At 51.7% G+C, this 70,187-nt stretch overlaps 2 protein-coding genes across 4 annotated transcripts; one reads left to right on the plus strand and one right to left on the minus strand.

Annotated features, from left to right (window-relative positions):
• Window positions 1-17,647: 17,647 nt before the first annotated feature.
• TSN (translin) lies at window positions 17,648-25,296 on the minus strand. 2 transcript variants are annotated; one of them, XM_004598457.3, is made up of 6 exons: window positions 24,979-25,292; window positions 24,401-24,494; window positions 23,221-23,317; window positions 21,580-21,695; window positions 20,794-20,873; window positions 17,650-18,341 (listed from the first exon to the last, which is right to left on the minus strand). In XM_004598457.3, exons 1-6 carry the CDS (start codon window positions 25,042-25,044, stop codon window positions 18,111-18,113), a joined length of 684 nt encoding a protein of 227 aa, XP_004598514.1. In that variant the 5' UTR covers window positions 25,045-25,292; the 3' UTR covers window positions 17,650-18,110. The 2 variants fall into 2 exon arrangements, with proteins under 2 accessions (XP_012786165.1, XP_004598514.1); XM_012930711.2 differs by lacking the exon at window positions 20,794-20,873 and having other exon boundaries at window positions 17,648-18,341; window positions 24,979-25,296.
• A 7,177-nt stretch (window positions 25,297-32,473) lies between these two features.
• Window positions 32,474-41,093, plus strand: NIFK (nucleolar protein interacting with the FHA domain of MKI67). 2 transcript variants are annotated; one of them, XM_012930712.2, is made up of 7 exons: window positions 32,474-32,689; window positions 33,707-33,844; window positions 36,636-36,744; window positions 37,412-37,623; window positions 40,400-40,459; window positions 40,578-40,676; window positions 40,887-41,093. In XM_012930712.2, exons 1-7 carry the CDS (start codon window positions 32,585-32,587, stop codon window positions 41,067-41,069), a joined length of 906 nt encoding a protein of 301 aa, XP_012786166.2. In that variant the 5' UTR covers window positions 32,474-32,584; the 3' UTR covers window positions 41,070-41,093. The 2 variants fall into 2 exon arrangements, with proteins under 2 accessions (XP_012786166.2, XP_058520317.1); XM_058664334.1 differs by lacking the exon at window positions 40,400-40,459 and having other exon boundaries at window positions 40,887-41,091.
• Window positions 41,094-70,187: the final 29,094 nt, after the last annotated feature.

The raw sequence follows: 70,187 nt of genomic DNA on the forward strand, positions 1-70,187 counted from the left end.
CATCAATGACAATAATAAACAGAATAGTAAAAATAACATCTGTCGGGGCTGGCATTGTGCCATAACTGGTAAATGTCTGCTGGTTCCTGTCCCAAAAGCTTCACTTGCAATCTAGGTCCCTGTTCATGGCCTTGGGAAGCAGCCAAGATGGTCTCAGTGCTCCCCATGTGGGAGCCCTGGGTTACGCTCCTGGCTCCAATCTGGCCCAGCCCTGACCACTACAACCGTCAGAGCAGTAAACCAGCAAACGAAAGATGTGTGTGTGTGTGTGTAATGCTCTTTCAAAATTTTTTTTAAGATTTATTTATTTTTATTACAAAGTCAGAGAGAGAGAGAGAGAGGAGGAGAGACAGGAAGATCTTCCATCCGATGATTCACTCCCCAAGTGGCCACAATGGCCGGAGATGAGCCAATCCGAAGCCAGGAGCCAGGAACTTCTTCCAGGTCTCCAAGGCAGGTGCAGAGTCCCAAGTCTTTGGGCCGTCCCTCGACTGCTTTCCCAGGCCACAAGCAGGGAGCTGGATGAGAAGTGAGGCTGCTGGGATTAGAACCGGCGCCCATATGGGATCCTGGCACATTAAGGTTAAGACTTTAGTCACTAGGCCACCACACAGGGCCAAACCTTATTTTTTTTTTTAATATGGAATATGTCACTCCATTCTTTTCTGGCCTGTAGTGTTTCCTCTGAGAGGTCAGCTGTGAGTCTAACTAGGGTCCTTCCATATGTTAATTGATTTTTTCACATGCATGATTAAGGATCTTTTCATTATGTTTGAAGAGAATTTGATTGTGAAATCTGGTCCCAATTTGGAGTCACTTTGGCTCAGGCCTGCATAAGTTTGCTAAACTGCTCTTGATGATTCTGTGAAAAAAAAAAAATTTTTTTTGCCAGTTTCCAGCTTTTTGGGCCAGAACACTTTGCTAGCATGCCCTGCTAGCAACCCTCGATTCCAGGACTCAATATTGATTGTATGACTTATTCACTCATTATTCCTATGACTGCCTCCTGTGGCTGCTCAAGCCCACCTATTGTCCCCATGGCAACTTCCTGTGACTGCTCAACTCACCTGGTTCCCGTAGCTGTATAACTCGCTCTTTCTATAAAAACCCATCTACCTCTCACCTCGGGGTGACTCTGAAGGGAAGGAGAGCTGACCCGGCTGATTGGTCTGTTTACCTGCTCCTCAATAAACTTTGTTGTTTAGCAGAGTTACCTGCACTGCACTGCTTGGGAAGAGGCTGATTGGATGCAGCAGATTATACTGTGTGATGGTGAAGATCACTTTTAGTCAACCATATTGGGAGTTCTGTACCCCTCCTGTATGTTATTTCCCAATTCTGTCTCCATATTAGGGAAGTTTTCATTTATTATGTCATCAAATACATCTTTCAACCCAGCTTTTCCTTCTGCACCTTTTGGAACTCCCATAACTTTTTATTTTTTAAAACATGCATTTATTTTAATTGCAAAGTCAGATATACAGAGAGGAGGAGAGACAGAGAGGAAGAGGAAGATCTTCTGTCTGATGATTCACTCTCCAAGTGACCACAATGGCCAGAGCTGAGCCAATCCGAAGCCAAATGCCAGGAGCCAGGAGTTCTTCCCGGTTTCCCACACAGGTGCAGGGTCCCAAGGCTTTGGGCCGTCCCTCGACTGCTTTCCCAGGCCACAAGCAGGGAGCTGGATGGGAAGTGGGGCTGCTGGGATTAGAACCAGCGCCCATGAGTTCCTGGCACCTTCAAGACAAGTACTTCAGTCACTAGGCCACCACACAGGGCCCACTCCCCTAACTCTTATAATTGACCTCAAGTGTCCTTGATTCAGTTTTCCAAGTTGTGTTGCCCATAGGTCTACATGTCAATTTTACTGATTGGATTCAGCACCTATTTCTTCATTTGTACTCACTTATGCCACTTCTTCCCGTGAGTTTCAGTCCCTGGCACATGTGCTAGGCTTCCCCCTATGGTCTCTGTAGTCCCGGCTCCTGGTTCATCACTCTCCATTTCCTGTGACCCCATGCTGTGGCCCACACCATTGCCTGCGCAGTCCTTCTCCCACTGTCGTTCTAGCAGTATCCAGGATTAGACAAACACCAGCTGTTCAACATCATCAGATTGTCGTCACTGCTGGTCTTGATAGAAACTGCTGGCTATTAGTCCTGAGGACCACACAGACCTATATTAGGTGGAACTTATAAGATGCCAAGATGCAGGGGTAGGGTCTTGGGCTTGTGGACAGCCAGAGTACCAACTGGCGCTAGGCTCCACACGCTGGCTGCCCAGCAGGGAGCTTTGGGGTCTTGGAATTACTGCCTAGGGACATTCAGAGATAAGGCCACAGCACATCTAGGCAATGAGTGAATCCTGAGGCACACCCAACGGCAGGATCGCTGTACTTGCAGCTAAATGAGGAGACTGAGACCTGGTGGTTTGGAGGGAAGAGAACTGAAGCTATTTTTGCTCAGACTGATGCACCAGCCCACATGGGAGTCCTGGTTTGGGCTTAGCATGGAACACGGCTGACAACCACATGCCAGCGCACACATAAGCTATGGTTTGGGGCCTGTCTGGCAGAGAAAAATCCCAATACCTGACAGTGAGTGTCAGATCAGGGGATGGTTCACATTAGGCTGAGCCATGACACCAACTAGCACACAAGAGAACCAAATCCAGGGGTGGATTCTGTGGGGCATGTTTGGGCCCAACCCTATGGAACTAGAAGTCCCACTGGTTAGCTTGAGAGTTGGGACGGTGATGGGTTGAGCTAGGTGTGACCATGGAACTCACCAATGCTCACTGGTACTGAGGCTGGGAATAAGCGGGACAGGTCTAGGCTGCAGCACCCTCATGAGCATCCTAAAACAGGTGTAGGTTTTACCAGGCCGCACCAGTTCATACAAAGGCTGGGACAGATGGGGCAGGCCATGTCACGTAAAGACCAACCACCCGCTGGCATGCATGAGATTTAGGTCTTGGAGTGGGCCGAGCGGGGAAACCTGGGAAACTCCCCTAGTGGGTCATAGCTCCCGCTGATGAGCACATGGTCCAGGTCTGGGCGTTAGGCAGGCTGGGCAGGGTAGATCCATTCATTGGCAAGTGTGTCAGTTGGTTTGCAGGAGGCAGACCAGGTAGGGCTGAGCAAACCATAGGCCACTGGCAAGTGCAGAAACCAGGATGGAGTGCCCATCATGCCAGGGTAGGATGCCACACTTACTGGTTTGCATGAGTCAGGGATGAAAGCGGACTGTGCAGGACAGGTTGCAGTACCTGCTAGCAAGAGTTTGAACTGGGGGCTGGCTGAGCCAGGCCAGGCTGTAGCATCCAAAGGCAAAGGCCAAGACAGGGGAGGGGATATGCCAAGCTGAGTCAGAGCAACCACTAACACGCACGAGATCAGTGGTTGGGATCAGACCTGGTTGGGAAGCTAAGGGGATGCCCTGGCTGGGTTATGGGTCCCACTGGTGAACACAGGGGCCAGAGTGAGGGCTGTTGCCCAGTCAGGATATGGATACAGTCTCCCTCGGCACAGGTGAGGACTTAGTCTGGGACATGCAAGACTGGGCTAGATTCCAGCCACCACTGGAGCTTGTGAGAACCAGGATGGGAGCAGAATGGGCTGGGCTAGGTCTCTATCCCTGTTGAGCCATGTGTGAGCTGTGTCTGGGTAGTACCAGGCTAGGCTGGGCTGTAGCACCCAACAGCAAGAACCAGAATAGGTAAGGGCTGGTCAGAAATGGCCACTGTTCTGCTAAGACAGAAGGTGAACTGAGTAGGGCTGGACCACAGACCCACCAGTGTGTGAGATCTGGTATTGGGAGAGGTTCTCATAGAGGAGCTTGGCAACTCCTCTGCTGGGACACAGTCCCTGCAGGTGAGCACAAGAACCACGATAGGGAGCAGCCCAGATCAGGCCATGTTATGGTATACCCATGGGTTTACCTTTGGCTCAGGTCTGGGGCAAGCCAGACTGGACCAGTTCATATTACCCACTGGTAAAATCTGAGAGTCAGAATGGTATATAAGTCATGCCAGGTCAGGCTGCAATACCAGCCAGTTCACACTAAGGCCAGGATTTGGTGCTGCCTGGGCTGACTAGGCTGTAGTCCTCACAGGTGTGAGCTGGAACTGGGGGCAGACCGGGCCAGGTCAGGCCAGGCTACAGCACCCACTGGCAAATTCCAAGGTGAGGCGGGTCATACATATCAGGCAGCACTGTAGCACCCAACCAGCACATGAGACCTGGGGAAGAGTGGGTGAATCCGGTAGGGTGGCTTCAGGGAGATCCCCTACTGGGCCACTATTCCCACTGGTAAGTGTAAGAGCTGGGATCGGGGACAGACCAGATCAGACAGGGCTACAACACCTGTTGGCTTCATGTGAGCTTGACAAGGGAAAAGCCAGGCTGGGCAAACTGTACCTACTGCAACATGCATAAGCCAGAGGGGATGAGGGTTGGTTGGGCTTTGCTGCAGCATCAGCTATCAGATGCTGGCACAGGGGGGAAACTATGTGGAGCTCAACTGCAGAATCACCTGGAAAGTGCATTATCCAGGAGTGGGAGTGGGTTCAGTAGAGAAATAGTGGGCACCTCCCTCTTGAGTTGCCACCCTGACTGGCGAGAATGAGAAGCAGGACAGGGACAGGTACGGTTAAACAGAAAGTGGCACCTGCCAGCACATGTGCAGGCTGGATAGTAGGGCTGGTTGGGTTGAACTAGGCTTCAAAGCCCTTTGACACATATGAGAGCTGAACTGGGATGTGGAACAGACTGGACAAGTCTGCTGTACATACTCACGAACACGGGAACCAGGGCAGGAGGCTGGCCTGGTGGTGTTACTGTGGGTTGCTCCGATTAGGCTGCAGCTCCCACTGGTTTACATGCAGGCTGAGTGTGCGGTGGGCAGGATCGGGTTGGACTGCAACACCCATTACTTTGCGTAGAAGACATGGCCGGAGACAAGTGACCCAGCAACTGCAACAAACAGTGTGCACATAGGCTGATTTGGTAAACAAACTTTGCCAGACCCTGTACTGTGTACACTGTCATGCACACACAGAATCAGGTCTAGGATTGTCTCAGATGAGTTTGTTTGGGAACCTCCCCAACTGAACCGCTGGACTCCAAACTCCAACCATGAAGATAAGTGCAGGTTCCATAGTCTGACCATGGAATGCATGTGTCAGAACTGGGCCTCCTCAGTGGTTTAGATGGAGCAGTGGACAGCTTATCCAGATGCAAATGCAGGATTTGGCAGTACACTGGAGCCTGCAGAGGACACCTGGTACCATAAGAGAGGACAGAGGACAGAACAAATCAATGAACTGTCCCAGCCAAGTGTTGGCAGTGAATCTAGGCAAGTGGAGGCGATAAGGAGGACTCTGTCAGCTAGTGGATTCTGGAGAAATTTCATCGTGATTGGAATGGCGAGCCTGGCAGCAATCCAGAACTGTTGAAATATTAAAACCAGGGCCCAGCGGCGTGCCCTAGTAGCTAAAGTCCTCGCCTTGAATGCACCGGGATCCCATATGGGCGCCGGTTCTAATCCCGGCAGCTCCACTTCCCATCCAGCTCCCTGCTTGTGGCCTGGGAAAGCAGGAGAGGACAGCCCAATGCATTGGGACCCTGCAACCCATGTGGGAGACCTGGAAGAGGTTCCTGGTTCCCGGCTTCAGATTGGCATGCACCGGCCCGTTGCGGCTCACTTGGGGAGTCAAACATCGGACGAAAGATCTTCCTCTCTCTGTCTCTCCTCCTCTCTGTACATCTGACTTTGTAATAAAATAAATAAATCTTAAAAAAAAAAAAAGAAATATCAAAACCACTTAAGCAGGACCCTTGGAGCATGCCCCACATCGGGGACCTGGGATGGGTGGGAAACTGGGTAGGGCTTCTCCCTTTGTCTCTTCCATTCCCCAGATACAGAAAGGAAAAAAGAAAATGTGGAAACAACAGTCTTACCCACTGTCCTATAGCTCTTGACCCTTTGAGCCCTAATCAACTATGTAAAGATCATCAAAATAATAAAAAAAATTTTAAGTGTGAATGGTTCTACATGGAGACACAAACTCTAATATGGTAATGAAGACTTCAATGTCCCACTTTTATCAATGGACAGAGCAAAAAGAGAGAAAATCAGCTACGAAGTAACAGATCTAATCTACTACAGGCCAAATGGATCTAAATTATATCTACAAAATACTTCATCCCACAGATGCAGAATGCATATTCTTTCCATCAGTGCATGGAACATACTTTAGGATACACTATGTGTTAGACAGTAAAGCAAGTACCTGCAAATTTAAAACAAATGGAAATCACACGGTGTACCTTTTTAGAATGAAACTGTAAATCAATAACCCAATAAACTCTAGAAAAGACACAATGTAGAGAGAGACAGAACAGCATATTTAGATTGAACAGCGGGTCATAGGAAAAAAGGGGGGAAATGAAAAATTCCAGGAAATGAATGAAGATAACAGCACAACATACCCAAACTTCCAGGATATATCAAAACCAATGTGAAGAGGGAAGTTTATGACAATGAACGCCTACGTCAAGAAATTGGAAAAGCATCAAATAAATGATCTATCATCTCAAGGGTCAAGAAAAACAATAAGTCAAACCCAAGAGTAGCAGGAAGAATTAAAATCAGAGAAGAAATAAACATAATTGAAACAATGTACAAGATAAATGAATTGAAAAACTGTGGGTTTTATTTTGGTATTTTTATGTGTTTGTTTCTTTTTGAAAAAGATTAACAAAATGGACAGACGGTTAACCCAAACCAGAAAGACGGAAGAGATCCTAATCCATAAAATCAACAATGAAAGGGGACGTATCACAGTGGATGCCACATACATACACAAAAATCAAAAATGATTATTACAAATAGCTATGTGTCAGCAAATGGGAAAATCTGGAAGAAAGTGATACATTTCTGGACACATACAATCTACCCAAGTTGAGCAATGAGGACATAGACAGTCTAAATAGACCAGTTTCTAACAGACTGAATCAGCAATAAAGACTATGACTGGGTAGTTTCACTGCTGAATTCTACCAAACTTTTCAAGAGCTAATTCCACTTCTCAAACTATTCAAAATAATTGAAAGGCAGAGGATCCTCCCAAACTCCTTCCTGAGGTCAATATCGCCTTAATTCCAAAACCAGAGAGACAAAAATGAAAGAAAACTATAGACCAAAATCTCTGAAAATAGATACAGGGCCCTGTGTGATGAGCTAGCGGCTTAAGTCTTCGCCTTGAACGTGCCAGGATCCCATATGGACGCTGATTCTTATCCAGGAAGCCCCACTTCCCATCCAGCTCCGTTTGTGCCTGGGAAAGCAGTCGAGGACGACCCAAAGCCTTGGGACCCTGCACCTGCATTGGAGACCTGGAAGAAGTTCCTGGCTCCTGGCTTCAGATCGGCACAGCTCCAGCTGTTGCAGTCACTTGGGGTGTGAATCATCAAATGGAAGATCTTCCTCTCTGTCTCTCCTCCTCTCTGTATATCTGACTTTGAAATAAAAGTAAATAAACAAACAAAAAGAAACTACACACGTGGGAGGCCCATGCATTGCTAAAGTCCTCACCCTTAACCCCCCTGGGCAGAGGAGGCACAACTAGGCCCAGGCACCAATGGCACCAGGCAAAACCCTTGGGACGCTCAGTGGCACACTCCGGGAACTTGAAGCATAGACTTAGAGAGGACCTGACAGACGGTGCAGGGTGGGGTGAGTGAGGACCTGAGGGTTCATGTCCAGGTGAGGAATGACTACTGAGGGACTTCCACCAACAAGGCCACTGTATTTTCTGATACACGAGGGAGCTGAGACCCAGCTGTTTGAAGTGGGAAATGGGAGGAATTTTATGGGTCAGACTGAGGTAGCACCACACATGGGAGACCTGAGCTGGGGTAGTTAAACGTCAACCACTCACTGGCACACACTAAACCTAAGGCTGGGGCCTACCTGGTGGGGTTAGATCACAGCACACACCAGTGAGATTTGGAAAATGGGACACGTAATGTTAGGCTGGCTCATGACACTAACTAGCACATGAGAGAATCAGATCGGGAGGCAGAATCTGGGGAGCGGTACGTGGGCTCACCCCTATGGAACTACAATCTTCAAGGGTACGCACAAGACCTGTGGCTGGGAACTGGCCTGGTTGGGGTTCCCACTGGTGAGCACTGGGGCTGGAATGGCGGTGGTAGTCTGGAAATGACTAACGTCTCCATAGGCATGGGTGTGGACGGAGTCTGGGGAGCACCACACTGGGCCAGATTCCAGCACCCAATGGTACTTGTGAGAGCCAGGATGGATATAGAATGGGCTAAGCTAGGTCTCAGCTCCTGCTGAACCACGTGACAGCTGTGGTTGGGAGTGGAAGAGGTTCTGCTGGGCTGCAGCTCCCAAGAGTAACCACCAGAATGGGTGTGGGCCAGCTGAGTAACAACACTGTAACTGCCAGGACAAGAGGAAGACTAAGTTAGGCTGGGCCAAGGACCCACCAGTGTGCAGAAGATCTGCCACTGGGAGAAGATCTGACAGAGGAGCTTGGGGAACTCCTTTGTCAGGATGCAGTCCCTGCAGCTGAGTGCAAGAACCAAGGCAAGGAGCAGCCCAAACCATGCCAGGTTACTGTGCCTGCCAGCACACGATTCATGTTTGGGACTAGGCCAGGGTGGCCAGTTCATAACTTCCACTAGCAGATCTAAGAACCAGGACATGGTGCAGGATGCACCTAGTTGAACTACAACTCTAGCCATTCCAAATTAGGGCCGGCACTGTGTACAGGCTCAGCTGGGCTATGCTCCATTACCCACCAACAGGAGATGGAAATGGAAAGACGTGGGACTGAACTAGGCTGCAACACTCGCTAGTGGATGCCGAGGTGAGACAAGCCATGCCAATCTGGGCGTGCTGGGTGCCAGGTCCATGAGTCCCCAGCGCAGGGGAACCAGTGGGGCCCAGTCACTGGGCCCAGGCCCTTGGGTCTGCTGCAAGAACTGGTCCTCCTGGCCGAGCTGAAACACCCAACAGTAAGAAACAGAATGGGTTGAAGGCCAGTCAGGGAAGACCACTGTTCCTGCCAGGAAAGGAGGTGGACTAAGTAGGGCTGGCCCATGGACCCACTAGTATGCATGAGATCTGGCATTGATTGTGAGAGGTGCTGATGGAAGAGCTTAGCAACTCCTCTGTCAGGACACAGTTCCTGCAGGTGAGCGCAAGAACCACGATAGGGAGCAGCTCAGACCAGGCCAGGGAAAGGGATCCACTGGCATACATTGGGCATAGGTCAGGGGCAGACCAGGCTGAACCAGTTCATATCACCCACTGGCAAATCCGAGAACCAGAACAGAGTGTAGGTCATGCCATGCTCAGTTGCAACACATACCAGTACACGTTACTGCCTGTTTCAGCCTGGTTGAGATTGGGTGCCTGCTGAGCTGGGCTAGACTGTAACCCTCACCAGCGTCAGAATTGGAGATAGGCCGGGCTGGGCCTGGCTACATCTACTGGCAAATGCTGAGGCAAAGGGGGCCGCAGCACCCAACCAGCACATGTAGAAGCCAGTGGAGGGGGCAAAGCCAGTAGGGGGAATGTAGCGGGCTACCCTGCTGAAACACCACCCCCATTGGAGAGTGGGAGTTGGGATGGAGGCAGACCAGATAGGGCAGGGCTACAACACCTGTGCACCTCATGTGGACTAGATCAGGGAAAAGGTAGGATGAGCTGACTGTTCCTACTGGGTCAAGCGTAAATCAGTGTGGGTGAGAGGTGGCTGGGATCTGATGCAGCATCAGCTGGCAGAGGCTGGCACTGGAGGCTAATTCTGTCAAGTTACACTGCAGAACCACCTGGAGAGTGCATGATCCAGGAGTGGGAGTGGGCCCAATAGGGAAACAGTGGGCACCTCCCTCTGGGGTTATCACTCTCACTAGAGCGCATGAAAACCAGGACTGGGGCTGACCCAGCTTGACAAAATGGCTCCCACCACATGTATGGGCTGGATAATGGAGCTGGTCGAGTTGAACTAGGCTTCAAAGCCCTTTGACATGTACGAGAGCTGATGGGATGTGGGACAGACTGGACAAGTCTGCTGAACATACTTTCCAAGCACAAGAACCAGGGCAGGGGGCAGGTCTGGTGGGAGTTATTACAGGTGACTCCGACTAGGCTGCAGCTCCCACTGGTTATGTGAGGACTGAGTGTGTGCTGGGCAGTACCAGGTTGGAATGCAACACCCACTAGTTCATGTGGAAGACAAGGCTGGAAACAGATGAGCCAGCAATTGCAACCACCAGCATATACATAAGCTGACCGGGGTGACGGACTGTGCTGGACCCTGTACTGGCAAGCACACACAAGAATCGGGTCTGGCACCACTTCAGATGAAGTTTCTCTGAGGATCCCCCCAATCGAACTGCCGGACTAAAAATCCCAACCATGAAGACAAGTGCAGGTTACATGATCTGACCATGGAGTGCATGTGTCAAAGCCGAGCCGCCTCAGAGGCTCAGACGGAGCAGTGGACAGCATACCCAGGTGCACATGGACGATATGGCATCCAATCAGAACCTACAGAGGACACCTGGCACCACAACAGAGGATGGAACAAATCAATCAACTGCCCCAGCCATGTGTAGGCCATGAAAATCTGGGCAAAGGCTCTAAAGTGGACTATGTGAGCCAGTGGATTCTGGAGAGATTCCATCATGCTTGGAATGGCGAGATTGGCAGCAATTTATAACTGTTGAACTATCAAAACAAACTGAGCAGGACCCTCAGAGCATGCCCCACATCGGGGACCTGGAAGGTGGGAGTCTGGGTGGGGCTTCTCCCTTTATCTCCCCCCTCACCCCAGATACAGAAAAATTAATAATAATAATAATAATAATGTGGAAACAATGGACCTACCCACTTTATGTAGCCCTTGACCCTCTGTGCCCTAATCAATTACGTAAAGTTTGTCAAAATAAAAGCAATTTAAAATAAAGTTGAATAAATAAAATAAAAAGTAAATAAATAAAGTCCTCACCTTGCATGCACTAGGATCCTACATGGGCACTGGTCCATAACCCAGCTGCTCTACTTTCCATCCAGCTCCCTGCTTGTGGCCTGGGAAAGCAGTTGAGAACAGCCCAAAGCCTTGGGACCCTGCACCTGCGTGGAAGACCTGGAAGAAGCTCCTGACTCCTGGCTTTGAATCAGCTCAGCTCAGCTCCAGCTGTTACTGCCACTTAGGGAGTGAATCAGCGGATGGAAGATCTGTCTTTCCTTCCCTCTGTAAATCTGACTTTCCAATAGACAGACACACAAATAAATAAAACTACACACGGGATCATGGTCAGACAATGATGTTTAATAGTACACAGTCATGGGATCATCCGAGATTTTGATGTTTAATACTAAACAGCCATGGATCAACCAATACTGTAATGCTTAATATTACACTACCCTGGATCTTCACCAGAGTGTGTGTTTGTTTGTTTGCTGAATGACACAGTTCCATAGGCTCTGGGATATCTTCTTCCCTATTCCACAAATGCCCTCCCCCCACTGATTTCCCCTATATTATTCCCATAGGCTAGCATAAACAGTCTTAAGTCCATCATCTTGCTACTTAAATGTATCCTGACACTGTAGGTATAAACAGTGGCAAAGAGTTCAGCTTCCATCGTCATGATACATTCAACAGTTTCATCAATGAAGAGTCCATCCTGATTTGGAAGTAGAGATGCTTACTACACTGTATCTTCATATCTGTTACGGTGGAGTTGTTTCAGGATTCATTTATTATTTTTATTGGAAAATAATATGCAGGCCTACAGAGCGAAGGAGAGACAGAGCGAAAGATTCGTGCCCTAGTTCACTCTCCAAGTGGCTGCCATGGCTGGAGCTGAGCCAACCCAAAGCCAGAAACCAGTAGCCTCTTCTGGTCTCCCACAAGGGTGCAGGGTCCAAAGGGTTAGGCCATCCTGTACTGCCTTCCCAGACCACAAGCACAGAGCTGGATATGAAGTGGATCCCAGTGTATGCAAGGTGAAGACTAGCCACTAGGCTACTGCACTGGGCCCTGGATATGGTAGTTTCTATTACATAATACTCATTCCCATTAAATGAAAAGCCATAAAGCAAAATCAACAACAGGAAGAAAAATAAAGTTTACAACAACATAATTTAAATAACATGCCACTGAATGATCAATGTTACTGAAGAAATGGGAAAAAAAAATCAAAAACCTGCCTGATATAAATTATGCTACTGTATGACCCATGTGTCACTGAGTAAGAAAAAAGCCTTTTGAAGAAATTAATCAGACCAGAGAGGGTATACCTAAGAAGCTGTTGAACTTGACTGGACAATAAGATGCTGGACTCTATGTTTGGTATACGCTTGCAATGGGGAAATCTCAACTGAACTTGAACTGTGGTTATGCAACAAGGTGGAGGAATCCACCATGGTGGGAGGGTTTGGGGAGGGGTGGGGAGAACCCAAGTATCTACGTAACTGTGTCACATAATACAATGTAATTAATGAAGTTAAATAATAAATAATTTTAAAAATTTAAAAAAAAAAAGAAATTAAAAACAAAATATCAAAATCCATGAGATATAGCAAAAACAGTACTGAAAGGAATATCTATAACATCAGATGCCTACAAAAAAATTGAAATATCTCAAATAAATGATACAATTATGCCTGTCAAGGACTTAAGAAAAAGCAAGAACAAATGGTAATATTCACAGCAAAAATGGAATTGAAACTAAAAACTACAAATTGCAACAAGAGCCATTTTTTAACAAGATATGCAAAACAAACTTTCACCAAGACTAGCAAAGTAAGAGAGAAAAGGCAAGTAAAATTAGAAATGAAAAAGAAAACGTAAGAAACTAGTAAACAGATCTCTTCCTGCTGGATGGGCCCTTTGGTCATCACGTGGTATCCTTTTCGTCTCCTTTAATATTTTTCATGTCATAGTCTAAATTATCTGAAATAGAGCGGCCACACCAGCTCATTTTTCCTTTCCATTAGCCTGGAATATCTTTTTCCACCCTTTCACTTTGTTTCCACTGATCGTTGGTGAGATGTGACTCCTGTAGGCAACAGACAGATGAGATTTTGATCCAGTTTGCTAATCTTTGATGTCTGATTAATGTGGTTAAGCTGTTTCTATTCATGGTCAATATGAACAGGTGGTAATCCCCTCCTGTCATTTCAGCAACACTTGTTCACGTCTAAGTCTCCTCTGTTGTTTTACTGGGATGTTCTCCACATTTGCCTTTGGTTTTGCCAGTTACTATTCCTTTGTTCTGACAAAAGAACATCTTTCAGTATTATTTGTAGGGAAGGTCTGGAAGAAGCAAGTTCTTTGAGCTTTTATATACTGTGGAAGACTTATTTCATTTTCAAAGGAAAGCTTTGCTGGGTAAGATATTCTGGATTGACAATTTTTTCCCTTCATAATCTGGAATGTCACTCCATTCTCTTCCGGCCTGTATGGCTTCCTCTGAGAGGCCAACTTGAGTCTGATTGGAGGTCCTCCTATATGTTAATTTATTCTTGGCTTTTTCACATATGTGATTAAGGATCTTTTCTTTATGTTTGACTGGAGACAGCTTGATTACCATGTGTCGTAAAGATCCCAATTCTCATTTATTTCATTGACTACATCTTTAAACCCAGCTTTTCTTTCTGTACTTTCTACAACTCCCATAACTCTTATATTTGCCCCTTTAATAATGTCTCTTAACTCCTAATTTTCTTAGATTGACTCCTCTTCCATCTTTATTTTCCCCCATTGTAGAAGGAAATGTCTTCCAATTCTGAGACTTTTTTCTTCTGCTTCATTATTTCTACTGTTGAGGCTTTCTGTTGAATTTTTAATTTGCTCCATTGTATGCTTGTTTCAGTGTTACTTCCTGTGTGACATTCCTTAAATTCCTTGAAGTGCTGTACGTGCTTTATAACAAGTTTTTCAATTTCTTTATCCCCAATTTTCTCAGTCTTCTTCAATTAACTAAGTTCATAAAGGCTTTTGCTCCTTTGCAGGGGAAGCATCAGCAGTATTTCCTGTGCCCAGGCTCTGTTTCTCTTGGTCACTGCATTCCTGGTTAGCAAACTCAACTTGGGGCAGGTTTCTAAGCTGTGTTACCCACACTTCTACAGGCTGATTTAACTGACTGCATTTGGTACCCAATTCTTTATTTGCCATCACTTGTGCCATGCCCGCAGTGACTTTCAGTCCCGGGTTCTTGTGCTAAGCTTCCACCATGGTCTCTGTAGCCCCAGTTCCTCACTCACCACCCCCCGCCCCACCCCACCCCACCCCCCCCGCCCCACCCCACCCCACCCCCCCCCGAGATCCTGTGCTGTGGCCGCATCAATGCCTGCACAGCCTTTCTCTCACTCCTGGCTTGAGCAGCGCCCAGCATTAGGAAGACATCAGGTGTCCTAAATCAACTGTGCAGAACTTGCTGGCTATTAGGTCTACGGATCACCTGTACCTATTTTTGGTGGGATCCAAAGGATGCCAAAGTCTATACTATTTTCCCTGGGGGACCAGTGCAATGCACTGAGCTAGAAATGAGTTCTCTCCCAGCTTAGTGCATGCACAGCTCACTATTGTTCCTCCACAGCTTTTGCCACAAAATGGCGCCCAATGTAGCACTGGTGGGGGTCTGGGCGCCACCTGGACCTATACCGGGTGAGACCTATAGGATGCCAAGTCGGGCTGTTTTCGCTGTGGGACCACTACAATGTGTCAAGCAGGAAATGAGCTTGCTCCTGGCTTAGTGCATGCACAGCTACCTGTTGCTCCTCCAGCCCACAGCCTTCTCCTCAGCACACAAAATGGCAGCCAATGAGGCACAGGTAGGGGGTCTGAGCCGTGAAATATACCGTTTCTGCACCCACCTGCTTGGGCTCTGCCACTCTGCTTCTGCTTGTATTTGAATCACGCAATCCAGCAGGATGGACAGTTCTATACCCGAGTTCACCTCCTGAGCTCCTGGTGAACTCCTCTCCCCATCCAGCCTCTGGGGGAGCTCCAATTGCTGATCACCAACCACCGCTGGGGTATCTGGTCACTACAAAATCGCCCCACTGTGTTTGCTGCTTCCCCATGTCCAAAGGTCTCCAGGTGTCCTGCTGCCATCGGCCTGTCCTCCATTTCCCAGGATCGCAGCCTATCTGCTTCGCCCTGCCTAATGATTCTCTTTGTTTAAACATGTACTTACCCTAATGTCAGCCAATGGACCTTAATGGAGTTCCTCAACCTTGGAGCAAGCGATCAACAGCACCTCAGGACTGTCAAACCACTTAAGCAGTGTTCTGGGAACACGCTCCACATTAGGGACATTGGGATGGCCTCAAGTGGCCTACCCCCATTTCTGAGTACTGATGTGACTGGGTTGCTGGGACTGGCCCTCTCGGCTTCTCTCCACTTTCCCACAATATCAGAAGAACGAAAGGTTGGAAACAGTTGTCTCATCCACTTTCTCCCACTCCTCCACCCTCCCATGGGCATGCATCCCTCTCAACTATGTAATCAATCAAATATAAAATGAATTTATCATTTTTTAAAACTGAAAGAAAAAAAGTGTCCTTATCCTATTCTGTCACGTTTCTCTGGTGATGTTTAATACTACACAGCCCTGAACAATCACCAGAGGGCAATGTTATTTTGCTTTTTGGTTTTTTGGGGTTTTTTTTAGCTTTTTAATATATTCTTATTTTGAATTTTGAATTATGTGGTACAATTTTGTATAAGCTGGGATTCCCCCCTCAAACTCCCAAGCTCCCACCCCCCCAACCCCCCCATCCCCATCCAGAGGGCAATGTTTAATACTAACCGGCCTGGAGCATCACCAGAGGGCAATGTTTAACACTATAGTCACCAGAGGATGATGTTTAACACCACACAGCCCTGGAGCATCACCAGAGGGCAATGTTTAACACCACACAGCCCCTGGACAGCTACCACATCTTCTCAGAGCAGGCGTTCCTCTGTCCAAACAGCTCTAGTCCATCAAAGACTTCCAGGGCAAGAGGACAAAGCAGCAGCCACACAGTCCTTCCTGCCCACGCACGTGTGGCCACAGAGCAAGATGCGGCCATCACCATGAGCCCACACTCACTGAACCACTGGCACTTTTACCTGCCCCAAACAGTTTCACTACTGTATCAGGAGAAGGGAGGCTGTTTACTTCTACTTAACAATAATCACAGTGAATACTAAGAATATCCATATTATTTCAGCCTCTATGGTAATGAGGCTCAGACAGACCTTAGTCCAGGTGAACACACCAGGCAGCCCTAACTTCTGAGTCCTCCATAGTCAAACCACGCCAGTGGCAACCTGTGTTTCAACAGAGGCCTGAACACTCTGCCAAAGCTTCCCTTCTGTGCTAAGTTCCCTTAAGCATCGCTGATAACCATGACTAAGTCGAAGGCAGGTCAAATACCTCCAAGAATGTCAGCTGTGAGATGCACACCCTAATTCACCCCTACCTTCTCTAAACTTCCTCTTCTCACAGATGGGAAGGAACTCTGATTACTAAAGCTATAGCCAAGGCTTTCCAACATACAAACAGAGCCTGCACTGTGGACAGTGGCGCCCTGGCCAGTGTCAGCTCTGCACAGCAATGTGCCTGTCAACCCTGGTCGTCTTTAGCCTCAAAAGCCAGTCAGAATGGATTCTCCTCAAAGAAGACTTCTCACAGCAGCACACTAAGGTACAAAAGGACCAAAACAATGTTTATTGCTTTACACACATAAATAATTACAAACGAGACACTTCTAAATTCTCCCATGGAATTACCAAACTAAAATGTGCTTCCCTTGCACTGTTGCCACAGCGCGTGCTCATCACCCATCTGAGCTTTCCTGCTCCACCCACGCAGTGCATCACTGCACCTTTAATTGACTGCCGAGGCACCTTTTAGAACCTAACATTGTTTTCTTCCCACCAACTCTCCTGGGAAAGCGCCGTCAAGAAAACTGTTCTGAAATCCAACCTACAGTGACTCTCCCTCTCGTCCGGATGTGAACTAGTCAGTTTCCACCTTGGCCGACACACACACGGGCATTGCCCACAACTCGACTCTACAGACCCCAGAGCTCAGCGGTGCTGAAGTGACTCTTCCTGGCACCTGCACCTTCCCTGGAGCGTCAAGGCACCATGTTCACCCACTCAGCAGCAAGAGTTACCTAGCAAGCCTTCTAAGTGGGAAGGAAGGAAGAGCCTAGCCAATCTGCAAATATCCAACTCGGCTGTCAGAGGGCCTTCAACACACACAACTCCTTGCCCTAAAAACGAACATTACCCAACCAGGCTTCTATTTGGGACCCAAGGTCTTACCTCTGCCAAAGCACAGCGCTGTTAGAGAACATGCTGGCTGGGGTAATGCTAATGCCTAGGCCAGTCCAGCTGGCCACCAGGACAAAGGTTGCTCATTTAGGACAGCATCACACCGGGTGATAACGGTTCTTCATGGCTGCCACGTTAAGGCAGAATCAGACAGAACTGTTCTCCTATGTGAGGCCCTCCTCCCCACCTGGCAGAGCCAAACGGTAACACAGTGGTAAGCCCCCACGCAAGCACTGTTCAACAGAACCTACTCAGCCGGACTTCGCAGCCTCAGCGTTTATACTTTGCTGACGGCAGAGAAGAATTTGGGGCTGCACCCCCTTAACAAGAACAGGCTTAACAGAAGGTAGGACGTTTTCTTCCTTGGCAACCATTATTTTTAATTATCTGTATACTGGTGTGGATGGCTAATTTGGATAAAGAAAACATCAAGCATTGTATCTGGAAGAATCACAAACAAAATAGACTTCTCACAGTCGGGTATGCAGGAAAACAACTTTACCAAGAGACCGACACTCACACTGTGACAGGACTAAAATACACAGAGCAACAGAGCAAACCCACTGAAACAACAGGCTGTCCGTGTGTGTGCACTCTGACGCCACAGCACAGCTGGGTAAGAAAATAAAGCGCAGTGTTTAGCAACTGGGCATCCTAACTACCCTAAGAGGCACTCTGCTCACCCCTCCCCGGGCAACTGCGAGGTCAGCAAGGCCAGGAGCAGGGGCCTCCTATTTCTCTGCCCCAGCCGCTGTCTCCTTATTAAAGCCCCGGATGGACAGGTCATAGACCACCTCCTCCACCTTCTTCACGTCGTACTTCAGGCCGTCATAGCGCTTCCTCAGAGAGTCGTTCTTCAGGTTGAGAAGGCGGAATCCGGAATCCAGCTCGTTCATGAAGGTGGAGATGTGAAGCGGCCTGGAGTAGTCTCCAGCAGTCACGCTGTTGACCGACAGCCTCGACTGCAGAGAGAGAGAGAACAAGGACGTTACTGGGGGGCTCCTGTGGCACGTGACCTGCGAGTCACAACAGAAAAGGGGTGTTACTCGGGAGCGCTTGCACAGCACATGTCCTGCGAGTGACAATAGAACCAGGAAGTTACTGGGGGGCTCCTGCGAGGCACGCATCCTGTGAGCGACAACCCGACGACCACAGGCCCACACAGGGTGCCCCTGTGGCTCCATGCCCGGGTCTGAACAAGCACGAACAGGAGATCCTGTTTTCATGAGCTAACGTCTCTCCCGACAGAGGCCCGACATGATTAGTGGCTCCCTCAATTTCTCTAGCTTCCTAGACGACCTGCGGCAGCACTGCTGCTCTAAACCTGGGCCTAACGGTCCGACTGCTGGAGCCCAGCGCATGAGCTAGGACACCAGGTGTGTGGGATCACAACGAGAAGCAGCAACGCGCACCTGGCATCAAGTCAGCACAAGAATCTGCTCCCTCCCCATAAAACCCTGCTGCTTGCCAGGCTTCCCCGCATGCCTGTTCTGTGCGCCCTGGGGGCACCTCACTCACAGGTCCAGCACCCCACTTCCGCCTTTCCCACGGAGCAAGCACCGACAGGGCAAGCAGAAGCTGTGTGCACACTGCAGGAGGGACACCCCCTCGCCCTCACCCTGCCTCTCCGGCTGGCTGGAATAAATGTGTGAAGGACGGCACACCTCAGCAAAAGCTGAGAAACCTCAGGGAGCAATTGCAGGGTCCCAGGACCCAGGGTCCAAGACCAGAGTATCATTACCCTGCTGGCAAGACAGCCAATCTTTTGAAAGATTTTTACTTATTTTACTTATATAAAATGTGAGTTACAGAACGAGAGACAGGAGAGAGCCTATCTCCTGGTTCACTTCCAAAATGGCCACAAGAGCCAGGGTCGGGCCAGTCTGAAGACAGGAGCTTCACCCAGGCCTCTTATGTGAGCAACAGGGCCCAAGTAGTTGGGCCATCAGCACAGGCTAGGGCCAGCACGGCGGCCTTACAGGCTAAGGCTCAGCCTGCATTACAGGCATCCCAACAGGGTGCCCCAGGGGCTCCACTTCTGATCCAGCTCTGTGCTTGTGGCCCAAAGGACAGAAAATGGCCCAATCCTTGGGACCCTGCACTCGCACAGGAGACCTGCAAGCTCCTGGCTCCTGGCTTTGGGTCGACTCAGCTCTGGCTGTTGCAGCCATCTGGGGAGCGATCCAGTGGACAGATCTTTGCCTCTCCTTCTCGCTGTAAATCTTCACTTTCCAATGAAAATAAATCTTAAAAAAAAAAGGGGGGGGTGGAACTGGCACGATAACATAGCGGTTAAGGTCCTCGCCTTCAACGCACCGGGATCCCATATGGGCGCTGGTTCTAATCCCGGAAGCTCCACTTCCCATCCAGCTCCCTGCTTGTGACCTGGGAAAGCAGTCGAGGATGGCCCAAAGCCTTGGGACCCTGCACCCACGTGGGAGACCTGGAAGAGGTTCCTGGTTCCTGGCATCGGATTGGCGCGTACCGGCCCGTTGCGGCTCACTTGGGGAGTGAATCATCGGATGGAAGATCTTCCTCTCTGTCTTCTCCTCTCTGTATATCTGACTTTGCAATAAAAATAAATTAATCTAAACAAAAGAAGAAGCAGAAGAAGAAGGGCTGATTTCCCCAGGCCATTGCAGGAAGCTGGATAAGTGTAGCAACCAAGACTCGAACCAGTACCCAGATGGGATTTTGGCTTCACTGGTGCCAGCTCTCCAAATACCAAGTGTTTTCACCTCTGTGAGTTACACAGCCTCTGGTACATTCAGCTCACCTACAGACGGCTTTTTAAAAGTACTTTTACGGACCTTTTTTCTTTTAAAAAGCTGTTTCTTTATTGGAAAATCATATTTAGAGAGAAGGAAAGACAGAAAGATCTTTCATCCGATGGTTCACTCCCCAAGAGGTAGCAACAGCTGGAGCTGAGCTGATCCAGAGCCAGGAGCTTCTTCCAAGTCTCCCATACAGGTGCAGGGAGACAAACCAGTGGCCATATGAGATCCCGGAACATGCAAGGTGAGGACTTTAGCCACTAGGCTACCGCACCAGGTCCCCTTTAAAAGACAATTTCCCAAGAAAGATTATGGGAGCAAAGGATAACTTTCACAGTCATATAAGCAAATTATCCTCCAGATGCAGGACTCCACAGTTGCCAGGAGCATTACACGGCTAGTACTCTAAAAAGCAACGATCACCTTTGAAAACACACATGAGTAAACACAGAGCTAGCTCCTGGTTTGGCTGGCATTTCTCCCAGCCAGCTGAAACGCATTCTGCTCACAGTCAGTGACCACTTGCAGACCAGGACATCTGTGAGAAAACAACAAACACCTCCTGGATTTGGAGCCTTGTGAAACACTGATAGTGAGGCACAAGGACCAAGCAGGAAGGGCTGGTTGCTGAGCTTCTTACCAGTTCACTAGCGAGAATGAGAACTCCTGAGAGATAGTCCTCCACGTCCAGGTGAAAGCCCTTCTCCCGATCTGGCTCAACTGCAAAAGAAACCCGACCAGGTGAGAGCGGGACTCAGCCAGGCCCGGGCACGTGAAGAAACAGTGCAGAGGCTCCTCGAGGGAAGCAAGCTGCGAGCTGCGGAGGCCCTTCCGCTGCGACCTCAGCACACAGACCGCACCTTCCTGTCAGTCTGCTCTCAGGACCGGCATCCGGCCACGCCCCACACATCCTTCCTGTAGGAAGACGCACGTTGAAGCTGTGAGCCTCACATCACGCCATCCACAGCTGACCACACACACACACACGCTGAAGCTGTGAACCTCACGTCACACCATCCACAGCTGACTGCACACACACACACACACACTGAAGCCGTGAGCCTCACGTCACGCCATCCACAGCTGACTGCGCACACACACACACACACACACACACACACACACACACACGCTGAAGCTGTGAGCCTCACGTCACGCCATCCACAGCTGACTGATATGGGCGGCCTGCCTCCCACACCCCTCTCTCTATATATATACACACACACACAGACAGCTTGAGGAGCTCATTTCTCTGTAAGCCTGAGGTCTTTTTAAATATTAAAAACATAAATATCCAACAGAAACAAGCCACTGCCTGGTTCTAGTTTTGTCTCCAAGTCACTGGCTTTCTACGTCAGGCCTCACGTGTACACATGATGGTTTCTCCTAGCAGAGCTTCTGCAGTCCCAGGAAGGAGGCCACTTACTGCCCAGGATCTCTGTCACGGCCTCCCGGGTCACCAGGGTCTCTGTCTCCAGGTACACCACGAACGCCGCCAGGAAGACCAGGCGCTGCAGCACAAACCTCCAGTGCTCGTGGAATCTGCAAGGGCAGGAGCCAAGGTCAGGGGAGAGACTTCAGAAGGCCAGCGCTGCCAGCAGGGTGGCAGCTGAGCTGGGGGGAGGACTTCAGAGAGTTGGGGCTGCCTGCCAGGATGGCAACAGTAGGCCCTTCCACAAATCACATGTTGGGTAAGACCCCAATATATAAACATTCCAATGTATTAGGCTGAGCCCTACAGGTGCAAGGCTATTACATGTACCTCTAAGCTACAGCAGAGTAAAGCACAATCCACTTCTGAAGAATACAAAAATGCCAGTCAAGATTATGGAGGACAAAGACAAAATTAGCTCTGCAAGGTGAACCGCTAAGAAGCATAATGCTGGGCCCGGCAGTGTGGTCTAGCAGCTAAAGTCCTCGCAACGAACGTGCCAGGATCCCATATGGGCGCCAGTTCTAATCCCAGCAGCCCCGCTTCCCATCCAGCTCCCTACTTGTGGCCTAGGAAAGCAGTCGAGGACAGCACAAGGCCTTGGGACCCTGCACTGTGTGGGAGACCCGGAAGAGGTTCCTGGTTCCCGGCTTTGGATCGGCGCAGCACCAGCCGTTGCAGTCACTTGGGGAGTGAATCATCGGATGGAAGATCTTCCTCTCTGTCTCCTCCTCTCTGTATATCTGACTTTGCAATAAAAATAAAATAAATCTTTAAAAAAAAAAAAGCACAATGCTCTGAGAAAAATTCTTTAAAATTTGAAAATGAAGATTAATGACGATGCCAGCTCTTTATCAGCCTCAACATTTAACTTATGCCTACATTTTGACTTGCATACAAGGCATAAGAAAATTCTAAGTGACAAAATGATGCAAAATGTGTCAATCCTAGACAGATGGCCTTAAGAGCTGGGGCTGGCGGCTGGCAGGTGACAGCAGCCTGCAAACCGCTGCACTCTTCGCCTCGCCTCCTCATTTCCACTGCCGCAAGAAAAAATGACAAAACAAGGAAAAGCAGAGCCACGGAGGACAGCTGGCCCGAGCCAGCCGAGGCGGCCTGGACATGTGTCCTGCGACCCCGCGCAGGGGCCCTGCCCGCTGCCACCCCATGTTCCTCATGCCCACTGAGCTGGGCTTTCCTCTCAGTAATAACAAGACAGTGTTTAACTTTAACATGACAATGTAGCTTTAAGGGCACGGCACAGATTTCTGGCTGAACACCCAGCCGGCAGTGCAATTCAAGTTTTAAGGTAGAACTGCCTGTAATGACCATGCCACCTGGACCTCTCCCTTCAACAGAGAACCACAGTTCATCCAATTTCACAAGACAGAAGACAGTTGCCGGCAACCCCATTTTCTGTTGCAAAAGAATCATGCTCCTTAAAATTTCGAAAGCAAAAAGAGAAAAACTAAAATCCTTCTTTTTTTATCAGCATCCTCAGTTCGATTCATTTTTTCCTTTTTGCCAATTACTCTACAGGCAGGGTTACACCCAGGCAGACACACCTGTCACTCCACACATGGACTCTTTGCCTTTCTCAGTCAACATGACAAACAGCACCACTCGCTTACCAACCTGTAATACTGCCCGGCAGGGAACTTGGTCTTCAGCGACGTGAGATGTGTTTTCACTGTACTGAAATGTTCTCGTGCCTTCAAACACCTCTTTGGAACTGATCAAAAAGATAACCAAATATATCATGAACACTTCAGCAAATTTCAATATAGTTCTCATTGACGAAGGCAGGCCACTGGAAGTAACAATTCTAGTTTTACAACCGAATGTTCACAAGTACACATCTCCTGCTCTTCTTCCTGGCCCTCACTGATGCCACTGAAGAGTAAACACCACCCAGCTAATGTATGCTACACACCTCAGACCCCAGGAGACGGCCACCATCTCCCGTCACCGGCTCCAGGAGCCTGCGCTAAGCACCCGGGTCAACTGCCGGCCCTCCGCCAGCAGGACACCTGCTCTGAGAATGCTTCTGCTCTTCCAGGACTGGGCTGCATCTCACAGCGCAGGCCCCACACCCACGCCGGCACACCCGACCTCCACTGCAGGGGCAGCTGGCACGCTCTGCACTGGCCACCTGCACCGACAAATGCACAGGCAAAGTCAGGAGCAGGCACGAAGCCCCATGCTGGGATGCCTCATGGCACACTGCAGAGTCTGGGCTGCAGTCCACGTTCTAGCTTCTGACTTCAGCTGCCTGCTGACACTCACCCTGGCAGGAGATCCAGACTGCTCCAGCCACGGCCACAGCTACAGCCATTGCCATTGCCACTACCACTACCATAGCCATAGCCATTGCCATGGATACAGCCATGGCTACAACTACAGTTACAGCCACAGCCTCAGTCACTGCTCTAGCCACGGCCACAGCACAGCCACACCCACAGCTATGGCCACTACAGGCATAGGGAGACTAAGAAGAACATGGGAATTGCCTTGCACACTCAAATTTTAAAAAGATAAAAAGAGTACTCAGACAATGAAAGTTGCTTCATACCCGTTATTAATCGCTGTCAGAATTTCATCAGTGAGGCACACCTCCTTTATACCACACCACACACAAATAGAAAACTAACCCAGACACAAAAATATCAAACCTATACTATGAACAAATCACACACCTTCCCAGTTCTGACTGACCCTCATAAACCCTAACAGCCAAGATACCTAATAACCCAAAACAGACCTGCTATGCGGTCTGAACAGGAAGAGACCTGACGCTGGGAAGCTAAGAACTTACTGTCCTGGAAACCGGCGCCCTGATGGACGCCCTGCAGCAGAGTGAGGATCTCCCGGGCTGTCTGCTCCAAGTTCTGCACAACTTTCCGGATCTCCTGGACACAGACAGAACACGGTCACCACCACAGACACACCCCAGCCATGCCGGCCACACTGCCCTGGACTCCTCAGGTACTCCAGGGCCACTCCGCCCACCCAGAGACCCCAGGAGGACGGGGTGTATGCTCCGCCCACCCAGAGACCCCCGGGGATGGGGTGTGCGCTCCGTCCACCCAGAGACCCCCGGGGACGGGGTGTCCACTCCGCCCACCCAGAGACCCCCGGGGATGGGGTGTCCGCTCTGCCCACCCAGAGACCCCCGGGTGGACGGGGTGTCCGCTCCGCCCACCCAGAGACCCCCGGGTGGACGGGGTGTCCGCTCCGCCCACCCAGAGACCCCCAGGGGCGGGGTGTGCGCTCCGCCCACCGAGACCCCCGGGGATGGGGCGTCCGCTCCGCCCACCCAGAGACCCCAGGATTCGAACGACCGGGGCCCAGCCAGGAGAGCACAGCGGACAGGGACGGGGAGCTGGGGCTCGCCTCTCGGATGTCCTGCTCCGCAGCCAGGAAGCCCTGCAGCTCCACGAATATCTCGCTCACAGACATGGCGCCCGCCGCCAATTCGTCAGCCAGGGCTGCGAGCGCGGCGGGAAGAGAAGCTCCGCACAGCCGCCGCCGCCGCGTCCACCGGCCCTAGGCGGCCGGCGCGGGGTCCTGCGAAGCCCGCGGCGCGCCCGGACCAGGGCTGCCCGAAGCGCTGCCTGAGAGGCGCACGCGCCGAGGACGCGGAGCGGGCGGCGGGCGGGGCGTCTCACGGAGCATTTGGACAGGCATTGTCGCAAACAGTCCGCGAAGGGGGCTCCGGAAATACGTCAGCCCGAGGCAGCGGTCTGGCTCCGGAGGAGGGGACGAGCAGGGCCGCTTCCGGGGACGGGCGGTTTGAGAGCGGGCGGCTCCGGAGGCGGGATGAACGGCTCTGGGGGCTGGGAGCTGCCGTGGGGGCGGGGCGCCGGGGCTGGGGGCGGGGCGAGCTGTTCTGGGGCGGGGCGCCGGGGCTGGGGCGGGGCGAGCTGCTCTCGGGGCGGGGCGCCGGTTGGGGGCGGGGCGAGCTGTTCTGGGGGCGGGGCGCTGGGGCGGGGCGAGCTGCTCTCGGGGCGGGGCGCCGGTTGGGGGCGGGGCGACGGGGCGGGGGCGGGGCGAACTGTTCTTGGGCGGGGCTCTGAGTGGGAGCGGAGCGAGACCCTCAGACTTTTTAGCTACACTGGGTGGGAGAAATAAAAGTGTCTCCGCTTTCCTGAAGCAGAACTCCATCAGGAACCTTCTTTTTATTTTTAGGATTGATTTTTTTTTTTTGGCACTTGCTCTTTTTTTTTTTTATTAATTATTTTGCATTATGTTACAGTTTCATAGGCTCTGGAGATTGATTTATTTTTATTCCAAAGTCAGATATAAAGAGGGGAGGAGACAGAGAGGAAGATCTTCTGTCTGATTATTCACTCCCCAAGTGATCACAACAGCCGGAGCTGAGCCAACCCAAAACCAGGAGCCAGGAACTTCTTCCAGGTCTCCCACGTGGGTGCAGGGTCCCAAGGCTTTGGGCCGTCCTCGACTGCCTTCCCAGGCCACAAGCAGGGAGCCGGATGGGAAGCTGGGCTGCTGGGATTAGAACCGGCGCCCATATGGGATCCTGGGGCGTTCAAGGCGAGCACTCTAGCCGCTAGGCCACCGTGCAGGGTCCAGGAACCTTCTCTTTGACCCAGACTGACAAATAGCAAGAATTTGGAAATACTGCTTGTGTCCCAACATGGGCCCGTAACCTTGATGGAAACAGCACAAGTGTCTGCCTACGCAGCGTGGAGGCTTGGAAAGCACACCTGGCTGTGTGACAGGTGGGAGGTAACCTGGTGCTAGCCTGGTGTGACAAGCAGCCTTCCAGCATCATCCTTCCAGGTGTGACATGTGCAGGGTTTGGTGACCCAGGCACATGTCCTCCCAGGTGTGACACGTGCAGGGTCCGGTGACCCGGGACACCGGCCTTCCAGGTGTGACACCTGCAGGGTCCGGTGACCCATCCTTCCCAGCTGTGACACCTGCAGGGTCCGGTGACGCAGGGCACACATTCAGAACAATCAGGTTGGGGTGTGGAGTGCAGTGCTGTCCACAGAGAAACATGTTAGGCCAAGAGCTCCTATACATTTGAAGACCATGGCTTCCCCAGCTCAGCAGCCAGCTTGGTCTCACCCGTGGCAAGTCGGGATCAGGCGCAGTTGGCTGATCCGGGCTAAGCTGGGCCAGGAGCTGGGCCAGGGACTCTCTTGTTCTTGTTGACTGCGGCACAGACCTGGGCTGGGCACTGCTGGACACCACAATGGTCTCAAGGGATGCTGCGCCAGTGAGCTAGAAACCGTGCGGGTGTGACTGACGAAAGCAGGTCCCAGCTGCCCTTCAGCTAGGCCAGCTTCTCCTCTTCCACCTGCTGGAGCCGCAGGTTCGCCCAGTCCATCCCCGTGGAGACACATACAAGCTACAAGCGAGCACTGGTTCTCTGCTTTGCCAGCCGAGACTCTGGAGGAGCAAGAGGAAGTGGCTGAGGGAGTTCCATTCTGGTCTCACGTGCAGTGGGGTCGACGGATGCATCCAGCTGCCCCGTCACCTGGATCAGACCAGCATGGAGTCAGCAGAGGCCATGGCTGGAGGGATACGAACTGGGCAAAGGCAGCTCCTCGGCCATCCAGTCCCACAGGCTCGAGGCCAGAGGCGGAGCAGGGCATACAGCAGAGCCACAGCAAGAAAAGGACAGGCAGTGGCCAGCAAGGGCTGCCTGAACCTCGGGACAAAAAGGAAACTTTGTTTTACCGCTTCCCTCGGGAAAAGGCAAAGAAAAACATTTCCAACGCAGATATAAGGATAGCCATGGACGTAACATCCTGGACACCTCCAGGAAAAACGAGGTGAATCACTGACTATTGTCAAAGCCAGACTGTTTCCCATGAACGAGCTTGGATTAGGCGCTGATGCTGCGGCACCGCGGGTCAAGCCACCTCCCGTGATGAAGACATCCCACAGAAGTGGTGGTTCTAGTCCTGGCTGCCCCACTCTGGACCAGCTCTCTGCTAACACTCCTGGGAAAGCAGCAGAGGACAGCCCAGGCGTTTGGGCTCTCACACCCACGTGGGAGACCCAGATGGAGTTGCATCTTGCCTGGTCGTGGCCATTGTGGCCATTTGGGGAGTGAACCCTGGATGGAAGATCTCTCATCTCCCTCTCTCCAGAACTCTGCCTTTGAAATATTTCTTTTAAAGAACGGAAGATACACAAGTCAGACAAAAGTTGAAGAACATAGGTGTTTGACTAAGTATTGTTATAGCCTGGGTATTTCAAACAGGGCATTGCAAAGAGGCATGGAAGACACCGTGAGAAGCCCTTGGATGAGAGCGCCCAGGGCCCACGTGGACGGGAGGCCCCCGTCTGAGGGAACTGTCCAACCACCCTCCACTGGTGACAAGCAATGATCCTGTGCACAGCATTGCATTCTGTCTTCTGTCCATGCAGTCTGCCATCTTCAGTGAGTCGTCCTTCCATCCACTGGGGCTCAAGGTGGATGGACAGCTTCAAACAAGATCACTGAAGGGCCCAGCACAATGGCTCAATTGGCTAATCTTGCCCCTGCATGCGTCAGAATCAATCCTTATGGATGCCGGTTCTAATCCTGGCAGCATGCTTCCCATCCAGCTCCCTGCTTGTGTCCTGGGAAAGCAGTCCAGGATGGCCCAAAGCTTTGGGGGTCCTACACCCACAGGGGAGACTCAGAAGAAACTCCTGGCTCCTGGCTTTGGATCAGTTCAGCTCCAGCCATTTGGGGAGTGGACCAGTGGATGGAAGATCTTTCTCCTTGTCTCTCGTTTTCATACATCTGATCTGCCTTTCCAATAAAAATAAATCTTAATAGATGTTTTTTTAAGTACATGGGAACTGTGCATGCTAAGAAAACATGCATGGGCTTCAAAAACTTCTTAACCCACAACAATCTCATCTTTAACTCCACTTTCCACAAAACACTCTGAAACATCCATGTGTCTAAAAGATCTGAAACCACTTCTGGACACTTTCTGCTCAAATGATTCTGTTTTCCCCTGGTTCTGTTGTTGTTAGTGAAGCGCTCAGAACTATAATGCCCAGAGTCGGTTGTATATTTGTGAATCTCACAAGTTCACTGTTCCTATTCAGTCTATAAGTAGTGCAATTACAACATTTTTAAGTTGTTGACAAGTTCATTAAAACAATCCAGAAATAGTGCGATGCTAACTGTAACTTACGGAGGGGCGAGGAGCAGCAGTTGCAAGCAACGGGCTGCATGGGAAGCACCAGACAAGCACACAAACGGTTTTCTTTGTTTTTTGTTACTTGTGATGCTAAGTTTTTTAATGTTTATTCAGAAGATGAGATCACAGATACGCGGGCGGTATGTTTCAGGGTGAAGCGGGTTGGGAAGGGGAAGCTGAGAGATGCAATGTGCCTGTTTTTTTTTTTTACAGACTTATTAATTTTTGTTGGGATGGCAGATCTACAACAAAGAGACATCTTCCATCAACCAATTCACTTCGCAAATGGCTGTAACGTTTTGGGATGAGCCAATCTAAAGGCAGGAGCCAAAGCTTCTTCCAGCTCCCAGTCGAGGGGTTCAAGCACTTGGGCCATCCTCTGCTGCTTTCCCAGGTGCATTAGTGGGGAGCTGGACGGGAAGTGCAGCAGCCGGGGCTCAAACCAGTGCCCATGCTGGATGCCTGGTTCCTAGGTGGAAGGCTAACCTGGCGCGGCACTGCTTCCAATGATTTCTGTCTTAGGTGATTTCTACATAGTGAATAAATGGTGTTTTTATTGCGATTTAGCAAGTTTTACCTTGGATCCAAAACAGCATTTTTTTTTTTTTGGCCTTTTCTTCTAAAGCAACTTTGAATTTTTTTGTTTTATTGCTGAAGCACTTATATGTTTCAAAAAGAAGCTCAGTAAAATTTTAATTTTTTTTTAAGATTTATTTTTGTTTTATTGGAATGTCAGATCTACAGAGAGAAAGAGAAAAATATCCTCTGCTCACTGCATCGCAATGGCCAGAGCTGAGCCAACCCAAAGCCAGGAGCCAGGAGCTTCCTACACATCTCTCAAGCAGGTGTAATCCTTGACCGCTTTCCCAGGCCACAAGCAGGGAGCCAGAAGGGAAGTGAAGCAGCCAGGACACGAACCAGTGTCCTTATAGAAGCCCAGCACACACAAAGCGAGGACTCTAACCACCAGGCCACCACGCCAGGCCCAAAATAAATAAAGATTTATTTATTTTTATTGGAAAGGTAAATCAGATTTATGGAGAGAAGAAGAGACAGAGAAAGATCTTTCGTCCACTGGTTCACTCCCCAAGTGGCTACAACGGCCGGAGCTGAGCCTAGTTGAAGCCAGGAGCTTCTTCCAGGTCTCCCCCCTGGGTGCAGGGGTCCAAGGCTTGGGGCTGTCTTGTGCTGCTTCCCAGGCAGGGAGCTGGACGGGAAGTGGAGAAGCCTGGACATGAACTAGTGCTCATATGAGCTCCTGGAGGATTAGCCAATACAGTCATTGCACAGGGCCCTAAAAATAAATCATTTTTTAAAAAGCTTACTTTAAAACAAACCATCTCTGGCCTGGCGCAGTAGCCTAGTGGCTAAAGTCCTCGCCTTGGATGCACCAGGATCCCATATGGATGCTGGTTTGTATCACAGCTGCTTCGTTTCCTTTCCGGCTCCCTGATTGTGGCCTGGGAAAACAGTACAAGATAGCCCAAAGCCTTGGGACCCTGCACCTGCATGGGAGACCCAGAAGCAGCTCCTGGCTCCTGGTTTTGGATCGGCTCAGCTCCATCCATTGAGGCTACTTGGGGAGTGAACTAGCAGATGGAAGATCTTTCTCCTCTCTGTATGTCCTCTTTGCATATCTGATTTTCCAATTGAAAGAAAAAAAAAACGGGGTGGGGGGGGACACAAAACCTCAATTAGCTAATCCTCCCCCTGCAAGTGTCAGAATCCCGTAAGTATATTGGCTCATGTTCTGCCTGCTTGTCTTCCAATTCAGCTCCCTGCTTATGGCCTGGGAAAGCACTAGGGGATGGCCCAAGTCCTGGGAACCCTGCACCCGCGTGGGTGACCTGGAATAAGCTCCAGGTGCCTGGCTTTAGATCAGCTGACCTCCATTACGGCCATTTGAGAAGTGAACTAATGGAAGATCTTTCTCTGTCTCTCCTTCTCCCTGTAAATCTGCCTTTCCAATAGCCTCTGATGGCCCCGCTGCTCAGCATAAAAGCCACCCAGTCCCTCCCAGTGACCCCGGTAGTCCTGGCTGTGCCACATTCCTCTTGGTGACAGGTGACATCAGAGCTGCCCCCTGCAGCGGGGTCCTTCAGCTTGAAGTGCTTTGCCCACATGCCTGTCACTCATCCCCAGGTCTTAAGGGTTACGTTCCTGAAGGAACTTTCACCAACTTCCCACTCAACAGCCTTCCCGTTCTTTGCCCTCCCATGCTCCCCCTTGTCACACCTGGCTCTGATTTCAACGTGTGGTCAGCGTGATGCCACGACAGGTATGGGCACTGGCTGACAGGAGATTCATCGCACGGCTCGTTTGTTCATGTTTTGAGCCGAGTCTTCAGGCTGTGGGTTGGAATAATGAAGGTATCGTAGCAAACTATTCTTTCTTATCCAGTGTTATGCTGGGGTAATGAAGCTTAACCAACCACCTCACAACACTCATGTCCCACTCACAGGCCGAGGGCTTGGCGAGCTTTCTCTGCTCCATCTCCTGTCTGTCCCTCACTCAAGGGCCCAGGGAGGGAGCAGAGGCCTCCTGTGCTCGTTTTCACAGTGGCATGAGCACCAGAGAGTGTTCTTCATGCTGGACCAGAAGTGGCACAACTCCCGATCTGCACACATCCCTCTGACCCAAGCAAATCGGGCTGCTCAAGTTGGCAGAGTGAGGAGTTCGGCTCCACTCTCAGGGAGACACAGCCAAGGGGGGTGGAAGACAGGTTGACAAGTGATAGAAGGGACAGTCGGTGCGTGGCCCGAGTCTGACCGCACTCCATCACGGGCCTTCCCAACACCTGGCAGACAACAGGCATGCAGCGCCAGTTCTAGTCCTGGCAGTCCCGCTTCCCTTCTCCCTGCTGTACCCTGGGAAAGCATTGGAGGACGGCCCAAAGCCTTGGGACCCTGCACCCGTGTGGGAGACCCAGAAGAGGATCTGGGCTCCTGGCTTTGGATCGGCGCAGTATCAGCCGTTGTGGTCACGTGGGGAGTGAATCATTCAGACGTAAGATATTTCTGTCTCTCCTCCTCTCCGTATATATCCGACTGTCCAATAAAAATAAATAAATCTTAAAACACAATAAAGCAGAGCTACAGAGAGACAGAACTCAAACGGTGCCACAGCCAGAGCTGAGCCAGTGCAAAGCCAGGAGCCCGGAGCTTATGCCGGCCTCCCACGCGGGTGCAGGGACCCGAACACTTGCACCTTCTTCGGCTGACTGTCCACTTTAGCAGGGAGCTGGATCGCAAGTAGAGCAGCCAGGACTCAGACTGGCGGCCATATGGGACGCCAGTGCCGCAGATACCGAGCTAATCCACTATGCCACAGGGCCACAAGCCCTTGGTCCACGGCCCAAAAGCAGGGGCCCCCCATTGCCACAGAGGGGCAGGGAAGCAAGCGCTTGGGCCAGCACTACGACGTCCCAGGTGCGTTACAGGGACTCGAGCTGCAATGGTGGGTGCAGGCTGGGGCTTAATCCTCTGGGTTACAACACCACCTGCCCATGCCCCTGTACTCGGCAGACATCGGTCCCTCCCATAGGCAAGCTCACTCCTCAAGATTGCAACGCCCCCAACCCCCCATGCCACCCCACGCTCCAACGGTAACCGGAGGACCGAAATGGGTCAGGCCCTGGAGAAGAGGGCGCAAGGTCCGGGTAGCCATGCCGGAGGCCCACACCAGCAGCCTGCCCCAGGCCAGGGAGAGGGCGGAACTGACAGGCGGCGGAAGCCGAGCAGCCCCGAGCCGCGACCTTTGCCCCCGTCGCCACTCCTCTTCCGCTACAGGCGTTTCCGGGAGCGCCGCGTGCGTCTGCTGTGGCCATGGCCGTCTTCTCCGGGCCTGCGCCCCCGGTTCTCTCTCTGAACCCGCAGGAGGACGCCAAGTTTCAGAAAGAGGTGGCGCAGGTGCGCAAACGCGCTACGCAGGTGAGCCGCCGCTGCCGCTTCCTCCTCCAGGGTGTCCCCGCCGGGACCGGGGGTTCCAGGGCCGCTGTGGGCTCGGGGTGTCCCCGCCGGGAACGGGGCTGGTGTGGGCTCGGGGTGTCCCCGCCGGGAACGGGGCTGGTGTGGGCTCGGGGTGTCCCCGCCGGGGTCGCTGTGGGCTCGGGGTGTCCCCGCCGGGGTCGCTGTGGGCTCGGGGTGTCCCCGCCGGGGTCGCTGTGGGCTCGGGGTGTCCCCGCCGGGAACGGGGGTGCCGGGGCCGCTGTGGGCTCGGGGTGTCCCCGCCGGGAACGGGGGTGCCGGGGTCGCTGTGGGCTCGGGGTGTCCCCGCCGGGAACGGGGGTTCCAGGGCCGCTGTGGGCTGGGGTGTCCCCGCCGGGAACGGGGCTGGTGTGGGCTCGGGGTGTCCCCGCCGGGAACGAGGGTGCCGGGGTCGCTGTGGGCTCGGGGTGTCCCCGCCGGGAACGAGGGTGCCGGGGTCGCTGTGGGCTCGGGGTGTCCCCGCCGGGAACGGGGGTGCCGGGGCCGCTGTGGGCTCGGGGTGTCCCCGCCGAGTGCAGGGGAGCCGGGGCCGGTGTGGGCTCGGGGTGTCCTCCTCCAGGAGAGCCCCCCCGGGAATGGAGCGGGGGACCAGGGTGGTTCTTGGAGGAGCCCGCCGGGCGCTGTCGCCCTGGTTAGCTGGTGAGGATGAGAACCCCAGGTCATCCCCTGGTTGGGGAGTTGTGTGTGTGCCCAGAGCTTTGGACCTTCCTGCGGAGTAGCCTAAGAACCACTGTGGGGAATGTGGAGTATGCACTCACTGGAGGGAGGGGTGCAGACCAGTGGGGCTCTGCCTCCTGCACACGGTGCTCCTTCCTTGGTGGCCACGCCGTGAAGACCAGGTCCTTGGTGGGACATTCGTTGTGGGTTCAGGTCCTAGCTGGGGCCATGGGCTTTGCTGGTGTTGTCGCCCTGCGATTTTTTTCCTGTTGAAAAGCGTTTACCGGGTTTTGGTGTCCTCAGAAAAAAAAGCAAGAACGGCTTACTCCGGGAGTCATCTATGTGGGCCACCTGCCCCCCACGCTCTACGAGTCCCAGATTCAGGAGTATTTCTCCCAGTTTGGCACTGTTACGAAGTTCCGACTGTGCAGAAGCAAAAGGGTAAGTTGGTGTTTGTGCAGTGCGGTCACCTGACCGCCCACCCCACCCCCCACGTCCCTGCAGAGGCTCTGTTAGACACATTGAGTGTGGGGTGCCACCAGGCGGGCACCTGTGTGTGCTCTGTGGGAGGCCACCCGGCGGGCACCTGTGTGTGCTGGAGTCAGTGAGTGTGGGAGACCACACGGCGGGCACCTGTGTGCTGGAGTCAGTGAGTGTGGGCTGCCACACGGCGGGCACCTATGTGTGCTCGGGGCGGCCACCTGGCGGGCACCCACGTGTGCTGCAGGCAGGACCACTTGCTTCCTTGTCCCACACTTCTGGCAACAGACGTTTCATCCTTAGTTACGTCTGGAGACAGTTTCCCACATCCTCCTGCCAGGAAAGAAAAAGCTGTAAAGATGGTGGTTGAACCTTGTTTTTCTTTCTTAACCGCAATCCCACCTTTTTTTACTGACCCATTTAAGAGTCTTCCACCGTGATCTAAGGCTGGAGCGTTCTCGTCCGTCCGCATCGTGCTGCTGTCTCGTGGGAGTTATCTGTCCCTGTCTGTCCTGCCTCCCTGGGGACCCAGCGACAGCCCATGTACAACAGTCCCCTTGTCCTTTCCTGCCCTCAGACTGTGTGCTTGCTGTTCACGGTGCTCCGGGGCTATGGGGAGAGACGGGCTGCATTGTTGGGGTCTCTCTGACGGGTGTCATTCGGCAGCAGTGGTCCGTTCAGTGTCTGTCCCCTTCCCAAGGAGTGACTCTGAGGGGGTTGTGCAGCCATTTCCGTTCTCACAGCATTGCTTGTTGCCGGGCACTGAGCGGCTGAGTTGTGGAGGTACCCGGGCTCTTCAGCAGCGGCCTGGCTGGGCTGGACCCCGGCCTCCTGGCTGCCCTGGGCGTCAGCACTGTGTGCAGAATCACACCAGAGCGTATACGTATGCATGCGTGTGTGTGTGGAGTGCAGGAGTGCGGAGTGCTGAGGCTGCGCTGGTAAGCAGGACACACCTTGTGTCAAGTGTTGGTGGCATCATGTCTCCAGGGCAAGCCTGTGAGAGTGGCTGTTTTGTCATTCTGGCTTTAAGGTGTGAGAAGCGGAGCCCTGAAGGTGGCTTATCCAACTAACCATCAGATTCTGGATCCCGATCTGAGCACTTGGACCCCAGACGCCAAACACTTGTTGTTGAGATGGATTTTAAGTTTTATTTGATAATTTTTTGTTGGAAAGGCAGATTTACAGAGAGAAAGATCTTCCATCGCTGGTTCATTCCCCAAGTGCCCACACAACCAGAGCTGAACCAATCCAAAGCCAGGATCTTTCGGGTGTCCCATGCGGGTACAGGGTCCCGAGGCTTTGGGCCGTCCTCGACTGCCTTCCCAGGCCACAGGCAGGGAGCCGGATGGGGAGTGGAGCAGCCAGGACATGAACCAGTGGCCATAAGGGATCCCAGAGCATGCAAGGCAAGGACTTTAGCCACTAGGCTACCGAGATGGATTTTTTTTTTTTAAAGGTTTGTTTATTTTTACTGGAAAATCAGATATACAGAGAGGAAGATCTTCCATCCACTGATTCACTCCACAAGTGACCGTAATGGCCGGAACTAAGCTGATCCGAAGCCAGGACCTTCTTCTGGGTCTGCCACACACGTAATACAGGCAATATAGTCCCAAGGCATTGCGCCATCCTCAGCTGCTTTCCCATACCTTGAGCAGGGAGCTGGATGGGAAGTGGGGCTGCTAGGATTAAGACTGGTGCCCATATAGGATCTTGGCACGTACAAGGTGAGAACCTTAGCTGCTAGGCTACCGCGCCAGGCCCCCAAGATGGATTTTTTTTTTTTAAATCCAGTTTAGGGTTTTCCCTAGATGCTGGCTGTGAGTGTGGCACATGTGAAAAGGAGCCATTCTGGGCTGCTGTTTTACCTGAGGGCTATCTTCCGTCTGCTGCTTCACTCCCCATATGACTGAAGCCAGCAGCTCCGGGACCCAGGCAGTGAGCCAGTGCTTGCAGGGTGTGTGACCGCAGGAGGCTGTGACCAGAAGCAGCACGCCGTGTGGAACCCAGGCACGCAGGCTGGGATAGAGGCGTTCTGGACAGTGTCTTCACCCTCTGGGCAGTGCTTTGCACTGGCCTCGTAACCTGTCATGTGTGAAATAGCAGTCCCCTGCATTGCTTGTGCAGCATCATGCTGGACACTGGCTGTAAGTGCATAGAGTGGAACTAAGGATGAGGGGCGAGCCTTGGGGCACAGAGGTCCAGCGTGCGTTTGGCATGCCTGTCAGTCAGAGATGGTGTGAGGCACTCCATGCCCGAGTGTTCCTTTGAGTCCCAGTCCTGCTGTTGCTTGGCGGAGTCGGTGACGCTGGCCCGGTGCTGGCCCCCAGCCACCGATGCAGGAGACCAGGAGCAGTTCCTGGTTCCTGGGCTCTGTCTCACCCAGCCCTGGGTGTCGAGGGCATCTGGAGAGTGACTGGTGGATGAGAATCCCTTCCTGTTCATAACCCTCCCTTTCTGTCACTCCGCAATTAAGTAAGCCTTTTTTGAAACAAAAGACTGAGCCATGCCAGATTTCTTCCATACGTAGGTGTTGCTTAAAGATCAAGTGTGTAATACACTGAATGACCCAGACAGCAATAATGACTGAGAAGCCAGCCGTGGGTGCAGACTGTCTTGGATGGACCCCAAATGTATGATAGAGCTTGCCAGAACATCTGACAAGGGGCTTGATTGCATTATTTGGATGAACAACATTGAGGAGCTTGCCATGATTAATTTAATTATTTTTCTGGTGGGCTTCCCGTTGCAGACTGGAAACAGCAAAGGCTATGCCTTCGTGGAATTTGAGTCCGAGGACGTCGCCAAGATCGTGGCCGAGACGATGAACAACTACCTGTTTGGGGAAAGGCTGTTGGTGTGTAAGTGCTCTGGGCTCAGGATGCAGGTGCTGGTGGTGTGTGAGTGCTCTGGGCTCAGGGTGCGGGTGCTGGTGTGTGAGTGCTCTGGGATCAGGGTGCGGGTGCTGGTGTGTGAGTGCTCTGGGCTCGTGCCTGCAGGTGCTGGTGGCTGAGCTTGGGGACGGGTTCCAGCTGCAGGTGTGCCTGAGTCATGCCAGTCTGTGCATACAGGAGAAACCATACAGAGTGGAGGAAGCGAGGGGAGCTTGTGGCCATTTCTGTCTCATGTCACTCCCTGTGAGGGGTGCTGGCTCTGGCCTCCTTGTGGCTCTGTGGGAAGTGGCTGTCCCAGGTCCAAGGCTCTGCGACAGCAGCAGATGGGGCTGCCTGAGTAGCGTCTCCTCCCTCCCCACTGAGACTGCCCCAGAGCCCTCTTGTGGTCGTGGGCCTGGCGTCCCTGGAAGATGGACTGGGTGCGTGGCTTGCAAGGAGACAAGGCTGTGGCTGGCTGGTGGCAAGCAGCAGGATGAGCTCTGAGCACCAATGACTTAGCAAGGAATTCAGTCTTTGATCGCTCATTGATCATTCCCATCGTGTTGATTATCATGTGGGGACTCATGCTGAAGAACCCTGAATTACCTGTAATCCTTTCCCTATTGCTCTCTGATTGTTACCTTTTTAAAAACAGGTCAGTTTATGCCACCTGAAAAAGTGCATCCGGAGCTCTTTACAAACTGGAATGTTCCATTTCGTCAGCCGTCATTTCCAGCAGTGAAGCGGTACAACCAGAATCGGACACTCCTCCAGAAGCTGCGCATGGAGGAGCGGTTCAAGAAGAAAGAAAGGCTCCTTAGGAAGAAAATAGCCAAGAGAGGAATTCATTATGACTTCCCTTCCTTGGTAACTATTCCTGTATTTTGTGTGAATTGTCCTGTGGGTGAGCTTACCTCCGTAGCTGTAACGTGGATCACATGCATGCCTGTAAAGTTTCTCTTCATTTTTTTGAAATTTTTTTTTATTGGAATGTCAGATATACACAGAGGAGGAGAGACAGAGAGGAAGATCTTCCGTCCGATGATTCACTCCCCAAGTGAGCCGCAACGGCCGGTACGCGCCAGTCCGAAGCCAGGGACCAGGAACCTCTTCCGGGTCTCCCACGCGGGTGCAGTGTCCCAATGCATTGGGCCATCCTCGACTGCTTTCCCAGGCCACAATCAGGGAGCTGGATGGGAAGTGGAGCTTCCGGGATTAGAACCAGCGCCCATATGGGATCCCGGGGCGTTCAAGGCGAGGACTTTAGCCGTTAGGCTACGCCGCCGGGCCCAAAATTTATTTGTTTTATTACAAAGTCAGATATACAGAGAGGAGGAGAGACAGAGAGGAAGATCCTCCGTCCGATGATTCACTCCCCAAGTGACTGCAATGGTCGGTGCTGTGCCGATCCGGAGCCAGGAACCTCTTTCAGGTCTCCCACATGGGTGCAGGATCTCAAAGCACTAGGCCGTCCTTGACTGCTTTCCCAGGCCACAGGCAGGGAGCTGAATGGGAAGTGGAGCTGCTGGGATTAGAACCGGCGCCCATAGAGGATCCTGGCGCATTCAAGGCTAGGATTTTAGCCACTAGGCCACGCCGCCAGGTGCCAATTTGTGGACATTTTTGTTACACATTTTTCTAAAAGCTATTTTAGTGATATACAATGAACTGTGAATTATCTACCTGGCTTCCTGTTCTGGTCTTTTGATGTTCTTGTTCAGATATGTTCATTTGTTGGAAAGCCGTGTTGACAGATAGACCTGATTATCCCCCAGATGGCCACAGTAGCCAGGCAGGCCAACCCTGTCCCCCAGATGCTCACAGTAGCTAGGCAGGCCAGCCCTGTCCCCCACATGCCCACAGTAGCCAGGCCAGCCCTGTCTCCGGCCTGGGTGGGGGGAACCCAGACATTCTGGCCATCATCTGCTGCCTCCCAGACTTACAGCAGAAAGCTGGCTGTATTTTATATATAATTTTTTGAAAGATAGAGTTACAGAGAGCAAAGGAGACAGATTCACCCTCTGCTGGTTTGCTCCCCAGATGGCCACAGTGGCCAGAGCTGAGCCAGTCTAGTTTGAAGCTTCTCCTGGGTCTCCCATCTGGGTGTGGAGGACTTGGCCGTCTGGCACGTTAGCAGGGGCTGACTGTATCAGAAACAGCCAGTTAGCATCAGTTTTCTGAATTACATGAGCAGAGGTTAAAATACAGCAACCCAGATTTGTTGGAAAGGCAGATATGCAGAGAGAAGGAGAGACAGAAAGATCTTCTGTCCACTGGTTTACTCCCCAAGTGGCTGCAAAAGCTTGAGCTGAACCAATCTGAACCCAGGAACTTCTTCCAGGTCTCCAGTGCAGGTGCAGGGTCCCAAGGCTTTGGGCCATCCTCAACTGCAAATATTGTCCATATAGGATCCTGGCGCGTGCGAGGCAATGATTTAGCCACTAGGCTATCATGCTGGATCCTCATTTAGCTGGAGATTTTGTGCTTCAGAGGAACAAAGAACAGGGGGTTTTGCTGAATCCCGTCTCCCTGTCACAGGAGGAGACATGCTTCGACCCGACTGCAGGTAGTGAGGATGTGGCCAGTGGAGGTGAGGGTCTTCTTCCGTGACCACGTCTTGAGATTGTTTCCCTTTTGCATGGCTCACCTTATTTCCACAAAGCCAAGTAGGGGGCTCCTCTGACGCAGCTTCCTGCTGTTGTGCCTGGAAAAGCAGGTGCTTGGGCTGCTGCCACCCACATGGAGATCTGGCTCCTAGCTTCAGCCTGGCCCAGTCCTGGCTGCCAGAGATGGTCGGGAATGAACCAGTGGACGGAAAATCTCTCGCTGCTTCCTCCTCTATCACTGCCTTTTAAGTCAGGGTAAGGTTTTTTGTTTTTTGGTTTTTGTTTTTTTTTTTTAATTACAAAGTCAGATATACAGAGAGGAGGAGAGACAGAGAGGAAGATCCTCCATCCGAAGATTCACTCCCCAAGTGAGCCGCAACGGCCGGTGCTGCGCCGATCCAAAGCCGGGAACCTGGAACCTCTTCCAGGTCTCCTACGTGGGTGCAGTGTCCCAAGGCTTTGGGCCATCCTCGACTGCTTTCCCAGGCCACAAGCAGGGAGCTGGATGGGAAGTGGAGCTGCCGGGACTAGAACCGGCGCCCATATGGGATCCCGGGGAGTTCAAGGCGAGGACTTTAGCCGCTAGGCCATCGCGCCGGGCCCCCTAGAGTAAGTTTTTAAAGTAGTGGACACGAGGGCGTGCTGCCCACCCCTTCCAGTAGCAGACACGAGGGCGCGCTGTCGGCTCCTTCCCGTTGGCTCCTGGGCCATGGAGCTCTGTCTGCCCTGAGCAGTATTGCTTACCCACTGGAGAAGCGGCCGGCTTCCTGGCCGCCACAGTACACTGAGCAGGCAGGCTCCAGGCCTCGCTCCGCCTAAAGCCGCAGCTGGGCTGGGCCTGCCTTCGACCTCCGCAGCTGCTGCCGGTTTTTTAGTCGGACCTGTCTTAGGGTTCTACCACTGTGGTCACTGAATTTAAATGGGAATGATCTGTCATTTGAGGGAAGTTCACTAATAATACAGCATAGCTTATGTTCATAATGTGTATAAAGGAAAGCAGTAAGACTGCCTGTTGGTAACTCATGTGTTCATTGAAGATTTTACAGAAAGGGGAAAATGCGGCAAGCGCTGATCTGCAGAAGTCGTCAGAGAGCCAGGTAATTGTTGATTTGTGTGCTGTTGCGCCAGATAATGGCGAAAGAATTGGAAAACATGTGCAAGACTGCTGTGGCTGTGAACATGCAGATTGCTAAATGTCTAAACGTTTATTTGAAGGCTTTGCCTAAGAAGAAAAAGAAGAAAACCACCATGGCTAAAAAGAAACAAGGAGAGCCTTGCGCTGCCACTGCCGCGGAGAAGCCACCGGACAGCCAGGTGAGCGTGCGGGGTGCGGGGCCCGGGAGCAGGGCTGGGAGCAGGAGCAGCTCCGGCCACTGTCCTGTGGCTGGGATTTCCCGTGTGACCTCACAGTGTGCCCCAGCAGCTCTGTCTCCAAAGGCCAGAGCGGGCCGAAAATAGAGGGACACAATATCGCAGGGGTCTTCCACACTTGGGTGTGACAGATTTCCTGCCTGTTGATTTCAGGGGCCCACACCAGTTTGTACACCAACGTTTTTGGAGAGACGAAAATCTGAGGCAGCTGCCATGGAAGATGATAAGGACAATGAAATAGTTTTCAGACAGCCTGTACTGGATGTAAAAGAAATGCAAGAGACTCGAACCCCCGCACATTCAGGGAAGAAGAGGCGAAGAAAACGCAGTCCGTGACTGAGTGTGTTGTGTCCAATACAGCTGCTGCTTCTGTGGCTCTGAGTGTGTTGTGTACCATACAGCTGCTGCTTCTGTGGCTCTGAGTGTGACTGGCACGGCGACACCAGCCATGGCCAAGACACTGCAGGGGAGGCCGTGTCGTATCGCCTCTAGTCCGTCCTGGCTGACACAGGGCAGGCGGGCAGGCGGCTCGTTCGCTCCCCTGGCTCTCCTGAGTGACTGCCTGCATAAAGGTGTCACCAGTCCCTGTCGATAGAAGCACCACCCTCATGTCACCAGCCTATTCCTGGTCATCCACATGGTTGGTTTGCCTTGAAAGGCATAGGTTCTCTGTCCACAAGTTCCCCCCAAATGCCTTAGTAGCCAGAGCTAGGGGCAGGGAACTCGGTGAGCAGCAGGCCCTGACCGCTGGAGACGCCACTTGCTGCCTCCTAGGCTTTGCATTCACAGCAGTCACACGGCATGCAGAGCTAGGGCTTGCCCAGGCCCTGCAGCAGGACACGTGGCTGTCCAGTCAGTTCAGGACTGTAAAAGTGACTCAAAATAGTGTAGACGGACTCAGCGCGATAGCCTAGTGGGTGAATCCTCACTTTGCATGTCCCAGCTGCTGTGCTTTGGTCCAGCTCCCTGCTTGTTTCCTGGGAAAGCACGGCCCAGTCTTGGGACCCTGTACCTGCGTGGTAAACCCAGAAGAAACTTCTAGCTTTGCATCAGCTCAGACCTGGCTGTTAGAGCTCCTTGGGAGTAAACCGGTGGATGAACGATTTTTCTGTCTCCTCTCTGTAAATCTGCCTTTCCAATGAATAGCTCTTTTGAATAGTTCTGACGTGGAGTTCACTCTGCTTGAGTGCCTCTATTGAGTCATCTGGCCTTCAGTTTTTAATGTTCACACACTTGAAAGGCAGTGTGAACATCCATCCGCTGGTTCATCTCCAGGGGCCTGGAAGAGGCTGGGCAGGCTGCCACCACTGGCTGGGCCCTTGATGCAGATTTCCTGTCTGAGTGGCCGGGGCCCAGGCCCTGGAGCCGTCGCCTGCTGGGATGGCCCCCCAGGAGCTGGGTCAGAAGCACAACGGGCTCAGCAGACTCCGCCGTGCAGCACTGGCATCCCGTGTGGGCACTGCACTTTGGACCGGCTTCCCACTTGAGTTGGGAAAGCAGCAGAGGGCGGCTCAGCTGTTTGGGTCCCTGCACCCATGTGGGAAACCCGGAAGTGGCTCCTGCCTCCAGGGCAGCTCAGCTCTGGCCGACACAGCCACTTGGGGAATGAACCAACAGGTGGAAGGTCTTCCTCAGCCTCCTCTCTAAATCTGCCCATCAGATAAAAAATAAGATCTTTTATAAATAGCGGGGTAGCTGGTCCTCCACCCAGCACTCGGTACACGAGTCAGCCTTGCAAGTGGCCACTTGCCCTGCACCAGCTCTCCCCTGTTAGATGTCCTTAACCACGATCGCTCCACGAAAGTATCAAGGTGCTCCACACAGACGTACGTCTGCCGGGGCGGTAGTTCTCCCCAGCACATCTCATGCCCGTGGTTATGCCGTAAGCGTGCCAGCTGCAGGCATGACAAACAAAGCGTCATGGGGAGCCTCGGGCAGGGGCACGCGCAAGCCGTGCTCGTGAGGTACTGGGTTACCTGGACCAGGTCAGGATCTGGCAGAGAGGACAGTGGTGGGAGTTTTCAGGTTTCCTAGGAGAAAGGTGAAGTGTAGAAGTCCCTTCAGTGAAAGAACTGTGTGAAAGGCTTGCACTAGTGCTGGGCAACTAAGGTAACCAGTGCTGTGGCAGAGTGTACACAGAGCCCAGTGTTGGGCCCAGCACGGTAGCCTAGCAGCTAAAGTTCACCTTGCACGCACCAGGATCCCACATGGGCACAGGCTCATGTCCCGCTTCCCTTCCAGCTCCCTGCTATGGCCTGGGAAAGCAGTCAAGGACAGCCCAAAGCCTTGGGACCCTGCACCCACATGGGAGACCGGGAGAAAGTTCCTGGCTCCTGGCTTTGGATCGGCTCAGCTCTGGCCGATGCAGCCACTTGGGGAGTGGACTAGTGGGTGCAAGATCTCTGTATATCTGTCTTCCCCCCCAAAAAAAAATCGTTAAAAAAGACTTCTTGAGTCCAGAACCAACATTAAGCTTTCTGAATGAGAACCTCCCTTCGTCTTCAGCACCAAGTGGCTTTGGAGCCTACCTTTTCCTGAAGGCCTGCTGATCACCAATGAATTTACATAATTGAAGTAAGCCTACCTTGCAAACAAGTAAAAATAGTGACCGAGGTAGAGAGAAACTGCTGGTTCACTTCTCAGCCAGGCCGGGCTGAAGGCAGGACCGCCTTCTGGATACGAGGATCCCGAACACTGCATCAGCTGCTGCTTCCGCCAGGCACGTGATGAGCAGGGCAGCCTTCTGGGTACCAGCATTACAAGCCATGGCTAGCATGATGCGCCATAACACCAGCCCCCAATACTGTTTCAGCATGTCTGTTCCCAGTTAGTATCTCGGCATGGTACTGGGTATGTGACAATGATGTAGCATCAATTAGATGTTTGCATGTCAGGTATTTGAAAGACATCGTTACAGCGAAAGAGGGAGAGACAGATTTTCCATCTAGTGGTTCACTCCCAGATGGCCAGTTACTGAGGCTGGTAAGCTGAAGCCAAGAGCCTCATCCGGGTCTCCCTTAGGAATGTAGGGCCATCTTCCACTGCTTTCCCCCGGCCATTAGGGAGCTGGCTCAGAAGTGGAGTAGCCGGGACATGAACTGGTAGCCGTGTGGGATGCCGGCATGACAGCTTTACCTGTTCTGCCATAGCATGAGCCCCAGCACGTAACAAAAGATGAGGAAATGGAAGACAGGAGAGCTCAGGAAATCGTCCAGAGGTTTGTATGTACAGGGAGCTGGTTAGACTGACATGCTCCTAGAGATGGCTGTGAACAGAAGGCGACATCGGGTTATGCTCGCCAATAGGAAGGAAGAAGCCTTATGGGAAGACCTGGGAATGGAGGCAGAAAGGGCACCAGGGCAGGCCGGCAGACCAAGTGACAGCGGACCAACGCTAGGGGGCGATCTCAACCACGCAAGGCTATAAACTGGCAGCTCCGAAATGATGCAAGGGATTTAGATGCAAACGTGACCATGTTTTTCAGGAGTCATAGCTTGGGAGAGGGGCATGTGGCACAGCAGTTAACCCGCCACTGGGACACACACCAGGTGCCGGCTTCCCTGCTTCTGTCCCAACTTCCTGCTAACACACAACTTGAGAAGCAGCAAGTGATGAGCTCGCATGCTTGCATCCCTGCTGCCCATACGGGACACCGGGATCCTGGCCCCTTGGGGTGCGTGACATGAGCACCAGTTCCACGCTTGCAGCTGCCCAAATACGAGACACCAGGATCCTGGCCCCTTGGAGTGCGTGACGTGGGCCCCAGTTCCCGGGCACACTTGCAGCTGCCCATACGGGACACCAGGATCCTGGCCCCTTGGAATGCGTGATGTGGGTCCCAGCTCCTGGGCACACTTGCAGCTGCCCATACAGGACCCCGGGATCCTGGCCCCTTGGGGTGCGTGACGTGGGCCCCAGTTCCCAGGCACACTTGCAGCTGCCCACTCGGGACCCCGGGATCCTGGCCTCTTGGGGTGCGTGACGTGGGCCCCAGTTCCCAGGCACACTTGCACCTGCGTCCTCCACTAGTGTGCACCCAGGAGGCTGCAGACGCCGGCTTGGTCCCAGCATCCAGGAAGGAGACTGGCTGGACTTCTGGGATCCAGGCTTTGGCCTGGTCCTGGCCTGGGCCAGGCCTGGAACAAGGGAAATCTTTCTCTCCAATAAAATCAAAATAATTTTTGAATTTGATATCCCTTAGAACCATAATTTTGCACACACTAGTAGTATACAGCATACCGAGTTCTAGAGGGCACAGGGGCAAAAACTGCTGCCACCAAATGACTCCCACAAGGTTGCTTAGTAAGCACATTATGCTACCAGATAACTGAAAATGTATGCAGGATCAGAAACCGGAAACAGTTTTACTGTATCATATTGTAGATAGGCATGAGTAAATGTAGCTTGGGTTGGTTGTAAACTTATGAGCAAGTAATTTCATGATTTAATGTTCCCAAGTGTTTGCTAGGATGATAGCTCTTTTTGAAAAGAAACTGTCAGGCCGGCGCGATGGCCTAGCGGCTAAAGTCCTCGCCTTGGACGCACCGGGATCCCATATGGGCGCTGGTTCTAATCCCGGTAGCTCCAGTTCCCATCCAGCTCCCTGCTTGTGGCCTGGGAAAGCAGTCTCTGTCTCTCCTCCTCTCTGTATATCTGACTTTGCAATAAAAAAATCTTTTATAAACAAAAAAAAAAGTCAAAAAAAAAAAAAAAAAGGAAAGCGTCAGGGGGCCAGCCCATTGGCTCCGTTGGCTGATCCCTTGCCTTCAAGTGCCAGCAGCCTGTATGGTCACCAGTTTGTGTCCCAACTGCTCCACTTCCCATCCGGCTCCCTGCTTGTGGCCTGGGGAAGCAGTGGAGGACGGCCCAAAGCCTTGGGACCCTGCACCTTCTTGGGAGACCCAGAGGAATCTCCTGGCTTCTGGCCTCAGATCAGCTCAGTTCCGGCCATTGAGGCCATTTGGGGAGTGAACCAGCAGGTGGTAGGTTGTTCTCTCTGTAAATCTGCCTTTCCAATGAAAATAAATGTTTAAAAAAAAACTGTCATAGAAAACACCTTTGCTCTACTATCAGAATTACTCCACGCACAGTCTTTAACCAAAAGGATCCAGGGAGCTTCCTATTTTCACTCACTCTGCTAACTTTGGTTTTACTTCATATTTGAGGTTGTATTTATTGCTATCTGAAAGGCAGAATGGCGGAGGGAGGGAGAGCTCTTCGTTAGCTGGTTCAGTCCCCAGACCGAGCCAGGCCAGAACTGGAGCCAAGAGTTGCATCCGGGTCTCGCACACTCGGGCCGTCCTCTGCTGCTTTCCTGGGTGGGAAGCAGAGCAGCCAGAGCCCCGGCTCAGCCCTGCACACAGGGTCCCTCACGCCCTGGGTGTGTTTCTTCTTCATGAAGCCTAACGGTGAGCAGAGCATGAACGCTGCACTTAGAATCCGGGCATCTTCAATTAACAAATCACAGCATTTCTGAATTAGGCTTTGCTTTCTATCTAGGCAATCTACTTCTAGCCTTTGTCCTCCCAAACAGAAGCATACAACTGGTCCAAAAGCTCGGGTTAGCCTTAGGATATGATGCGTGCCCCTTTGAGCCAGTTAGAGAAGGTTTCACATACCTACTACAACCTTCCTAGTACCCGTCTGCTTCATAATGAAGTTGCTTGCCAGGCGTCTTTGCTGCGCTTCCATTTGTGCTAACAAAGAAGGAAACGAATTTGCAGTATTATTGTGGACCTGCCTTTTCAGTGCTGATCACGGCCAATTTTAGAATCTCCCCTGCTATAAATAAACACCGTCAACCAGCCATGCCCGGGCAAAGCAAGCTGGACACTTGAGACCTGCTAACACAGTTCCCGCAGCAGATGTGCCCCGAGCCACGCAGTTGTCCCCGCGTCTTCCAGATCACTGTGTGACCTGGGGTTTCGCAAAGGGGGTGCCTGGTGCTGCTGCGGGGCAGCACGGCCTCGCGAGGGACCTGAGGACAGTATGGTCTCAGAGGGGGGGCTCTTCAGATGGGCGTCAGCCACCAGTTTACCTTCCTGAAGGAGCCTGCTGCTTCTCTCCTATTTCTAATTTGACTGGCAGCTGGATGACAGCTGTTGTGATGCTTTCCTGGTTGGGGTCTTTCTCAATCATTGCAGATGGAGCCCTTGTTTTTGTGGATTTTTAAGATCAATTTTAAAATTGCTTTTTTCTTTTATTTGGAAGGCAGATTTACAGAGAAAACGAGACTGAGAGGGGATCTGCTATCTGCTGGTTCACTCCCACAGTGAGCGGAGGTGAAGCCAGGAGCCAGGAGCTTCCTCCAGGTCTCCCAAGCAGGTGCAGGGTCCCAAGGCTTTGAGCTGTCCTCTACTGCTTTCCCAGGCCACGAGCAAGGAGCTGGGTGGGAAGTGGAAAAACCAGGACACAAATGGGCTCTCATACGGGATCCTGGCGCATGCAAGGCAAGGGCTTTAGCCACTAGGCTAATGCACTGGGCGCTCTTTTTTCCTTCATTTTACTGCCTAAGCAGATAACCCATGCACATGGCACAAAAACTCAGACATCTCCAAAAGATATCGGGTAAATGCTGTGGTTTGAATATTTTTCCCAGAACTGAGGAGTAAAGTTAAGTCCCCAACTTCTTCTGCTAAAGGTGCCGGAGGTGGCAATGTAATCCAATGACGGCGGTTGCAGATAGAGCCTTTGGAAGGATCTGGGCTCCTGCCACCCATGCAGGGGCCGCGACTGAATTTCACCTGTCCAGCTTTGGCTGTCCCCAGCCCTGGCCGTTTCAGGGTCTGGGGGGGAAGTCGGAAGATGGAAGACAAACCTCTCTGTCTGCATTTCAAGTAAGTAAAGAAAAGGAACACTGATGACCAGCCTGGGTTTCAGGCGATGAGAGCTCCAAAGCGCGGCTCAAACGGAGCAGCCTTCTCCGGGCCTGAAGTTCAGAGAGTTCTGAGACAGACACATCACATCAGGGTGTGGCCAGGAGGCACAGGAGCAAGTGGCCGGGAGCGCTGTAAGGCTTGGAAGAGGAGCTAAGAGCAGGAAGCAGCAGGACACGTGGCGGGATAGCTGAGCAAGAGAAAGCCAGGGCAGTCGGCTGAAGTGAGTGTGACAAGGGCAAGGTCAGCGGACATGGTCCCCGCTGGGAGGCAGATGAAGTAAAACGGCGTAAGAAAAGGACCGTTGAACTTGGCCACGGGGCAGACACTGCAACAGGACATCTCGGTTTGTGTCTAGCCCTTTGTGGTTTTACTTTTCGGTTTATATGAGTGTGCTATTTCAAATTAAGCAATTAGATATTAAAAGGAGCGGAAATGAAGTTGAAACAATGCCCTCATCAGGGGTAATTGGCACCTCCAGCTGTTCTCAGCATCAGCCCTTGACTCTGCCTTCAGGAGCAAGGAGCCAGCCTGTGTGTGTTAACCCTAGGCCGCCCCGTCCATGACTACACGAACCTGTGTGTGTTAACCCTAAGCCCCCCCATCCTCCATGACTACACGGACCTGTGTGTGTTAACCCTAGGCCGCCCCGTCCATGACTACACGGACCTGTGTGTGTTAACCCTAGGCCCCCCGTCCATGACTACACGGACCTGTGTGTGTTAACCCTAGGCCCCCCGTCCTCCATGGCTACACAGCAACTTGCTGTAGACCTTGGCCTGAAGCAATAATCGGGTTTTCCAATTGTACCCAAGCAAGCCATGACAGAGGAGCACCAATCACTGATAGGGTCTGAAAGTCCTTTTCTGCCAGCAGTGAGAGGGACTCTTACCCAAAAACCTCTCAACCCTGAACTGCACAACAGTGGGTTTTCTAAAGGCCAGACTGCAAACCAGCAGGGGTCCAGGGACTGAGCTAATGTGGATCTTGGGAATGAAAAATTACTAATCACTAACTCTGCAAGGCTTTGTTGCTCTGTCAGGTGCAACTCATTTTTTGCTAGTCATGCCTGCATCTGGCCAGGGTGTCAAGCATTCTTGCCAAGCAGGATGCAGTTTCCTTGACTTGGGCAGGGGATGGTCCCTCACCTGAGATGAAGCCCAGCTCAACATGGAGTCCATCGCATCAGGCCTGTTACTAGAAAGTAATCTTGGGGGCCCGGCGCAGTAGTGTAGTGGTGAAAGTCCTCGCCTTGCATGCCCCGGGATCCCATGTGGGTGCCAGTTTGTGTACTGGCTGCTCCACTTCCCATCCAGCTCCCTGCTTGTGGCCTGGGAAAGCAGTAGAGGACAGTTCAAAGCCTTGGGACCCTGCACCCGCGTGGAAGACTTGGAGGAAGCTCCTGGCTCCTGGTTTCAAATCAGCTCAACTCTGGCCATTGCAGCCACTGGGGGAGTAAACCAGCAGATGGAAGATCTTTTTATCTCCTATTCTCTGTAAATCTGCCTTTCCAATAAAAAAATAAATAAATCTTAAAAATAAAATAATTTTAAATGACACACCAGTATCTTAAAAATTAGAAGGTCTCACTAAGGTATTTTCCTATCCATAGCAACTTCTAGAAAGAGCCAAGAGAAAAGGTAGGAAAGAAACTTGTGTGTCTTAAATAGCAGCAGCCCAGGCTGTCCTTGTCTCCCACCCTTTGGAGAAGTGTCCCAGGTTGGCTCAGGTGGTGGACAGTCCCGTCTCCCACGTACACGCAGGTTGGCTCTGGGGGTGGGCAGTCCCGTCTCCCACGTACACCACAGGTTGGCTCTGGGGGTGGGCAGTCCCGTCTCCCACGTACACGCAGGTTGGCTCAGGGGGTGGACAGTCCCGTCTCCCACGTACACCGCAGGTTGGCTCAGGGGGTGGGCAGTCCCGTCTCCCACGTACACCGCAGGTTGGCTCAGGGGGTGGACAGTCCCGTCTCCCACGTACACGCAGGTTGGCTCAGGGGGTGGACAGTCCCGTCTCCCACGTACACCGCAGGTTGGCTCAGGGGGTGGGCAGTCCCGTCTCCCACGTACACCGCAGGTTGGCTCTGGGGGTGGGCAGTCCCGTCTCCCACGTACACCACAGGTTGGCTCTGGCGGTGGGCAGTCCCGTCTCCCACGTACACCGCAGATGTTCACTTTTGCACAGGGAACACAGTGGGGTGGCCTGCCTATGCCACATGTGTGCGTGGGCTCTGGTCCCTGAGACCAGCAATGCTGACAGGTGTGAGGCCATGGTGAGAGGCAAGCAAGGGCTGCTTGCTGATGCCCAAAGCCGTTAGTGCCTGCCCGCAACCAACAATGGTGCTGCAGCTTGGGGCTGGGAAGGCCCATGGATTGGTTCTTTAGGCTCCCTTACCCACCCCTGCCTCAACCTGACTCCTGTGTGCACCCAGGGAGGCCTGTGGCAGCAGCTCTGCCCACATGAGAAGCCCTCAGTGGAAACCCACCACACCGTGGCCTGCCCCCAGCCTTGTGTGCAATAGCAGGCAAGAAGAGATGATCAACACTGTGTAAGCACAGGGCTCCTGTGCTTGCTGTTGCAAGCTTCCGGTCCAGTGGGGAAGCCAGACACCCAAGGGTAGAGGTCACATGCATTATGACGGGCAAGCCCCGGAAGCTGGGGAAGAACGTGTGTGGAGCTGCGAGCGGGGACAGCAGGATGCGTGGGTGAAGCCAGTAGAGCTCAGAGTGGCTGTGGCCTGCTAACTGCAGCAGCTAAGGTCCCAGGCCTCTGTGGGGTTTGCATCGTTTCCATATGGATTCATTTGCTTTGAAAGAGAGAGACAGAGAGAGATCCTCCATGCAGTGGTTCTCCCCCAGGTGGCTGCAGCAGCGGGGGTTAGGCCAGGCGAGGCCAGGAGCCAGGAGCCAGGAGCTTCCTCTGGGTGTGGGGCCCCAACATGGAGATTATCTTCTGCTGCTTTCACAGGCTCGTTAACAGGAAGCTGAATCAGAATGGGGGGAGCAGCTGGGACTCAAACCCAGGCCCGTATGAGGTGTTGGAACGGAAAATTTCGGCTTCTCATGCAGGACTTTTCTCCCTGAAGTTTTTTATTAAGGTTGTGAGAGGGGGAAAGGCCGTAGGGCTATGGCATTTAGAGGTGTGCCTCTGGGAGGGGTCTAGGGCCAGTATGGTTAAGAGGGTGGGACCCATGAGGAAATCCTGATGCTTTTGTTGTTGTTTGCTCTAGTGGCTAAAGTCCTCGTGTGCCAGGATCCCACAGGGTGCCAGTTGTGTCCCGGCTTTTCCACATCCCATCCAGCTCCCTGCTTGTGCTCTGGGGAAACAGTTGAGGATGGCCCGAGGCCTTGGGACACTGCACGCATGTGGGAGATCCAGAAGAGGCTCCTGGCTCCTGACTTTGGATCAGCTGAGCTCTGGCCATTGCGGCCACTTGGGAAGTGAGCCAGGGGCACTGTCCAAGTCGCAACAACCAGAGCAGTGCCAATCTGAAGCCAGGAGCCAGGAGCTTTTCTGGGTCTTCCATGCGAGTGCAGGTCCTAAGGCTTTGGGCTGTCCTCTGCTGCTTTCCCAGGCCACAAGCTGGGAACTGAATGGGATGTGGAGCAGCCGGGACAAGAACTGGTGTCCATATGAGATCCTGGCGCATGTGAGGTGTTTAGTCATTGAGTCATGGTGCTGGGCCCTTCGGGTGCTTTTCCAGCTGAGGGACATGGACACAGGCACACCTTCCCTGTCTCTGGGCAGCCCAGGCTCTGCACTACCTGAGCCTCTGCCAGCAACAGCACTGTCTCAGGGGCCACACCACAGGGCCTGCCAGGCCTTACACTGTGAACCGCAGAACTGGAGGCCAGAATAATCCTCTCTGTATGAAGTTACCCCTGGGCAGCACTGTGGCATAGCTGACTAAGCCTCTCTCTGCAGTACTGGCCTCCAACATGGATGCTCATTCGAGTCCTGGCTGCTCCACTTCTGATCCAGCTGCCTGTGATGCGCCTGGGAAAGCAGCCTACATGCTTGGGCCACTGGCTCCTGGCCTCTAACCGGCCCAGCTCTAGTCATTGCTGCCATTTGTGGGGAGTGGGTAAGCCAGTGGATGGACGATTTCTGTCTCTCTCTGTGGTTCTGCCTTCCAAATAAAAATAAATAAACATTAAATTTTAAAAAAAAGAGTCATTGCTGAAAAAATAAACTTAGCTTTGCCTTGGTCTTCTGATGGCAACACAAGAGCTGGCTAACACGTTGTCTTTCTCCATTCCCAGCTGGGGGCAGCCACAGATCTGCTTCTGTGAAGGTGTGGACTGGCCTTTTCTGTAATCCTGTGTAAGGACTGTCCAGACCGCGGCACCGCTGCCCTCATGCAGGCCTCCAGGGTTGCACATCAGTAATGTCCAAGTGCCCTGCTGTATCCTGTGGTATGTGCTGCTTCCAATGTCTGGCTATCATGGACAAAACTTCTGTGAAAACCACCGTCAGCCCTTTGGACGTGGGTGCCACACCCTGGAGACCAGCCAACTGTGGATTGAAGCTACTTAGGAAAACAACCATGGCTGTGCTGAACATCCAAGGCCCTTTTGAAATTTTCCTAAACAATTCCATAAAGCAACTGTTTATGTTGTATTAGGTATTAGAAGTAAAGTGAAAATAATTTCAATTATGTGAGAAGTTGTGTATATGTTGTATCCAAATATTACACCTTTTTCAAAATGAAAGAAAAGCCTGGTCTTTTTTTTTTCTTTTGAGATTTATTTACTTGAAAGGGAAAGCTAGAGTGAGAGAAGCAGAACCAGCAGAGAGGTCTTTGATTCCTTACCTGTGATCCCAGATCGCCACAGCAGGATCCAGGAGCTCCACCCGAGCTTCCGTGTGGATGCAGGAGCCCAAGCACTTCTGCCCTCCTGCACTGCCTTCCCAGGCACATGAGCAGGGAGCTGAGTCAACTGGAGCAGCTGGGACTTGAACCGGCAGTGCTGGCTGGCCTGGCAGGGAGGCTTCACTGTGAGGACCTGATGCCTTCTGCTGCGAGGCATTTTCTTAGCAGTGTTCCAGGCAGCGCACAGTCCGTATCTGAAGCTAGTGTGACCGCACAGAAATGGGGTGGCCAGCGTCAACCCTGGGACTGTAAACCATGTTACAATAGCAGTAAGTGCGACCCAGTGTGATGGTTCAGCAGCCAAATCCTCACGTTGCAAGTGCCAGGATCCCACGTGGATTCCAGTTTGTGTCCCAGCTGCTCCACTTCCCATCCAGCTCCCTGCTTGTGGCCTGGGAAAGCAGGGAGGATTGCTCAAAGCCTTGGGACCCTGCACCCGCATAGGAGACCAGGAGGAAGTTCCTGGCTCCTGGCTCCTGGCTCCTGGCTCCTGGCTTCGGATCAGCTGAGCTCCAGCCATTCCAATAAAAATAAAATTTTCTTTTTTTTTTTAAGATTGATTTATTTTTATTGGAAAGGCAGATATACAGAGAGCAGGAGAAACAGAGAGGAAGATCTTCCATCTGATGATTCACTCCCCAAGTGGCTGCAATTGGCAGAGCTGAGTCAGTCTGAAGCAAGGAGCCAAGAGCTTCTTCCGGGTCTCTCATGCGAGTGCAGGGTCCCAAGGCTTTGGGCCGTTCTCAACTCCTTTCCCAGGCCACAAGCAGGGAGCTGGATGGGAAGTAGGGCTCCTGGGATTAGAACTGGTGCCCATATGGGATCCTGGCAGGTGCAAGGCAAGGACTTAAGCCACTAGGTTGTCGCACCAGCCCCAGTTAAAATAAATCTTAAAAAAAAAAAAAAAAAAAAGCTATAAATCAACACCCACTTTCCTACTTAGAAAAGTGCATTTGAGTGACCTGTGTGTGTGTGTGTATATACACACATAGATACAGTGAGGACCAGTGAGGTACCTGTTTGGTCATGCAGGTAGAGGCACTGAGAACGTTATAAGGCCCCTGACCACCTTGCACATTGCCCCGCCCCCCCAGGAGCTGCAGGCAGAGGAGCTCTGCAGACTTCCTCTTTGCATGGGCCCTGGGCACTGCGCTCACAGAAGGAATGTGTGTGACTCAGACCGTGAGTGCCATTCCAAACCTAGCGCAGACCTGCTCCTGGCCCTGCCCTGGGGACGGGAGACCCCATCAACTGTGGGCATGGAATGAGACAAAGACACAGCTCTTGTGTCCTTGGCTGCCACGATGGAGCAAATCCTCCAGGCGGGCGTGGTGGCATATCAGGCTAACTGATCCAGTTCTCTGTGGCCTGGGAAAGCAGCTGTGGAGGCTTAAGGCCTTGGGCCTCTGCACCCGTTGAGAGAACCGAGAGCAGCTCGTGGCTCACAGCTTTGGACCAGCCCAGTCCAGCCGTTGCAGTGTTGGGCCACTGGAAAAGCTGTTTCTCCCTCTCTTTCTGTACCCTTTCCATGGTGACCCAGGCTGAGTCCCCACCCTGTAGCCACTTGGGTACTCTCCAGCCTCTTCCAAGGTCAGCAGAGCACTGGAGGGAACGCAGTGGTGACCTTGCTTACAAGTGGCCCCAGCACCGCCAGCGGCCAGGCATGCGTGGTCAGAGCCCCGGCAGGCCTCAGGTGGGGTAAATCAGACACAGAGGGTTTGGAGAGCTGTAGGGCCCGGGTGGGAACAGGGCTGGCCGCGACGTGCCAGGGCGTTGCAGAAATCAGCCAGTGAGGACACGTGGCTCTGGCACAGCGATCCGGAGAACGGAGCCTGGAAGCAGAGCAGGGCGCGGGGCGGTGAGCGCCTGGGCTGGCTCTGCGGGGCCCCTCTGCGCCCCACGCGGCGCCGGAACCTGCCTGGAAGCTGCAGCCCCACCACCTGGCTTCCCATGCCAGGCTAGTTCTGCTTGCTCTCTACTCCTCCGGCCCTTGCTGTCACACCCAGTGCTGGGCTGCCGGGTAGCAGCCGGACTCAGGTGGCCGCCTCCGGGCCACGCACCACCACCCATGCACACAAGTTCTTCTGGCGCTTTCTTAACGTACAGGGCGGGATGGGAAGGAAGGGACAGAAGGACGGCCGCTCCCATGCCCTCACCCGCCCACTGGCAAGCATTCCTTCCATGACTCAGGTGCTGTTCTGTGGGACACAATCTGCCTTTAGAAACAACGAAACAGGGTCCTGCGAAACAGCTCAATTGGCTAACCTTTCACCTCCAAGTACAGGCATCCCATATGGGCTGCGTCACTTCCCATCCGGCTCCCTGCTTGTGGCCTGGGAAAGCATGGAGGATGGCTCAAAGCCTTGGGTCCCTGCACTCACGTGGGAAGAAGCTCCTGTCCTGGCTTTGGAACAACTCAGCTCCAACCATTGCAGCCACTTGGGAAGTGAACCAGAGGATGGAAAATCTTTCTCTCTCCTTCTCCCCATAAAATCTGCCTTTCCAACACAAATAACTATGTCTTCAAAACAAACAGGGACCGGTGCAATAACGTAGTGGCTAAAATCCTCGTTTGCATTCATTGGGATCCCACATGGATGCTGGGTTGTGTCCCGGTTACTCTATGTCCCATCCAGCTCCCTGCTTGTGGCCAGGGAAATCAGTCAAGGACGGTACAAGGCCTTGGACCTTGTACCCAGGTGGGAGACCTGAACAAAGTTCCTAGCTCCTGGCTTCAATGGGCTTAGCTTTGGCTATTGCAGCCACTGGGAGTAAACCAGCAGACAGAAGATCTTTCTTTCTCTATCTCCTTCTCCCTGTATATGTGCCTTTCCAATACAAATAAATACATCTTGGATGCAGGGTCCCAAGGCATTGGGCCATCCTCTACTGCTTTCCCAGGCCACAAGCAGGGAGCTGCATGGGAAATGGAGCAGCTGGGAGATGAACCAGCATCCATATCGTTTCCAACACACGCAAGGAAAGGACTTATCCACTAGGCCATTGCGCTGGGCCCTGCCTAAAAAAAAAAGTTTTTTGAAGATTTATTTATCTATTTGAAAGGTGGAGTTGCAGCGAGAGAGGGAGAGAGATACAACAAAAGAGAGATTCCATCTGTTGGTTCACTCCCCGAAGACCCAGGGCTGAGCCCGGCAGAAGCTTGGAATCCCATGCGGTGTCTCGTGTGAGCGGCCCAAGCACTGGGCTGCCACTTTCCCAGGCGCATCAGCAGAAAGTTGCGTTAAGTGGGCAGCTGGGACTAGATGCTTACGTCATGCAGCAGCTTCATGCGCTTGCTGCACCAGCAGGTGGGCCCCTGCTTTCTGATAACTAGACAGGATGAAGCAGCTTTTCAACACCAAGGCAGAGACGCTGCCAAGCCCTCTGAGGTCAGCGTTCCTGCAGCCTGGGCCTGCCTGCTGCTCTGTCGTAAGCACGCAAGTCTGCATTGTTTTCCAGCTCCATCACAAGCACGTGCCGCCAGCCAGGCGGCTGAGAACAATGCAGACACCTGCTCTCACAGGTCTGGAGGCCCTCTCCAGCTCCCGGGGAGGGCAGTGCCCTGCTCCCGCCAGCCCCGGGCCTCCCCAGGCACTTCTCAGGCTGCTCCACTCTGACTGCACTGTCGCCCTTCCCACATGTGCGCGTCCTCTGATGCCAGCAGCATGACTTCATCTAGCTTGACTGCGCTCCCGAAGCCCTGTCACCAAGCAAGGCCACAGCCCCCCGTGCTGGGCCAGAGCGTCTGTGTCCCTGGGAACACAGTGCAGCCTTCAGCATGTGGCTCCAAGCACCCCAGCCGTCTCTCAGCGTTGTTCCTGCCGTTGCTTTGGTAATTTCAGGAGTGTTTCATGGGATTGATGCCATGCTGTCGTAGGCTAATCCTGCAATTGTGGTGCCAACATCGCATGTTGGCACTGATTCTAGTCCCAGCTGCTCTACTTCTGATCCAGCTCCCTGCTACTAGCCTGGGAAAGCAGTGGAGGACAGCCTGAGGCCTTGGGCCCCTGCACCCATGTGGGAGACCTGGAGGAGGCTCCTGGTTCTCAGCTTTGGGCTGGCCCTGCGCTGGCCATTGTGACCGTTTGGGGAGGGAACCAGTGGATGGAGGATCTCGTTCTCTCTCTCCCTTTCTCTGTCTCTCTCTTCTCTTTCTAACCCTGTCTTTCAAATAAAAACGAATACATCTGTAAAAAGATTGCTTTGTAATGCGCATGTAGTAAGGTGTGCTGGAACTGAGTGTACAGTTCATGCCCTCCTCCACGTTCAAAGGCACAAACCACGTCCTGCACCAAAGTATATCCAGGCGCACAGCAAGCCACGCTGTGTGCCCCGGCCAGAACTGACACACAGGGAGTGCCCAACGAGGGCCCTGCATTTAGAGAGCTCGTGTTCCCGCCGAAAGCTGTGCGCTTGTGATGAGCGTCGGAAAAATTCAATTCCCGTCAGAGGAGGGGGCAGGAGTCCTCAGGACAGTGGGTGGAGCGATCATGGCCCTCCTTCTGTGGTCAGGGGCAGCAGCTTCTTCAGGCAGGTGGCAACGTGTGACGATCCACACTGTGACTGGTCGCTGAGCCCTTGTGTCTAGGAGGCTTGCGATGGTGTGCCTGGTGGTCCTCAGCCTCCAGCCCCTTTAGAGGTCAAGCCTGATGTTGTGCCCCTCGAAGCTCCATTGTAAGTCACATTGTTAGCTGAGCTGGTATGGTTCAAGGCCCAAAGACACTTTTACCAGGCAGGACGTTCTGAAGGGTTAGGAATCTCCCCGCAGGAGCTGTGGGCCCAGGAGACTTGCCTCAGGTAAGCTTGGTGACTTCTACAACTTAATTTAGTTTATTTGAAAGGCAGAGGGACACAGATAATGAGAGAAGGAGAAAGAAAGAGCTCTCCCCACCTGCCGGATCGTTCTTCAAATGCCTCCATTCAGCCAGGCTCAAACCTGGGGTCCGGAACTCCAGTGGCTGAGCCAGCACCTGCAGCTTCCCAGAGTGCTCCATAGCAAGGAATGGCACCGGAAGCCAAGGGCTCCGAAGAGAGACACAGCTGTCCCAAGCAACGGCCCGCCGTGCTGAGCGTCGGCCTGAGGTCAGCTCCTCACAGTTCTTATAGAAGATGACAGCCTGTGGAGCATCAGCTGACAATCCTGCTGTGAGCACTGCCCTGGTCAGTTCAGTGCAGTACTGCTTTACATACATTCAGAGAGCGACTCTAGTCCTGATAAATACTCCTTTCTTGTTTGCATTGCTTCCGGTTTGGAAGAATTTGGAACCACGGCACTGTAAGCATTCTTGGACATGCCATGTGGTAGACACAGCACCCCTGCCTGTTGGTCCCCAGAGTAACAGTAGCACACTCCACTCCTGAAGTGGGTGGAATTTCTCACACCTCCCTGGTTTCTCCTTGGAAGAACTCTTTCTGCTTCATTTTCTTGTGCTGTGTGTCCATAGCCCAGCCCTTAAGCACCTGCCCCTTTTATTTATTTTTAACTTTCTATTTATTTCTGATACATCAAACTAGGATGAGAAAATATAAAGTATCTGCTTTTTTGAATTGTCTCATTATTAACTTTTGCCCCAGGTTCATGATCAATTCTTTTCAAAAATTGGCAGTATGGGGCCCAGTGCAGTAGCCTAGCGGCTAAAGTCCTCACCTTGCATGCCCTAAGATCCCATCTTGACAGCAGTTCTAATCTTAGCAGCCATGTTTCCCATCCAGCTCCCTGCTTGTGGCCTGAGAAAGCAGTAGAGGATGGCCCAAAACCTTGGGACCCTGCACCTGTGTGGGAGACCCGGAAGAGCTCCTGGCTCCTGGCTTCAGATCGGCACAGCTCTGGCTGGTGCGGTCATTTGGAGAGTGAATCATCGGAATCACCATATGGGATCCCGGCACATTCATGGCAAGAACTTTAGCTCCTAGGCCACTGCACCAGACCCAGCAAATATCTTAAAAAATAAAAGTTCTTACCTTGCACACACTGGGATCCCATGTGGGCACCGGTTTGTCTCCTGGCAGCTCCACTTCTCATCCAGCTCCCTGCCTGTGGCCTGGGAAAGCAGTTGAGGACGACCCAAGGTCTTGGGACCCTGCACCCACGTGGGAGCCCTGGCTCCTGGCTTCAGATCTGCTCAGCTCCAGCCATTGCAGCCTCTTGGGGAGTGAACCAATGGATGAAAGATCTTTTTGTCTCTCCTTTTCTCTCTAAATCTGGCTCTGAAATAAAAACAAATAAAACTTTTTAAAAAGTGTTTTAAAAAATTGATGTCATTTATTTGAAGGGCAGCATTACAGAGAGGGCCAAAAAGAGATTCTCTGCTCTTTGCACAGTGGGTCCCATTCCTTCCTGTCAGTCGCAGTGTTTGGCTGCGACAGGTTCGAGGCTCCTGTCTAGCGCACGTGGCATCCCAGCCACAGGCACGTGCTTTGTGATGCCGTCATGGTCAGCAGTACCTAATATCTGTGTTAACATCATCACAACCTCCCCGAAGCAGTGAGTTATCGGCGCGTAATAGCTTAGCATTACACAGCATAAAATTGTCCTTCCGACTTTCAATTAATGGTTTGGCATCCACTGATAATCTTGTCTGGATCACTGTTTCTTAAGAGCTGTCAAAGCTTAAATTTATTAGTCGTATAATTTGTGTTACAATTATTAGCTGGCGTTCTTCTCTAGGGAGGAGCATTCTATCACCAGTTGGGGATGTTTTGTTACCAAGAAATACATTTCCTTAGATACTGAAGAATTTGTTTTTATTGATTTGAGCGGCTCCCACCCAGTGGCTCATTTCCCAGCATCCTGCAGCCCCTGAGGCTGGACCAAGCTGCAGCTGGGAGCTGGGGACTCAGTCTGGTTCCCATGTGGAGGCAGTCAGGTGTGGTCTTGCCGGGTTTGCTTAACCGGGACTGGGAGTCAGGAACTGTGGCCTGGCGTTAAGGCCAGGTGCTGTGATACGCGATGGAGTGTCTTAGCTGTTGGGCTGAATGTGTGCCTTGAAATATGGACTGGCCCCCGAATGCTCAGTTCTCTTCCCCCGGCTCTAACAATTCTCTGAGAATTCTTATCAATGGGTCCCACAGCCTAGTCCAACCTGGCCCAACCCCAGACCTGGCTGTCATGTGAACTGGCAGGTGCTGTATCTTAGCCTGGTTTGTTCCACGCCCATTCTAGCTCTTGTAAGCATCAGCAGATGCTGCAGCCTTTCCCAGCCTAATCTACCCATAGCCCTGGCTCTCACTCACCAGTGGGAGATGCAGCCTAGCTGGGGAGTCCTCTTGCCTTGTGTGTGCCAGCAGGTGCTTTGACGCAGACTGGCATGGCCTATGTGCAGTCTCAGTTCTCACTTGAGGATGTTCCAGCCTAGCCCAGCCAGGCACAGCACTTACGCTCTGCCAGAGACCAGCTCTAGCCGAGTTTGGAGCTCGAGAAGGGTGTGTGGCGTTGGCAAAAATAAAAGACACGGGCACTGTCACCTGGTGCCCTCTTGCTTCAGCTCAAGAAGCTGTGCTTTTTATTTACTCAGACACATCCCAAGCCTCTGCACGATCGTTAGTTCTATTTTTACTTCATGACTAAGTGGGTGTGCACAGATGTTTGATTATTTTATTCTTTACTTCATGATCAGCCAGGTGCTCTTAAAGATAATTTTGTAAGTTACCATAATCATTTTCTTCAAAGCAAGCCATTATTCATTCTTCAGTAGTAGCCACTGGGTGACAGCCAGGGCTCTAAGGCCAAGGCACATGCCATTACCTGCTAATCAGTAATACATTCCTACTACATTTCTGTTTCCACAACTTGCCCATCATTTAATGGGAGAAATATGTTACAAGGGAAAAAATGTAAAAATCCAAGACAAAAGTTTCGAATATTAAATCCCCCCCCCATAATTACAGGCTCTATAACCCCATAAACAGTTAAACAATGACTAAAAGCATATCTCTATGACAATAACAAAATCACCCTATAATTCCTCTAGTTAAAAGAAATTATGAAAGCAGCTAAAACAGCTACATTTTCTATCCTCTTAAGAGGTGCAAAGACAGGCTAGCCTTTAGGGTCACAGTAACTATATATTTTTTTGCCATAGCAGTTTCTGCTCATACTCCCAACACTTCCATTATTTTGTAAGATTCTTATCAAGCCATTTCCCAGAAGACATGCTACATGTCTGGGTCAGATTCCAGGGCAATGGGTAGGCACACAATAAGGTGTCCAGAAATGGCATGGGCTTAATTATACTCCTGTGTGTTAACTGTCAAACGCTCACTCACCAAGACATTATCAGTGACATTAACTCTCAAGCTCACATCAGTTACAGAAGCCACCTCACAGGGGCAAACAATGCCTCAATAGATCACAGGATTCTTCGTGGTTGAGTGTCCAAGAGAAAGGGGGGTGAGACTGTGTCAAGGTGGTCAGAGAGACATCCACTGGGCGCTGCCAAACAGCTGGAAGCTCCCCCGGGTCCTGCCAAGCAGGGGACTGTTCTCTTCACACCTTCATGCCATCCACACCCACTGCACGGGCCCCAGCAATGCTCTCTTGGTTCTTGTGCATGCCAGCAGCTGTTAAGGCCTGAGCCAGGCAAGCCTGTCCCCACACCTGTCCCACACAAATGCTGATGCAGGTGACAGTCCTGCCTGGCCCGGCTTGCCCCCAGCAGAAGCTGTGGCCTAGTAGAGGAGTTCCTCAGGGCTTATTCCCAGCTCTGGAGTTCACACCCGCCAGCGCTATAGCAGTACTGCTGGGCATGGTCTGTGCTCAGACCCGGCCTTGCATGTGCTGGCAGGTGCCACAGCCTGACCCTGTCCAGCCTCCTCCCAGCCCTAGCTCCCATGAGTGAAGTCCATCCTTTTTTTCTTAAGATTTTCTTATTTATTTATTTTTAAACATAAACTTAGATATACAGAGAGGAGGAGAGACAGAGAGGAAGATCTTCATCCGATGATTCACACCCCAAGTGACCGCAACGGCCAGTGCTGCACCAATCTGAAGCCAGGAGCCAGGAGCTCTTTCGGGTCTCCCACACGGGTGCAGGGTCCCAAGGCTTTAGGCCGTCCTCTCCTGCTTTCCCAGGCCACAAGCAGGGAGCTGGATGGGAAGTGGGGCAGCTGGGACTAGAACCGGTGCCCATATGGGATCCCGGCACTTTCAAGACAAGGACTTTAGCTGCTAGGCCACTGCGCCAGACCCTGAAGTGGATTCTTGTAGGTGAGTTCTGAGTACAGCCTGGCTTGGCCTATCACACCCCCAGCTCTCTATGTAAACCAGCAGTTGCACAGTGCTATAGTTTCACAGAGGTGACCCCACAAGTGTCCTACAGAATCTGCCCCCTAACCCATTTCTTTCATATTCTGATATCTGCTACTGCCCGTCCTGACTACTTGTCCCTGCTCTGACACTCAACGGTGGGCCTGGCAAGGTCAGCTTCTCCTTAGCGGATGGTGCTGTTTAGCCCAGTCCGGGTCTTCCATGTGGGAGACATTGACCTAACCCAGACATGCCCTCTGATGTCCTCCCTCTAAACCACTCCGTCTCAGCTTCCTTGCCTACTTACAGGCGCAGTGGCCCAGACCATGGAAGACCCCAGAAGTCATCCATGTCCTCAGTCGCTTCCACTCCAATATGTCCCCGAGCCCCTTCCCTGGGGAATTTGCAACCTCTCGACCTGGGGGGCCAGAGTGGCGTGTCTCAGTCTGACTTCCCACATATTCTCTATAAAATAATAATAATAAAAGAATAAGCAACTATGCTGGCACATTCGTATAGTTAACATAGACTTGGCATTAACCAGGCTAGAATGCCTATCAGCCACTGGCTGTTTTTTCCCATTGGTGTGACACTTGCCTAGGTACAATAAATAAATAAATATTAAAAAAAACTTTTATAAGAAAAGAGTCTTATCAGAAACATGATTTGTAAATATTTTCTCTTATTCAGCAAATTGCCTATTTTCTTATTTTACCATATGAAGTGCTAAAGTTTTAAACTTTCATGTAATCTGGTTCATTATTTTTTCTATTGTCTGTCCTTGTATTGTTTCAGCAAAAAACAGACAACAGAAAAAAGTGAATATTTATGCTTTCTTTATAGGGTTTTCAGTGTGTATGTTACATTTAGTCCATTTTTAAGTTAACAGATTTTTAAAGTTTTGGTGAAGTTCAGTTTTTGCAGAGGTTTTATTAATGGGGGCAAGGCAGGGGTGCACCTTCGTTGTTCTGCATGGAGTTATTGCCTTGCTTCTCTGTTGATTGAGGAGATGCTTGTTTCAGCACTGCATTGGAAACCAATGACATAACTCATCCAGTCAGTTCTAGCACCCCGCTCTGCTCACCATCCCTCGGCCAGCAGCATGCACTCTCATGGCCTTGGAGTGGAAAAGCATGACTCCTCCAGCTCTGTGCTTGCTCTGGGGCTTGCTTGGTTCTTCCTGGCCCCTTGCATTTCGATACACATTCTAGAATGGATTTGTCAATTTTTTGCAAGAAACTGGTTGGGATTCAAAAGGGACTGAATTGAAATTGTAGATCAGTCCGGAGACTACTGCCGTCTTAACAGTATTGTGCCGTGAACTCGTGGCTCTTTTGGTTGTTGAGGTTTTGGGTCCTCTCTATAATGTGCACTGCCCTAGTTTTGCACTTGTTTTGTCGTGTCTGTCGCTAAGGGATTTATTATTTCTGATGCTAGTATAACTGGAACTCTGTTCTTATTCAGAACAAATGATGTCTTTTTACTTCACTGGTCGCTGTTAGAGTCCTGTCCTGTTTTGAGTCCCGGCTGCTCTGCTTCCATGCACCTGGGAGAGCCTACGGTGGCCCAAATGTTTGGGCCTCCAGTAGCAATGTGGGAGAGCTGTATTGAGCTCCTGGCTCCTGGCTTTGGCCTGGCACAGTCCCAAGCATTGCAGTCATTTGGAGGGTGAACCAGCAGCTAGACAATTTCTCTATGTCTCCCTCTGTGTCACTCTGTCTTTCATTTCCTTTTTCCTTTTTTTTAAAAAAGATTTCTTTATTTATATTGGAAATTCAGACTTACAGAGAGAAGGAGACACAGAGAGAAATATCTGTCTACTGGTTCACTCTCCAGGTGGCTGCACTGCTTGGAGTTGAGTCGATCCGAAGCCAGGAGCCAGGAGCCTCTTCCAGGTCTTCCACACGGGTGCAGGGTCCCAAGGCTTTGGGCCATCCTAGGCTGCTCTCCCAGCCACAAGCAGGGAGCTGAATGTGAAGTGGGGCAGCTGAGACAAGAACCCGTGCCCATATGGGATCCTGGTGTGGGGGCAACGTGAAGACCTTAGCCACTAGGCTACTATGCTGGGCCCCACTCTGCTTTTCAAATAGATAAAATAAATCCTTAAAAATCTAGCAAACAATCAGGGCCCGGCGGGGTGGCCTAACGGCTAAAGTTTTCGCCTTGAACACCCTGGGATCCCATATGGGCGCCGGTTCTAATCCCAAAGCTCTGGGACCCTGCACCCATGTAGGAGACCCAGAAGAGGTTCCAGGTTCCCGACTTTGGATCGGTTGTGCTCAGTGGGGGGTGAATCATCGGACAGAAGATCTTCCTCTCTGTTTCTCCTCTCTGTATATCTTTGTAATAAAAATAAATAAATCTTTAAAAAACATCTAGAAAACAATCAATTCTCGGCCTTTTGGCTCAGATCAAGTGTAAAAATCTAGAAAACAAATTCAGAAAAGACTTGTGAGCTAGCATGAATGTCAGTTTTCTGTATACTTGTACTGTGAGTTCTGATTTAGCTTGTTGCTTCCAGAAGCGTTTGTTGTGCTCACCTGGGGACTTTAACCTCACGACTAAGACTCTTGGTGTTGAGAAGCCAAATATTCCCCCTTGGCAAGCCCGTGCAGGTGTTTCTCCCACTGTGGAGCTGGTGCTTTCTTTTCGCGCCATTTCAACATGCTTGTTTGACTTTCTGAGAAAGGGCCATTCATGAACTAGATACAAAAGGTCTTTTGGAACAGGGCCTCAAAGAGTGGGCTGTCAGGGCCACCTGTCAGCCGCCCTGGGTCTACTGAAATGGAGCCAGCATGACCTGGCTCTAGCTCTGGGTCTGTCATTACCCTGGATGCAGGACCTTGGCCAACCCCTTAACTGATCTGGCCTGCAGGTTTCTCATGGTAACAGCAGGGCCAAGCATCAGATGATGTCTGAAGCCCCTCCCACATTCTGAGGCTGAATTTGAACCTCTGTCTCGCACTGTTTCCATCACATTCGTTGGATAAATACTAGGGATACCTGGACAATTTTTAAGAATGATTTATTTATTGTATTTGAAAGAATCACACAGAGAGATTTTCTGGCCAGAGCTGAGCTGATCCAAAGTCAGGAACCAGGAGCCTCTTCTGGGTTCTCCCACGTGGGTGTAGAGTCGCAAGGGCCATCCTCTACTGCTTTCCCAGGTCTCAAGCAGGGAGATGGAAAGGAAATGGAGCAGCCGGGGTATGAAATGGCACATAAGTGGGGTCCCGGCGCATGCAAGGAAAGGACTTTAGCCACTAGGCTGCTGAGCCGGGCCCCCCAACTTGTTTTCTAAGGCATGATATAAACATTGTTTAGATTGCAATACTAAAAAAAAAAAAAAAAAAAAAAAAAAAAAGGTATGATCTTGCTTATTGAAATCTTTAAAATCAGCAGGAATAAAAACTGTTAGCCTCTAGTCAGACCTGTCAGTGTCAAGTGTTGGCAATGACTTGCTGCATCAGGAATTCCAGGCTGAGAGCAGCCAAGCCCAGATCACTTCCCGTGGTGTCGAGGAGACAGGCGGCGACTAGGGAGGTTGCCACAGTCCACAGCCAATAGCAGGGAGCTCGCCTCATTCCGGATGACTCAGGGGTCAGTGTGCGGCTGATGATGCAGGTCCATGCTGTGTGCACAAGCTCCTGAGCAAAGGCATTGCCAGAGACGTTAAACGGCAAAACCACTCTGAGGGCTGATCAAATCCAGATGCATTTTAGGGCGAGTTGAGCTGTTTTCAAGCTATGTTCAACACTGCACTTTCTAAGATTTATTGAAAAGAGGAAGTGGCCATGAAAATCCCACATGTGGGTAGTATCACCTAAAAAGAGACAGCGCTGGGGCTGCGGCAAGCAGTAGCGGACGCTAGGATTCCACCCCGGAATCCAAAGAGAAGAAAAGACTAAGTGAGACCAGCTAGAAAACACGGGAATACACGTCTCAGAAATAATTTATAAGAGTATTGATGCCTTAATGCATCCTTTAGCCTTTGAAACTGCAAGCCTGCACACCGACAGACTCCATTTTTATTTCAAGTGCTGTTCTAACAGATGTGGCAGAAATAGAAACAGAAGCAACAGAATCGTGCGATTGTTAAGTAGTAAAATTCTCCTGTGTGACAGTCAGGCAGTCCCCTGAGACTGACAATAGATAGGTGGAATTCCTTTATCCCTAATATGACACATGGACAGGGATTTCTTTCTCTTTTCAAATATTTTTTTTTTTTTTTTTATTCAGAAATCAGTTACAGAGAGTCGGGGAGAGATATCTTCTGCCCACTGATTCACCCTCTAGATTGGCTGCAACGCTGAGCTGGACCAGGTTGAAGCCAAGAAGTAGGAGCTTCCTCCTGGTCTTGCAAGTGCTCGAGTCACTCCACTGCTTTTGCTAGGCCGTTAGCAGGGAGCTGGATGGGAAGTGGAGTGTTAGGGATTCTGACTGTGCCTAGATGGGATGTTGATGTCGCAGGAGGACATTTGGTTGGCTATGCTTCAGTGTTGGCCCCAGGGAGCTGTGATCTTGCTGAGGGGAAATAGCAGGGCGATTTCACTCATACAGTTCAACGTAGCTGACGGACTCTTGCCTCAATGTAGTTTATACCGGTGACTCTATTGTATACGTGTGAGTGTGTGTGTGACAGTCTACATTCTTGAGGTATTGCCTGTAAAACTCCAAGCAACCCCGTTACAGTGGTAGGATAAAGGTTTGCTTGAGATGGTCAATATCTATAAATAGACCTTGTTCAAACGAGACTTAAGTCTAAGTCATTATTATAGTTCCAACAGTCTGAATACATCGTAATGATGAGTTTCACTGTGTTATTTGGTTTAGCTCAAGAACAATGACTTCATTGCTCCTTAGCTTGCTTCCACTCACCAACACCTGTTACATGCCTCTTTCCCTCATGAGTATCTCCGTCATTGTAATAACTGTACCATCTAGTAGCTGCTTTTCCTACTAAACTGACTTCTTTGGGCATAAAATTATGTCACATCAGCTGTGCATATCCATGGGAAGGTTTAGTTTGGGCAAAGAAGGTAACAGATATTGTATAATGTATAAATGGAAGCAAAGTATATTCCTATTTTTAAAATTTATTTTTATTTGAAAGTTAGAGAGGAGAGACAGGAGTCAGAGATCTTCTACCCACTGGTTCACTCTCCAAATTGCCACCATAGTCGGAGCTGAGCTGATCCAAAGCTAGGAGCCAGGAATCTTTTCTGGGTCTCCCACAGGGCACAGGGGCCCCAGGAGTTAGGCCACTCTTTGCTGCTTTCTCAGGCCATAAGCAGGAATCTGGATTGGAAGTGGAGCAGCTAGGAGTTGAACTGGGGCCCGTATGGGATGCTGGCATCATGGGCAGAAACTTAGCCTACTTGTTCATGGTACCAGTCCTAAAGTGTGCTTTGGTATGCTTCTCTGCATGTGGGTGGTGCTACAGCTTGGATGTGGGATGAGGGTTCACGTATTGGATGATTGGGCCTCCGTGTGGCGATGCTGGTGGAGTTGCCGTGGAGTGGGGCTTGGTGAAGTCACTGCTGACTTACTATGCAGTGGAGGTTAGGGTAGTTCCCACCGGACCCTGGTGAGCGCCCGTAGGCGTCAGCTTTTGCGAATGAGTGGGCCTGATCCCTACCCTGTCTTTGGCTTCCTGTCTTACCTTATCATCCTTCTCCCAGTACTCCCACCAGGGTGATGCCATCTGCCCCGAGGCCCTCACTACAGCTGGAGCAGGTGGGGCTGCCCCGTTTGGGATTTTCAGCTTCTAAGATCAGATACTTTGTTACAGTCTGTATTTTGAAAATAGGCTTATATAGGGATGGCCTGGGCCGCCGTCAGGAGAGACCATTTGCAAATGCCATGGGCCAGCGTCACCTGTGAGACCTCACTGATGGCAATTCAAAAGGAAACTGTCAGGTTACTCACTTCTTGGCATCTGCCCTTAGTGCTTGCCAGATACAAGCAATGGTCCTCCAAAAGCAGGCACAGCTGCAAATGAAGCCACACTGGACAACAGGTCACGTTGAAGGGGGTGTTCCTTCATGGCTTTCTATCAGTGCTATTCACATAGCCACCTGCGTTTCTCACGACCTTCATGGAGCACTCTGTGCTTGCTAGGAGAAGTGAGTTTTGTAATACCAACTGCATAGTTCTGACAGTATTTTAAGTTAGACTTATGCTCTCCATTTATGGTGAAGTGAATATGGTGCTTTGATGGGGCTAAATGACATGATGGGGCTGAAGGACAGTTGGCAGGGCACCGCTGGCTCCAAGTCCACCAGGAACTGCTGCGGTGGAGGTTCCAGAGGGACACCCAGCAGCATAACACTTGGCCTGCTGAGGAAACCCAGGAAGAGTTCGGCCAAGCACCTGTAGTGTCTCCTGTGCGTGCTATTTGAGTTAGCAAGTAAGCCCGGTAATTAGAGTAATTGTTCTCCAGGGAGTGGTTACGAATGTGACTTAGCAAACGAGTTTGTCATGTCCTGATTTCATCATTTGCAGAAGACACACTCCACCTCTGTGTGCCTGCTTCTGCAGCACCATCATTCCCTCGCGGAGACTTCCTGTTCCCCTCAAAGTGCAAACCCAGAGTCCTTCCCAGAGACAACACAGCCTTGTGATAGTGTGTGGGCTGCTGTTCTTCCTGCACGTCTGCAGGCATGAAATTCTTTCCTTTCCACTTAGCCTCTGATCTAGATTATTAAGATTAGGTAAACCTATCCTAAAGACGTTATTAAAGTATGTAGGTCAGCCTCGAACGTTTAACTAATTACAGGAAAAGAAGAAAACTTCCTACCTAAAGTTTATTGATTTCTCTTTGTTATGGCATGCTCAAACATGTGCTAAGATAAGCTTTCAAAACATGATCTAAACATCACAAAAACTGTTTGCCCAAAAAAATGAGGAATAGAAGCACGAACTTTAAAAATGAACAATAGGGGCCCGGCGTGGTAGCCTAGTGACTAAAGTCTTCGCCTTGAACGCACCAGGTTCCCATATGGGCACCAGTTCTAATGCCAGCAACCCCGCTTCCCATCCAGCTCCCTGCTTGTGGCCTGGGAAAAGAGTCGAGGACGGCCCAAAGCCTTGGGTCCCTGCACCCGTGTGGGAGACCCGGAAGAGGCTCCTGGCTTCACCTCATTTCAACTCTGGCCTTTGCTGCCATTTGGAGAGCGAAGCAGTGGATGGAAAAAAGATCTCAGTCTCCTGTCTCTCCTTCTCTCCGTACATCTGCCTTTCCAATAAAAAAGAAAGATCTTAAAAATAGAACCTTAGGGCCCGGTGGCGTGGCCTAGCGGCTAAAGTCCTCGCCTTGAAAGCTCCGGGATCCCATATGGGCGCCGGTTCTTATCCCGGCAGCTCCACTTCCCATCCAGCTCCCTGCTTGTGGCCTGGAAAAGCAGTCGAGGATGGCCCAAAGCTTTGGGACCCTGCACCCGCGTGGGAGACCCGGAAGAGGTTCCAGGTTCCTGACTTCGGATTGGCGCGTACCGGCCCGTTGCGGCTCACTTGGGGAGTGAAACATCGGATGGAAGATCTTCCTCTCTGTCTCTCCTCTCTATATATCCGGCTTTCCAATAATAATAGAATCTTAAAAAAAAAAAAAAAAAGAACCTTAACAGAATGCAGCCAAAAAAACAAATACAGCTGATGATGCCAACAAAAACATCCTCAAAAACATGGGAAAAAATAAAAGCAAAAGGGGAGTGAACCAGCAGATGGAAGACCCATCTCTTTGTATCTCCTACGTAAATCTGACTTTTCAATAAAAAAAAAAAAAAGTCTGTTAAAAAATTGGGCCCGGTGCTGTGGCCTAGCGGGTAAAATCCTCGCCTTGAACGCGCCAGGATCCTATACAGGTGCAGGTTCTAATCCTGGCAGCCCAGCTGTCCATCCAGCTCCCTGCTCGTGGCCTGGGAAAGTAGTCGAGAACGGCTCAAAGCCTTGGGTCCCTCACCCATGTGGGAGACCCAGAAGAGCTCCTGGCTCCTGGCTTTGGATTGGCGCAGCTCCAGCCATTCCAGCCACTTGGGGAGTGAATCATCAGACAGAAGATATTTCTCTCTCTCTCCTCCTCTCTATAACTGCCTTTCCAATAAAAATAAATGAAAAAACAAACAGAAAAAGGTAAAAATAATCATAATGCTTTCAGGACTTGAAAGACCATGCATGGGGCTGCTGCTGTGGTGTGGGGGTCCGGCTCCCCCCGGGCTGCTGCTGTGGTGTGGGGGTCTGGCTCCCCCCTGGGCCGCTGCTGCTGTGGTGTGGGGGTCCAGCTCCCCCCTGGGCCGCTGCTGTGGTGTGGGGGGTTCGGCTCCCCCCTGGGCCGCTCTAACCTCCGTAGGCACTAGTCCATGTCCTGGATGCCCCACTTCCGCATCCAGCTTCCTGGACACCCACGCTGGTGGTAGAGGCCACCTCCCACCACTCAGTAGGGAGCTGGACTGGAAGTGCAGAAG

This window comes from Ochotona princeps, chromosome 5 (assembly GCF_030435755.1).
Source record: "Ochotona princeps isolate mOchPri1 chromosome 5, mOchPri1.hap1, whole genome shotgun sequence".
Taxonomy (NCBI): Eukaryota; Metazoa; Chordata; class Mammalia; order Lagomorpha; family Ochotonidae; genus Ochotona; species Ochotona princeps.

What these genes read in the sequence shown, in the direction of transcription:
- NIFK (XM_012930712.2), top strand. Translation starts at nt 32,585, where the DNA reads ATGGCCGTCTTCTCCGGGCCTGCGCCCCCGGTTCTCTCTCTGAACCCG. An exon ending in TGCGCAAACGCGCTACGCAG is followed by an intron (nt 32,690 to 33,706) that starts GTGAGCCGCCGC and finishes TGGTGTCCTCAG; the next exon opens with AAAAAAAAGCAAGAACGGCT. An exon ending in AGAAGCCACCGGACAGCCAG is followed by an intron (nt 40,677 to 40,886) that starts GTGAGCGTGCGG and finishes TGTTGATTTCAG; the next exon opens with GGGCCCACACCAGTTTGTAC.
- TSN (XM_004598457.3), bottom strand. Translation starts at nt 25,044, where the DNA reads ATGTCTGTGAGCGAGATATTCGTGGAGCTGCAGGGCTTCCTGGCTGCG. An exon ending in CGGAGCAGGACATCCGAGAG is followed by an intron (nt 24,495 to 24,978) that starts GCGAGCCCCAGC and finishes GTCTGTGTCCAG; the next exon opens with GAGATCCGGAAAGTTGTGCA. An exon ending in GGGCGCCGGTTTCCAGGACA is followed by an intron (nt 23,318 to 24,400) that starts GTAAGTTCTTAG and finishes CTTTTTGATCAG; the next exon opens with TTCCAAAGAGGTGTTTGAAG.